Below are 72,089 nucleotides of genomic sequence, written 5' to 3'. Positions count from 1 at the left end.
AGCCGACTAAACATGCATTAAATGCACTTTAAAGTGCTCAAAAGCTTGGAATGGTACTTAAATCAAGAAGGCAATTTTGAGTCACAACAGTGGCTTTGTTTGGAGATGCATGTCCCTTGTGAGCATGGAAAGCATCTCAGAATCACTGGAAGAAGTAGACCAAACACTTGACAGAAAAAACTTCTCTTAAATAGCTTTATTGAAAGCAAAAATAACTACTCATGAACTGTACAAATGATGGCCCCGAGCCATCGAACTTCAACAAAATCTTTTATCTCTATCATAGATCTGATTTTCATCTGCACTTTCTTTGGGTAAGTAGGAAAAATCTCTTCTATCAATTTCACCCAATCAGATCAGTATTCTTAATCAAATCACTTGGCAAAACAAAATGTACTCCTTAATTCTCATAATGCATGTATAAATCAGCATTAACTTCTACATCATGCTCACTATGAAAATAAAAATCAGCATGCTCATGTAAACTAGAATCAATCTAAAATTCTCATCTACATATGACTATTGCATGCTATTAATCAAAAATGCGAAGGATTCATATTCTACTTTGTTCAAAAAGTTGCATGTGTCAAAATTTTGCAACTCACCTTATGTAACCAGATGTGAAGAGTATGTGAAATCTGATCGCTACCTACTTGCATTCATGTTACTCATCAAATCAAATTTATCTTTTGTTGAAACCTCTTCACACTCAAACAACTAATTAGTTACCAATTTTGAAAACTTATCATTGAGGTTCTCACACAAAACTTGTTGATTACTATCATTGTTTGTTTCCGAAAACTAATTGGAATGAACTTCAAATCTTTCAAACTCATCATCGCTAGACTCATAAACAAAAAATGGAAACTCAAAATCAAAATTACAACTTCTATCATTCTCCTTTTTGTCACATGAAACATCAAAACTTATTGCATTGTGATCAACATGAACAAAATTTGGATTAGCATTAAATCTTCCCTTAGCAATAATGTTTACATCAGACAAGTCATCATGTGTATTGACATCTAAACTATGGTCACATACACCTCCAAGATTGGACACATAATATTCTGAATTTGTATTACTTTCATCATCAAATTTTGGGGAAAGGACTTCATCTTGAGAAGAAATATAATAAGAGAAAACTGGAAGATTCATAGAAACATTTGCATACCTTTCACAATCACAAGCCAGTAGTTCTAAAATTTCATTAGCATTCAACAAGACTTCATCACAGGTATATTTTCCTAGGCTCTGACCATAAGCCAATTGATCCATAATACTTACAACAATAGCAATAACATCAGTGGAAGAATCTGAAAAATTAGAATCCCTATCACAACTTGTTTCCTCTTCATAGCAAGATACCTCATCACTAAGTACATCATTATAATAATTTTCATTGTAAGAAAAAACATCACTACTGCTACTAGAATGTTCTTCACATTCAAACATGTCATCACATGAGTCATTTTCAGTTACGTATCTGCTTTCCTCGTGCTAATTTCAATTGTCTAATTCACTAACATTTGAATCCATCTCTTCACACTCAGAATTCAAATTATCTATCTCTAGAGATTCAATATTTTCATTCTTATTTTCAGCACATTCACCATTAGCATTAGAAGACTCAACATGAATTCTATTATCATATAAATCACTTTCCATCTTCTTGACATATTCTTCAATTTTCAAAATCTTTTGTAATATCAAATGTGTTGGACAGTCAACTGAGTCAAGAATAAAGACGTCTAGGAAAACAATAGGCCAGGAAGATTTTTTAGGTCTCAAATCAAAATGCAACTCCATGAGTGCTGATTTAAACTTTACATAAATTTGATAATCTCCTAGACCATGAACACCCCCTACCATTTTTCTTATGAAACTAACAATCTGATTTTGGAGTTCTTTTATTATCTCTACAATATCTTCAAGCACATTTCATGACTTGGTAAACTAATTTCAAATCTGAAATTTGATTCCATCTCAAAAAAAAAATTCTACCTCTTTATCCTAGTGTTGAAAATCACTAAATAGAGGCAACCATTTTAACACTTGACCTCCATGAAAGAGAAACATAAAAATAAAAATACCTCAAGTGTTGATGCTAAACTTTGATCTACTAATTTGTCACAAGTGCAAGGCTAAAATTCCTTCACACCATTGATCCAAACCATGTAGAGCTGCCACCTTCTTGAAAGAGGATAAAGAAATCACTACTATGATTTACTTTTAACACTTCTATTTCTTATAATAGGAGATGCAACAACATTTTAAAACTTATCAAGAACTTAGACTTCCTTTTCAAGAGACTATCAAAAGCTTTAGATCTACCCATACAACTTGAAAGTCTTTGAAAATATTCCAATGAAATCAACCAAGAAACAAGTGGTGCAAAGATTTAGAGTCACCACTTACACTTGTGAGAAATAAAACATAATTTGTCACTTGAAAAATCTGAACCAAACCTTCAGATGTAGAAAAAATGCAAATCATCAAACCACTCTTGTAGATTTACAAACTTGAAAAATAGAACAAAACCTTTTGTTCATTCTTGACTCTAATTTTACAACAGCACTTTGAAAGAAAAATCCAGTTGAATTGATTGAAGGTGAACTCTCTTAACAATACAATTTACATTCAACCTCAAAGCTACTGCTTCAAATGGATAAAACATTACTAGGAGATATGAATCTTCAGCAAAGAAATGGAAAACACCTCACAACCTTACTGATGTAGAAAATTCTTCCTATTGTATTGAATTTTTTTCAAACATTCAAAGTTTGTCTATCGTACAGGTTCTAAAGATGTTATTTATACTAGAGATTCTAGTACTTTTAACAATGAATCCTTTCATAGACTCCCCAACAAAGTCACCATTTTGTTGGTTTTTTGAAACATCATAGTTTCAAATTACACCGATGAGAACAAGATACATCTAGGGGTAGCTACTTCCCATTTGCAACATATCCTTTCAGAAACTGGGCCAACTATAAGGCTAAACCCTTCTTTTACTTCAGGCTCTACAAAACCTAGGTGGGTGGACCTCAGATTCACTTATATGGTACTAGTGCTAAAGCATACACTTGAATCCAACAAAGTAGATAAAACTCTTAATCTTATAACACTTATGCAAAGATCTTGGACATGAAATAGCTAATAACATGACCTAAGAAATTGATAAGCTAAGTGAGGGCCTCCTTTCAACTCTTAAATGGAAATGGAAATGGATGATTAAAATGTTGACTTCAGCAAAACCCCAAATATGCAGCAGTAAGAACAAGTTGATCTTGTAGTTGATTAATGCCTTATATATTGGCCAATTCCACGAATCACAGACATACATGTATGGTACCATTGACATATTCCATACATCAAGATATCAAATCTATCATATCACTTTGTGAATCAGACATCAGTGTTCATAAAGACCTCATTCTCATGAAATATCCTTCTCAAATAACTAGCAACCCTGTCAAATACATCAAGCATTTACTTGGCCCTTTGTTCCAATAGAAAAACATATTAGACATACAACCTTATAGGAATGCAAATGGGTCTCATTTCTTTGTCCCTAAACCACATAACATTCCAAATTAGAAAGATAGGAGATGAGAATTAGAATGAAACTAAGAAAATTCTAGCTCATTTGTATTCATTTCTTTGAAACTATACATTCAAGATGCATGCAAACAACTCATGAAACCATTAAATAGATCAGAACTATCTATATTAGCTTAACTACTATTGTTCATACAAGAGAAATATGTTGAAGAATATGTTGGAATCACAACTCTGGATCGAACAATGTGGTCTCACAAACAATTGGAACCAACCCTCACAATGAATCAGAAAGAGAAAGATATAGGAAAAGAATGAAATCCTGGATCTAATCTAGAAGTGACATGAGTCCACTTGAATCTTCATTCCCTATTGTTGCAAAGCATCTCTCATCTTTCTACCCCTAAAATATGATATGATTCTCATCATTGTTATGTAACAAACTGAAAATATCTCTTCCTCAATGATGAAAACCCTAATGTTGTCAAAATATCTAAAATGTTGATAATACCTTGATTCTATTGACTTGGAAGTAACAAAATTTGTCCCTAACTACATTCAAATTAACTCTTATGTTCATTCAGTTCACATTTTACTAGAAATCAAATCTGAACTATCCCAACTGAATGAAACTAAAAAATAGACACCTGAGGCAAATCCTTGCATAACGTGAACCAATGGCTTCATATGTGAAAACAAACTTCAAAAAATGAAAATTGTGTTCTCTCCCAATTTGGGTGACATATAATAGTGCCATATTTTCTTATCGAAAATGCCCAGAATCTTAAAATGAAAAAAAAGGCTCATGTCATGGCTCTTAGACTGCATCTTAGCAAATATTTAACTTTACCTAAAGTCAAAACTATAGGTTAAACATCATTTTGATTTAAAGACCCTGTACATTATTTTCTAGAGGAAATAATAAAATATTAATTTTTATGAATTTAGTTTTTTCCCCCCAAAAATTTCCATCTAGGTCAACTAAGTTTGACTGAGTTGTGACACATGTCACACTCTGATTGGCCTGATTTCTCCATAGTCATCTGACACCATCCACCTAAGTGCCACATGTCACTATCCTATTTGTCTATATTTTTCCATGTGGTGGCCATGTCACTAGTCTCTATGTCACCATCCTACTCACCATGGTGCTATGTCATCATGACATAGCGATGTTGTGACACGTGGCACCTCTTGCCACATCATCGATCACTATGTTGCATGACACCTCATCATGGCGCCATGTCATCGCAACATGGTGACATCATGACACATGGTACTATCTACCATGTTAGCACCTCAGGAAGTAGGTCATGTCTGAAGATCCTTGCCACATGTCAGTTTATGATTCGTCCCTCTATTGCCATGTGTCATGATTTCATTTGTCAATTGGATCTGATCAGCATGATGTCATCACATCCATTCAAAATTTCACTTAATGTTGCCCAGTTGGACTAGCCCCACATGATCAGTCTCTTTGTCTATAAGGGACAGTCTTAAGGCATTTACTCTTGCAACATTTGGATATAAACACACTTGGAAAGCCCACTGCACAATGCATGTGGGATAAGGCAAAATAAAGAGAAGCTTTAAAAATGCTTGCCTCACAAGCTTGCTAATGTGTATTTTCTAGCATCTACCATGCATACAACTCCCACACCTCATCCTTTGACTAGGCTCTTTGACTGGTGGTGATCTATTTCATCACATGGTCAATCACTCTATAAAGCCCTTTGAAATTTCTCCCTATGGTTCAAATGATTTACCCATGCGATTAGATCAAGGTAACTACAAGGAGTTTAGGAATTTCAACAATGGAAGCTTTAACAAAGATGCCTGGAAAAGTCCATGACACTTGGAGGTGCTTGAGTTGCTCTATTTGATTCCATAGATGGATGAAACTGGAGTGTGAGGTGGTTCCTCCTAATCTCAACATAAAACATGTGCCCACTCAATATTATAGTGGAGACAAGAACATGTAGTAGACAATCCATAGCTAAAGCCTTCTAAAACTACTTTTGTGCACATTTTCTCAATGTCTTTCAAAACAAAACCAATCTTCCTTTAGCTAGCCACATTCCTTTCAGTCTATTCATATGCTACCACTATGTGCTACAAATTGCGGCAATGTCCATCTGGATATTGCTTGCTATAACAGAGTATCAAACCTTTGCAAGTGTTAGCTATCAATCTCGCCTTTGGATCAATCCACATGGGGAGGTCTCATTATTGATTCCATACTGGTAGCCAATGTGGTATCACTAGTTTTGACCCATCCAACTACAATGACTGAAATGAGCCAATCAACTGTAGCATGTAACCGCATTCAGGGTGTTATGTCGCAGGTCTATCTAGTTAGGATTATGACTATCACATTATTGTGATTAGCAAAGTGGATTAAAGGCATGTAAAATTTGATAAGTAAGGATAGGAATCCTTATGAGTATTTCATATGCCTTTTATGAATGCATAACAACAAATAGATTCAAAATCATGCCATGCCTATGGCTCAATAATTTAAACAAACAAGACCTTCCTCAGATCGTGCTTAGAGAACATGCCCAAATCATCATATAAAGAGGTTATAAATTTACATGTCATTTTGAGTTTTCCACAAGTAAATAGGCAATAGGCAGGTTTAGTTGATTGGTTTCTAAAAATAATTTCCATGTCGTTGATGAGTAACTCATAACACATATGCATCAAAAATACACTTGTGTTCCATATTAGAGGATGACTAGGTGCTTATTAATGACATATATCACTCCATATTGCTTCAATATAATCCATTATGCTTTGATTTAAAAATGCCCTTATCCTTGACCTTCGATCCTTAAGTTGCAATAATTCAAATGAGTATAATCATTATAATCTCTTCAAACAAGACTACTCTCCAACATTACCTCAACAACTTGGTGAATTTGGTCAGGCCCCAAAGTAGGTTTAGCTGAAAAAGAAATTGTTTTCAAACAGCTAATACCTCAAATCAATCTAAACAACACTTAGCACTTATCAGGGTTGAATTCAATCATTGAATAAAACTCTAAAACTCATTTGACCTCTTTTTGCAACTTATCAATTTCGTACCAAAGGGTCCTTTGACTAGCTTTAAAAACTGACAAAAACACCTAACCGGGCTCTAAGATCAGACATATTGCTTTTTTGTTCCACATTCTTGCACCTTGTTGAATCTCGTCTCATGACAAATTCTCAGTCAAAAGATATTGATTGTCAAACGTGTCTTCTCAAAACCTCCTACAAGAAAACATGTCGAAAAACCATAAAACACATTCGGATTTGGCTTTGAAAATAGGACAAACTAACACTTGAGGGCACAAAAATTGAGGCATTAGTTCATTGTCATGAGGATTTGGGCTCATGATGGATAACTGGGAGAATTTAATGAGCGGTCAAAGTGGGCTACTTGGATTTGCAAGGCTGGAAACACTAGCAGAAAAGTGGTTTTTGCAAACAAAATGGACCTAGGAAAGTGTGCAGATAGATTTGTCAAGACTTCAAAATTGGCACACTTAAAGAATTTTTAGAGTAGAACACAATGGTACAATCCATTCAATCTAACCTATCATGGATTCAAATTTATGACATCCCAAACACAGGTACCAATCAATCTACACTTCTTGACACCAGTAAAATTTTACAAATTGCATATGGAATCATGTTAGAAAAGTGATCAAACAAATTTTTCATAAGCTCAAATCAAAAGGGTAACAAGTCTCTAAATCCTAGAATTCAATGCAAAAGGAATTTTCTCATTTTTCTCAACTAGGTCAAAGTTATAACAAGTCAAACAGGGCCTCCTAGAATTCTAAATAATTTACATCAGCATGACAACAATAAAAAATTGACTTTGAGGGATTCAAAACGTAATCAAAACATATCGAAACAACTTGAAATATGAAGCATAGGTTTTTTGATATGGATATTACATATTCCCAAAGTTGTTAGTCATAAAACATTACTGGGTGTGAGATATTCAATTTCAAACTAGGCCTCTTGTCGTTGTTTAATACTTCGGCAAAAAGGAAAATTTGGACATTGTTGAAAATGGAACTTCACAGAATAACTCAGAATGGCAATTTATCTTCATGGGCTAAGTGGATATACTGAATGTAAGGTGTTAGAAACATTAAACACCTATTAGGCCTCAAACGAACAGTCAGGTAAACATGCATTAAATGTGCTTTAAAAGGCTCAAAAGTTTGGAATGGTACTCAAATTGAGAAGGCAATTTTGAGTCCCAAAAAAATGTTGATCTATAGTCTCACTTATATCAGTTTGATAGCATTGAGAGCTTTGAATCTATAGGTGTTTCTCTCATTACTCATCCAAACATATAGTGAGAAAACTTTGACATGAGCATTTTGGCCATGTCAACTATAGTTATCTACAACAGATGAGTACAAAAGAGCTAGTAATTGGGTTACCTCAGATCTCTTGTACTAATGGTGTGTGTCAAGGTTGTGCACTTGGAAGACATCATAGAGATCCAGTTCTAATAGGTAGATCTACACATGGTAAGGAACCATTGGAGTTGATACACAGTGATCTTATGTCATTTCTCACTCCATCTTTTTCAGGTGCTCAATATGTGCTCACCTTAATTGATGACTTCTCTAGATGCACATGAGTGTACTTTTTGAAGTACAATTATGATGTCTTTGATTCATTTCAAATCTTAAAGACATTTGTGGAGAAGTAGTATAGTATTTCTATCAAGCATATATGGACTGACAATGTGGGGAATATGTGAATCATTCTTTCAAAGATTTTTTCACTGAGCATGGTTTACAGCATTAGTTCATAGTTCCCCACAACCCTCAATAGAATGAGGTTGCAGAGAGAAAGAATAGGACACTAGAGGAGATGGCCAATTCTATGATTCATTCTCGAGCTATGAGTTCTTCATTTTGGGTTGAAGATATCAATTGTACCAACTAAATTTAGAATCAAATGCCTCATAAGGCATTGCAACACTTGACTCCTAAGGAGGCTTGGACTCATGTCAAGCCCGATGTTTCTACATTTCACTTTTTTGGTACTAAGGCTTAGGCATTTATTCCAGATGCTCGGCAAAAAGCCATGGAGAAGAAGATCCAACCACTCATCTTTGTTGGCTACTATAAGGATGTGAAGGAGTACAAGTTGTTTGATCCTAATTCTAGAGATGTCTTGTTTCAACGAGATGTTTATTTTGATGAGCATTATCCTCAAATGGATCCACTGCCACCAGCTTCTTCCTTACTACCCAGTACTTCCTCTACTCCTCCACAGGATTATGCATCCTCTAAGGAAGATCTTTATATTGATCCCCCTTCACCACCTCCACTAGTTGTTGAGTGAGTTCCCAAGTGGGTTCGTGATACTATTATATAGTTGGACCTCTAGCAGGTGATTCTATCGATGCTCATCACACACATGCTTAGACTATAGGTACTAGCCTCTTGAGTCATGTCATTTCAGATGATCCACAAATTTTTCACAGGTGATGGGACACTTAGAGTGGGATAGGGCTATGGATGAGGAGTACTCTTCTTTGATGAAGAACCACACATGGGATCTTTGTCCTCTTCTAAAAGGAAGAAAGTTGGTTCAGTGTTGGTGGGTGTACTATACCAAGTATACTCTAGATGGTTCTATTGATAAGCACAAGGCACATCTTGTTGCAAAGGGTTTTTCACAAGATGAGGGTATTAATTACTCTAAGACCTTTTCCCCTGTTGCCAAGATGAATTATATTCACCTTGTACTCTCTCTCGTAGCTTCACAAGGATGGACAGTTTATCAGATGGACGTGAAGAGTTCTTTTTTTCATAGAGACCTTCATGAGGAGATCTATATGGAGTATCCGCATGGTTTTGTATAGGAATATTCATTAGTATGAAAGCTTTGGAGGTCTTTATATGGTCTCAAATAGGCCCCTCAAGCTTAGTTTGAGAAAATGGATTCCTTCTTACTTATTGCATAGTTCACTCGGTGTCATTCTGATCCTATAGTTTACATTCAGCATCATGGGGTTGACTTATTGATACTTGTGCTTTACGTTGATGATTTCATCATTATAGGTAGCTCAATATCCATGATATAGGGTGTTGAGAAAGCCTTAAGAGAGTAGTTTAAGATGACAAACCTTAGACTTCTACATTATTTTTTGGGCCTACGGGTTGTTCAGTCTTCAGAAGGGATAGCCATACTCTAGCAGAAGTATGCTCTTGATATGCTTCAAAGATGCAACATGCTTGATTACAAGCCTTCTCCCACACCTTTTCAATCTAGTGTTGTTTTATCTACCACTTGCTCTACTCCTACAATAGATTCCACTTAATTATACAGATAGCTTGTGGGTAGTTTGTTGTACCTAACACACAGACATCCTAATATTTTCTTTGTAGTTGGACTTGTCTCTCAATTCTCCCATGATCCACATGAGATTCATTGGCAAGCTTCCAAACATATCTTGAGGCACATTTAGGGTATAACATGTTATGGCATTCATTATACATCAGGGGATCCTCACATTGTTAGTTACACAGACTTGGATTGGGCTGGGGATATTGATGATCACAAGTCTACTTCTGGATTTGCCTTGTATCTTGGTTCTAGTCCTATCAAATGGTCTTGCAAGAAGCAACATGCTCACGTGTTATCATCTACAGAGGTAGAGTATAGGATATTTGTATTAGCTAGTCAAGAGGTTTTGTACAGAGGTTGGATTTCCTCCTTATAGTCCCACCTTTTTGTGGTGTGATAACCAGTGTGCTATACACATTTCTCGAACCTAGTTGAGCATTAGTGGACCAAGCACATTGAGGTTCACATGCACTTCATTAGGCATCTAATTCAGGATGGTGTTTTGAGCTTGGAGTACATTCCTATTACTAAGCAGGTTGAAGACATCGTCACTAAACCTTTTGCATCCCTGCAATATCTTGAGAAACATTATATGCTTAGGGTGAAGGAAGTTGTCCTTGGGGGGTCTTGGTGATGAGTCCTTCCTTTCTTGCTATCTCTTTTTGGACTAGAGTTTTTCCCACTCGGTTTTCTATATTTCTCTATTTCATAGAGATCTAGTTGTGATTGGGAACCTCGTCAGGCCTTGTTGTTAGGACCCAAGTTTTCTTTCAGCATTGCATTGTAGTTTCCTTGCTCTTTCTACATTGTTTGTAGCTGCATTATTGCCCATCTTAAGGGGGGTGTTAAAGTGGTAATTTAATTTAATTTATTAAATTACCTTTACTCCCTTCTTAAGATTTCACTTTATGCACTTTGCATTTCTATTTAATAATTAATTAGTAATTATTTAAATTTCATTTACCTCTTAAGGTTTCCCTTTTAGGTTTTTGGTCTCCTTCTATAAGGATTGATCTTTTTTAATTATTCTTTATATTTTTCATTTTTAAGAATACAATTTGCATATTTTTAGAGCAAAACCCTTGCCTCTTCTTGTCTTTTTCTTCTCTGTGGCAAGTTCTTGCATGTAGGTATTCTTCGAGCTTTGTGGATTTGTCTTGCTCAAATCCTTCACAAAATTCTATCTTAAACCCTTCTTTATAGCCATCTAAAGAAACTTCTAGATCTTGATCAATGATTATGATTCATTCTTTTTACTACTTAGTCTTTCATATTTTTTTATTGGTTGATCATACAACATAGGGATTAATGATCCATAATTATAGGTTTAATTACCTCCTTGATTATCACCTCAAACTTAGAAACATGTTTCATGCTTGGAAAAATGGTTTACATGTGATTTTGTGTCATTCTAAAGTCATACAAAAACTATCTAACTCAGCATATATGGCTTTTAGCACCCAGCTATGCTTGTTCTTCATGTTGTCCCTTGGCATAAACTTGACTTAGTATACATTGCATATCTCTTCTTTTCTTAGCTTGTGTGTTGTCCTCTCAACTACTCAGCAAAAAATTGATTTCTTGGCGATGCTTATGTGCACTAGATAACTATATCTTCCTTGGAAAATATTGAATATATACACTTCTTCATATTATAGCTCAACCTATATGGTGGCTCATTCAAAGTGATGACTGACCAACTCTGTTGGAATTTACAAGTGGGAAGATTTACTTCTAAGAGGGGGGGGGGGGTGGGGGGTGTATTAGAAGTAACTAAATTTAACCTTTTCAAAACCCTTTAGCTGAAAATATTCACATGCATCTAATTCATCTAATAAACATGAAAGTAAAGACATGTATGAAAAATGGATGACACAAGATTTGGTAAACCAAAAACCCTCCAAAATGAGAAGCTAAAACTAGGGTGGGGATGACACCCACAAAGTATCACTATAGCAATATGTAACTTTTTAAGGTTACAAAGTTTGACCACTTCCAATGGTCTGCCCTGTGAAAGGCATGTCTTGTTAAAGACTTTACACCCTGTTAAAAGTGACCTGTTTAAAGGATTTACAAACATTCACTTGGAATGTTACCCAAGATCTACAATATGGCTATTAAGCCTATATAGCTAGTAAGCCAACCTATCATCATAAAATTTTCATTCTTACAATACAATGGTTAGAAAGTAAAGTAGAATGTCTTGACCTGATGACTTGTAATCTTCAATTGTTGATTCCAAATCCTCATTGTGCTCTTGTCTGCTCTGATCCTTCCTTGATCTTATGTGTCTCTTCTCGAAACTCTAATACTCTATTCTTGATCAACTAAATTCTGCAATGTTGCTCTGATCTTTCTAAGCCTTTACACCATTCTGCACTTTGCTATAATTCATCCATACACTTCTCACATGCTCTCTCTCTCTCTCTCTCTCTCTCTCTCTCTCTCTCTCTCTCTCACACACACACACACACACATTCTCTCGTGCATACTGGGATTTTTTCCTCCTTTTAAAGGCTTCGAAGACTTAGGGTTAGGTATGAATCTATGATCAATATTCATTCTTCATTTCCCAATCAATTCTTTCACTTTTCTTATTGGTTGCATGCCTTCTCCATTTTTCTGATTGATTGCATGTTGATTACATAGGAAATGCAAAAGATTCGGTCTTATCTTCAAGATCCTTTGAGATTCATCCTAAGTTGGCTTCAAAAATGATTTACATCTAAGTTTGTGAAGATACAAACTTATATGTTGATTCTGTGTTACTTGGCACTTACTACTTTCTGATGCTCGGCACATACAGGAATTTTGTCTCACTCAGCTCCTGTAGTAACTCTATTTAGCTCAGCATCTATACTTTGCTCGACACCTATAGTGACTCGGCATCACTTATCACTTGGCACTTGAATCTTGCTCGGCACATGAAGTTCACTTAGCACCTATTGAATCTCTGGCTCAACACATACTATAGCTCAGCATCTGTATTATACTCAGCATCGACTTAAGAATTGGTTAAGTGTGTTGACACTCAATTGTCAAAACCAATCTGAGACCAACACAACTCTACCTAGGAAATGACTAAGTGTTTTGCACTAATAGAAAATTTTCCTTCAAGGTCAACAACTCTTAATAATAGTTTATTTTATGATGCAAATTCTAATTTTACTTTACAAGGGTTTATCAATTCTGATTTAGTTGGAGATCCCAATGATGGGAAATATACTTGTGGTTATTATTTCTTTGTTGGTTTGGGTGTGATATCTTGGAAAAGTAAGAAAGACACCTTTGTTTCTCTATGTTCTACTAAAGATGAATATAAAAGTTGTACTAATGCATCTAAAGAAGCTCTATGGTTTAGAAGAATACTTGAAGATTTGGTACCTCGACAAGAACCTACACCTTTGTATTGGGACAATCAAAGTGCAATAGCCTTGGCAAAGAATCATAGCCACCATGGTCAAAGTATATTACTCTCCACCATCACTTCATTACTCTCCACCATCACCATCTATTGCAAGGGTGAAGACCAAGTTGATATTTTGACAAAGCCTCTTTCTAGAGAGAAAATTGAATATCATTATAGAAATTTGTTTTTGATACCCTTTGATGTAATCTCCCCAAATAAAGATTGAATGGAGATGTTATAAAATTAATCTCTCCTTAGATGTATTTACTTTGGGATATTCCAAGGACCCCTACATGTTGTTTTCCTTTTATAAGGAAATTATTTTATCCTCCTTAAGAGGATCTTGACACTTTTCACACACCTATTATGAATAGTGGCATTCATAGATATGACAGTTACACATGCAAGCACATGCAAGTCCTTTCTTGCCTCTATTAAAGAGATGTGTCTCTCTCATTCTTCACCACTACACATTGATGTTATTGTAAATGAGATAATTTGATCCCTCCTTGTCCTCAATCATAATATTACACAATGGATTTTCTTTAGCTTTGAGTTTATGGTAACTTCTTTCATTTCAAACCCTCTTGTATTATTTTATTATATTGTATATTGATCAATTTCTTTGAAAACCTCTATAACTTGGGTAGCCATCTCCATAGCCAAATATTACAATAACCTTTTGACTAATTATCATGTCTTAGGATGTATGAGACACATGTTGCATTGGCATATATTTTCTATCCAAAGTATGGTTAGATTTATTCTATACCATGCTTTTAGTTTGAAGAGACACGTGGTAGTTAGTTGCAAGCTTAGAAAATGTGAATATTGTGGAATCATTTTAAATGGGATTATTCATATAGTTCCCCACATTGTTTAAGAATAAGTTTTGAGAACTAATTAATCAAGGTAAAATAATTACTATTGGTTGAGTGCATATTAAGAGACCACAAGTGGGATCATCATGGAAGAGAGCACAACAATCCACATGTCAACATAGTTCTCTTTTTGAGAAAGGAAAAGTTTAACAATATTTTGATGCTATGCATTGTTGAACTCTTTTCCATAGCTCCTACTTAACATGTATCACAATTGAAGGGAGAGTAATTTAGAGATTTACTTGTGAATTAAGATGCAAGGTTCTCATTTCATGCAAACATTAAAAAAAAATTATAGTAATTCTTTTGTTTTGCCAAGCCCACTACCATAATGGTAGTTTTCTTATTAAATAAGTGCAATAGTAATCAATGTATAATAGCTAAGACATTAACACATTTAGAAAATAGTGAAATCTTTTGATTCTAATGAACCTTGCAAGGTGCTTCTTGTGGAATTATTGGAATATTGTGCTATGTACATAATGGTCTTTTGTATTTCCTCCTAACAATGAAGAGTCTATGACATTTTTTGCTAATATTTTCTAGGATGTTTTGTTCTTTGTTATTCTAAATTTAGCTTTATATAGTTCTTAAATTGAAATATTAATCAAAATTTTAGTCATGAAATAAGCTCTTTTAAAAAATTATGTGAGTTGTATTATTGTTGTGAATTATGTTATTGTCATGTAAATGAATAGTAAACTTTAAATCTAGACACATAGCCTTGGGATTAGTTACCATGTTTAATCTCATTTCTACATTTTGACTTCCTTTCAAAATTTTCTAAAAATCGAAAGATCTAGCTTCTATAAAATCTCAAAGTTTTATGAATTATTGTTTAACATGGTGAAACTCTTTGACTATTATTTCTTAAGTGAGAATATGAACAATCAACATGTTTCATTTTTGTGACTTCTTCTATTTAGTGGAATTGGTTCATCCAATAATGTGGTTAGTCTATAGATGTCTTTCTTTCTTAAAGACACTTATTTATCTTCCCAAAAGGGGTGCAAAAGTTTGGGGAATTTGATATTTCAATACCCTTGATTGTGTGAAATGGTAAAGTTCCAAAAAGTTATTTTGTATAAAAAATAGGTTCAAGTATTTTATGGATTTTGTTAAAAAAAAATTGTCCCTATTGATTTACTTATGATGATATGTAGCCCTATTCAATGTGACTTCCTCATAGATTAGTTGTGGTCTGATAAGGATCATCTTTGTTTTCTTCCTGTTAATTTTTATTTTTCTTAAATCTCCTTTCAAATATGACCTCAAATTCGAGTCTCCCATTACCATGGAGATGTAGATTTTTAGAAAGCATGTGGAAGAACTTGTGTTCTTAAACTTGGAGGTCTAAGGATGAGAAAACACTCAAATTTTGGCTAAATAGATCTTATAGTACAAGCTTTAAGTATGTGGTGTGGATTCAAATGTTTAAATATTCAACGAGATAATGAAATCTTAAACATACATTTTAGGTTTATTTAAGAGATAGAAAATTGGAATGTTGTCTGTAATTATTTTTTTGTGTTATTTTGTTTCCATCATGTGTTGAGATGGGAAGAAGTTGTTTTGAGTAATAATCTCATTAAAAATGCGGTATTGAGGTAGACCATTTTGCTCAATTTATGGAAAAGTAGAAGTTTGTCAATGGTTTATAATTGTATTGTGCATCAAGTGGTTGAAATTCTAAACTCTTACTACAACATCTTGTTGTACCTTGTTTCTCTTTGTTATTAGGTGAAAGAAGGTTATAAGGACTATGCAAAGTATGATAAATAGTAAGATGAAATTAAACTTCAAGTATTAATTGAGACAGTTCAAAAGTCTCTTTGAATTTATATCTATTTTGTTTGGTTGTCTTTTTATCTTGAGTTTTAGGACGATTTGTTGATTTTTAGGAAGATGGCAATTTAGATGATTGTTGTTACAAATAGAAAACTAAATTGTTCATTTTCAAATTTGAATAAAAGTAAATGATTATATAAAAATAAAAACAACTTTAAAAATTTCTATAAGATACTCATAATTATAGTATATTTATTTATTAAATTTTCTTCAGATTACTATTCTTCTAGTATAATTTTAGTTTGGTTCTATTGAATAAGAAAATAATTACTATTTGTAGCATTTAAATATTGATTATAACTTTTTAGAATAATGACAAACTTCGATATATATTCCAAACCAAATATTAAAAGGAAAAAGAAATCATCCATTCACATCAAGCAACTTGATAAATCAATCGTGACAACCGGCAACTTGATGTGGAAAAAATGACCAATAAAGTTGATATACTAATCATCTGAACAAAAGGAGTGAATAAAATAAACAAGGAAAAAACATGGAAAAACTCAAATGATTCGGAGGAATCCCTTTACAACACCGATCTTTACAAACAAATTGAAATGAACAAACAAATTTAACTGCGGGTAAATCAAGAAAGACATTTAAAGCGGGTACAGGCCTTTTTTCTTTCTGAGAACATGCCGTATGATTTGACAGAATAATTTCTCTCCTGTCTTCTCATGAGTACAGACTTATTAAAAGCAGATCAATTTGCAGACTTTTTATTGAAACAAGGGACAATCGCAACTTTGTCAAATCCGCTTTGTTGCGAGGTGGGACGTGGTGAAAAGAAGCATTAGGACGTTGATGGTTAAACAACTAGGACAGGACCATCAGCATCATATATCTTCAAGTGGTATATCTCATAATTGTTGTTTAGGATTTGGGTAGTAAATTAGTAACGATGAAATCTATTAATTTAGTTAATATAAAAGAAAATGGTCATTTTAAAGTGGCTAGTTGTATCTATTTAAATGTGTTTCAATTATGATAAAAATAAATAAATAAATTTCAATAAAATGCCATACATCATTTATGTAGAGGAGATGTTTGAGTAGTTGTCCAAGTTTCAATGATCATTACGTCTATCTTTACAATTCCCTCAATTACTACTCATAAAAAGCTTCAAAAAATGATAGCGCATGTACTAATAGTTGATCATTTTTTAGATTTCTTGATTGCTTTATGCTCCATTTGTGCCAAGAGTACTACTTTTTTTGTGAGTGGTTATTGGAGGGTGAAAATAACAAAGTTCTTGTTGAACATTTTAAAATGGCACTTTTAGACCACCTCACACTCTATGAGTCCTATAGAGAGCTTTGCAAACGTGGAAAGTTGACATGCTAGCTTTAAGCTCTTCACTCACCTACAGAGGTTCACTGAGAAAATCAACAAATTTAGACATACAGATTAGGAGTTCTAGGTGCCTAAAGTTAGCCTAAGCAACTACTGGGTCATCTCCCCAATATTTTTAGGACATAAATTAAGATTTATGATGTTCCAAAGATAGTATTATTGGTGAATATTCATGTAACTGATTTAATAGTGTCAAATCATATTTAACGATCATCTTTTTGTCTAATATATAGATATTAGGTGTGACTTTTTACAATTGATGTGTCATTGAAGTTTACTTCTCTATTAAAAATAGTTATGTACAAGTTTGTCTTTATCTTACGTGATTATATCCTTTCTACCATATTTCAATTTGTTGCTTTCAATCACCTTCAAAGTATGTGGTAGTTAATAAATACCTTATCCTCCTACCATAGCACTATTTGTTATTTTCACCTTTGAAATATATGTTCATGTGTTGATATATGGTTTCACACTACGACAGGACCATCAACATCATATATCTTCAAGTGGTATATCTCATAATTGTTGTTTAGGATTTGGGTAGTAAATTAGTAACGATGAAATCTATTAATTTAGTTAATATTAAAAAAATTGGTCATTTTAAAGTGGTTAGTCATATCTATTTAAATGTGTTTCAATTATGATAAAACGACATACATAATTTATGCAAGGGAGATGATTGAGTAGCTGCCCACATTTCAATGACCGTTTCGTCTATCCTTACAATTCCCTCAATTGCTGCTCATAAAAAGCCACAAAAAATGATAGCGCATGTACTAATAGTTGATCATTTTTTAGCTTTCTTGGTTGCTTTATGCTCCATTTGTGCCAAGTGTACTATTTTTTTTGTGAGCGGTTATTGGAGGGTGAACATAACAAGGTTCTTGTTGAACGTTTTAAAATGGCACTTGTAAACCAGCTCACACTCTTTGAGTTCTATAGAGAGCTTTGTAAACATGGAAAGTTGACATGTTAGCTTTAAGCTCTTCACTCACCTACAGAGGTTCACTAAGAAAATCAACAAATTTAGACACATAGATTAGGAGTTCTAGGTGCCTAAAGTTAGCCTAAGCAACTACTAGGTCATCTCCCCTATATCTTTAGGACATAAATTAAGATTTATGATGTTCCAAAGATAATATTATTGGTAAATATTCATGTAATTGATTTGATAGTGTCAAAGCATATTTAACGATCATCTTTTTGCCTAATATACAGATATTAGGTGTGACTTTTAACAATTGATGTGTCTTTCAAGTTTACTTCTCTATTAAAAATAGTTATGTACAAGTTTGTCTTTATCTTACGTGATTATATCCTTTCTACCATATTTCTATTTGTTGCTTTTAATCACCTTCAAAGTATATGGTAGTTAATAAATGCCTTATCCTCCTACCGTAGCACTATTTATTGTTTTCACCTTTGAAATATATGTTCATGTGTTGATATATGGTTTCACACTAGTGTTGTACTAATAAGTATCCTATCCTCTCTATGTTGATATGATTTTTCTTTTTCTCTCACCCTTGAAATACTAAACAAGCCCCTCGAGCTTGGTATGAGAAGACGGAATCCTTCTTGCTTGCTTCGCAGTTCACTTGGTGTCATTCCAATCCTACAGTGCACATTCAGTGTCATGGGGTTAACTTGTTGATACTTATGCTTTATGTCGATGATCTCATCATTATAGGTAGCTCAATATCCATGATATAAGGTGTTCAAAAAGCCTTGAGAGAGTAGTTTGAGATGATAGACTTTGGACTTCTACACCATTTTTTGGGCCTACAGGTTGTTTAGTCTTTGGAAGGGATAGCCATACTCCAGCAAAAGTATGCTCTCGATATGCTTCAAAGTTTCAACATGCTTGATTGCAAGCCTTCTCCCACACCTTTTCAGTATAGTGTTGTTTTGTCTACCCCTTGTTCTAATACTACAATGGATTCCACTTAATTATACAGATAGCTTGTGGGTAGTTTGTTGTACCTGACACACACACGTCCTAATATTTCCTTTGCAATTGGACTTGTTTCTCAATTCTGCCATGATCCACATGAGAGTCATTGGCAAGCTTCCAAATGTATCTTGAGGTACATTCATGGTACAACATGTTATGGAATTCATTATACATAAGGGGATCCTCACATTGTTAGTTACATAGACTCAAATTGTGCTAGTGATATTGATGATTGCAAGTATACTTCTAGATTTTTCTTCTATCTTGGTTATGGTCCTATCACATGGTCTTGAAAGAAGTATCATGCTCATGCATTATCATCTACAGAGGTAGAGTATAGGGCATCTGTATTAGGTAATCAGGAGGTTTTATGGCTTTGACAAATGATGACAGAGTTTGGATTTCCTCCTTATAGTCTCACCTTTCTGTGGTGTGACAATCAAAGTGCTATACACATTTCCCGCAACCCAATTGAGCATCAATGGACCAAGCACATTGAGCTTCACATGCACTTCATCAGACATCTAATTTAGGATGGTGCTTTGAGCTTGGAGTACATTCTTACTATTGAGTAGGTTGAAGACATCTTCACTAAACCTTTTGCATCCCCACAATATCTCGAGAAACATTCTATGCTTAGGGTGAAGGAACTAGTCCTTGGGGGGTCTCAATGGTGAGTCCTTCCTTCTTTTCTTGTTATCTCTTTTTGGAGTGTAGTTTTTCCCACTTGGTTTTCTCTATTTCTCTGTTTCATAAAGATTTGGTTATGGTTGGGTACCTCATCAGGCCTTGTTGTTGGGACCCAAGTTTTCTTTTAGCATTGCATTGTAGCTTCCTTGCTCTTTCTACATTGTTTGTGGTTGCATTGTTTCTCATCTTAAGGGGGGTGTTAGAGTAAAATGCTAATTTTATTTTATTTATTAAATTACCTTTTCTCCCTTCTTAAGATTTCACTTTATGCACTTTGCATTTCTATTTAATAATTAATTAGTAATTATTTAAATTTTGTTTACCTCTTAAGGTTTCCTTTTTAAGTTTTTGGTCTCCTTCTATGAGGATTGATCTTTTGTAATTATTCTTTATCTTTTTCATTCCTAAGAATACAATTTGCATATTTTTAGAGCAAAACCCTTGCTTCTTCTTGTCTTTCTCTTCTTTGTGACAAGTTCTTGCATGCACGTATTCTTCGGGCTTTATGGATTTGTCCCTCTCAAATCCCTTACAAAATTCTATCTTAAACCCTTCTTAATAGTCATCTAAAGAAACTTCTAGATCTTAATCAATGATTATGATTTTACTACTTAGTCTTTCCTATTTTATGATTGCTTGATCATACAACATAGGGATTAATGATCCATAATTACATGTTTATTTACCTCCTTGATTATCATCTCAAACTTAGAAACATGTTTCATGCTTGGAAAAATGGTTTACATGTGATTTTGTGTCATTCTAGAGTCAAATACAAAAACTGTCTAACTCGAAATATATGGCTTTTGGCACCTAGCTATGCTTGTTCTTCATGTTGTCCCTCACCATAAACTTCACTTAGTATACATTGTATATCCCTTCTTTTCTCGGCTTGTGTGTTGTCCTCTAAATTACTCGACAAAAAATTGATTTCTTGGTGATGCTTATGTGCACTCGATAACTATATCTTCCTTGGCACATACTGAATATATACACTTCTTCATTTTATAGCTCAGCCTATATGGTGGCTCAATTAAAGTGATGACTAACCAACTCTACCTAGTAAATGACTAAGTGTTTTGCACTAAAAGAAAATTTGCCTTCAAGGTCAACAACTCTTAATAATAGTTAATCTTATGATGTAATTTTTAATTTTACTTTACAAGGATTTACTAAGTCTGATTTAATTAGAGATATTATTTACTAAGTTTGATTTAGTTAGAGATCCCAATGATGGGAAATATACTTGTGGTTATTATTTCTTTGTTGGTCCGGGTGTGATATCTTGGAAAAGAAAGAAAGACACCTTTGTTTCTCTATGTTCTACTAAAGATGAATATAAAAGTTGTAGTAATTCATCTAAAGAATCTATATGGCTTAGAATAAAACTTGAAGATTTGGTACCTTGACAAGAACGTACACCTTTGTATTGGGACAATCAAAGTGAAATAGCCTTGGCAAAGAATCTTATCCACCATGCAAAGTCAAAGAATATTACTCTCCACCATCACTTCATTAGAGAGAAAATTGAAGAAAAGAAAGTGTCCCTCATCTATTGCAAGGGTGAAGACCAAGTTGATATTTTGACAAAGCCTCTTTCTAGAGAGAAATTTGAATATCATTATAGAAATTTTTTTTTGACCCTTTGATGCAATCTCCCCAAGTAAAGATTAAAGGGAGGCATTATAAAATTAATCTCTCCTTGGATGTATTTAATTTGGGATATTCCAAGGATTCCTACATGTTGTTTTCCTTTTATAAGGAAATTGTTTTATCCTCCTTAAGAGGATCTTGACATTTTGCATACACCTATTATGAATAGTGGCATTCATAGAAATGACAGTTACACATGCAACCACATGCAAGTCCTTTCTCGTCTCTATAAAAGAGATGTATCTCTCTCATTCTTCTCCACATTACATTGATGTTTTTGTAAATGAGATAATTTCATCTCTCTCTCTCTCTCTCTCTCTCTCTCTCTCTCTCTCTCACACACACACACACACACACACACACACACACACACACACACAGCTCTTGTCCTCATTTATAGTATTACACAATGGAATTTCTTTAGCTTTGAGTTTATGGTAACTTCTTTCATTTCAAACCCTCTTGTATTATTTCATTAAATTGTATATTGATCAATTTCTTTCAACACCTCTATAACTTGGGTAGCTATCTCCATAACCAAATATTACAATAACCTTTTGGCTAATTATCATTTCTTAGGATGTATGAGAAAAATGTTGCATTGGCAAATATTTTCTATCTAAATTATAGTTAGATTTATTCTATGCAGTGCTATTAGTTTGAAGAGACACATGGTAGTTAGTTGTGAGCTTAAAAAATCTGAATATTGTGGAATCATTTTAGATGGGATTATTCATATAGTTCCTCACATTATTTAAGAACAAGTTTTGAGAACTAATTAATCAAGGTAAAAAAATTACTATTGGTTGAGTGCATATTAAGAATCCACAAGTGGGATCATCATGGAAGAGAGCACAAAAATCCACACATCGACATAGTTCTCTTTTCAAGAAAGGAAAAGTTTAACAATATTTTGATGTTATGCATTGTTGAACTCTTTTCCATAGCTCCTACTTAACACATACCACAATTGAAGGCCAAGTAATTTAGAGATTTACTTGTGAATTAAGATGCAAGGTTCTCATTTCATGCAAACATTTTTAAAAAAAATTATAGTAATTCTTTTGTTTTGCCAAGCCCACTACCATTAGTGAACCCACAATAGTGGGTTACACTTTTTTTCCTAAACTGACATTGAACTTTGAATTTTCAAGAAAACGTTCACTTTCAAATGCAAATTCTCGTTTAACAGTTAAGAATTTGAAGATGAAGTAAACTAGAGTCTTTTAAGATTTTGTGTCTAGATTCTAAATTTATTTTTTAAATTGAATTTATTGAATTTTTTTTTCTCCTACAAAAATTGGTATGATATCAAAAACCTAATTTTTAAAGAGTGACACTATTTTTGACACACATGACTTTTTTTCTACAATAGATATCAATGTGATTGTTTTGAATTTAGTTTTTTAACATCCATACCTAAACCGTAGAGTTGGTCTTATATCTTTATCATTAGTATTTCATATTTTATTGTAGTTTAAAGTTGGCATAACACTAATTTAGACATACGTGGCTTTTGATACATGTAACTTATTATATATTTACCCAATTTTTGAAAAGAAAACTTTGATTGAAAGGTGACTCAAATACGGAGACCGTACTTATTTTTCAAAATATTTATTTTTATATTTACTATTTTTCCATGAGCATCGAATATCTCAGTTTATTTTTTATAATAAACCTATATTTAATTCATGTTAAAAATATATATACCTAAAATTTTTGAAAAGCACCAAATTCATAGTCATTAGAAAGCTAGTTCAGAGTACTTCAATCATGTAAAATTTTAAGTCTTCAGTGCTCCATTTGAACCTGGTAATTCAGCTTTGAAGAAAGGAAATCATTGAAAAAACTTCAAACTATTCATGTGGGCTTCTATTTAGCTAGTTTCGATAGAAACTTAGTTTCTATCAAAAAAAATTTGCAAACTTTCAGTAGAAACTAAATCTCATAGTTTCTATCAAAACTATTCATGGTTTACACGAGCAGTTAGCAAACTGCTTTCATAGTTTCGATCAAAACTTCTTGATAGTTTTGATCAAAACTATCAAGGTAGTTTTGATCAAAACTATGAAAGTAGGATAATGCCTACTCCGATAATGGTAGTTTTCTTTTCAAATAAGTGCAATAGTAATCAACGTAATAGTGGCTAAGACATAAACACATTTAGAAAATAGTGAAATATTTTGATTCTAATGAACCTTACAAGGTGCTTCTTGTGGAATTATTGGAATATTGTGCTATGTACCATAATGGTCTTTTTTATTTCCTCCTAACAATGAAGAGTCTATAACATTTTCTACTAATATATTCTAGGATGTTTTGTTCTTTGTTATCCTAAATTTAGCTTTATACAGCTCTTAAATTGAAATATTAATCAAAGTTTTAGTCATGAAATAAGTTCTTTTGAAAAAAAAATGTGAATTATATTATTGTTTTGAAGTATGTTATTTTCATGTAAATGAATAGTAAAATTTAAATCTACACACATAGCCTTGGTATTACTTACCATGTGTTGATGCGAGTTTTGTATCACTTAAATAACATATTAGTAATTGGATATTCGATACGGAGTATCAAACATACAATTCCTCTCTTGAAAAGTTATTGTTCATGGGATATGAGAATAACTCCAATGTTCTTTACACTTGTGGATACTCACTCAGTTTTATTGATGTCATTCACTAGTAATCACGTAGGTAGCCTTACAAAAATTGTTGAGGATGACTTGGACTTTGGTGGGATGATGGAGATGGTGGTGGGTTTGTGAAATATGCAAGTGGAAAATAATGTTGATGGTAGTGATGATGTAGGATGTGTCTACCAATGATGATGTTGGCGGGAAAGTGGTGGTGTTGGAAGGTGAATGGATGTGTTCTGATACTTGACTTACTTCTTTAACTTCCTTCTCTAAACTTCAACTACTCAAATACTCACTATTCTACTCCTACTCCTATGAATGGAAGGTTAGAAAATGGATGGGGATCGAACCTAATGGAAGCTGACCAGTGGCCTCACTTCCATAGGTGTAATAATTCAAAGGAATAATAAACAAGTTTACCGTACAAGGCTTCCCAACCAACTGCTAGGATGCTAGTGGTCTAGTATTGATCCCTATCAAACGTCTACTAATGCTACCATACAACTATCCATCTACTTTACTCTCACTTAAACAACTTAAAAATGCAACCAACTTTAACAACTTAAAAAGAAATCTAACTATGTGGAAGTAGAAAATATGCAATAACACCCAATGTTCTTAATCACCATGCAAGTCACAACAATGAAAAAGAGAGCAATTTTGGTATTATCTTAGCAACAATTTCCCCAACACTTTACAAATGAGAGAAAATGGCCTTATATAGGTGCCAAAAATACAACGAACAGTGGAGATCAAAACAAGATCAACGATCCAAATTAGATCCTAAAAACCCTAATTAGGGTTACCAACCCATCAGCCAATGAGAAGATGTCACCTCATCAATGGACCAATGAAAAAAGTGCAAAAAGTGGCAACCAATGAGAAGTCACCAAAATGGTGGCCAACCAAAAATAGATACTTGTCCTATTCTAGAAGAAAGAGAAATTGCCACTTGGGCTTACATCAAATGATCTTCTAATATAAATCTCCCTTTTTCTTTCATTCTTTTAGCTAAGGCAATGAACCTAGCTAGTCTTTTGTTGATTTCCTCCATAGAAGGAGAAGGTGTGTGCTTCATCCTGAGTTCTGCTAATTTCACCATGCTGCTTGCTACTTGTAGTATCTTTTCATGATCCTTCTCATAGTCCTTTGCGAATCCAATGAAAGCATTTAGGGAGGAAAGGGTGTTCAAATGTTTCTTCTTGATGGCAACCTTTCCTAACTCATCCAATCTTGTTCCAAGTCCTGTCTCACTGATATCCCCTTCTCTAATGTCTTCAAAATCAAGTGTTATCTCAATGTCGCTCATTATGGTTGAAATAGAAGTGTCCACACTTGGGCTATGCCGTGCAACTACCTTTTGTATCTTCTTTTCCAAGGGGAATTATCCTTCCCTTAGTTTTTCCTTCACCCATATCATGTCTACTATACCAATATTGGTGTCAGTTATTTGCTTTATTTTTGAGAAGAAAGGTGTTTTAGGTATCATATCCTCTTTGTCTTTCTTAGTGTTTGTCTGCTTGGGATTCTTACTTGCACTAACATCCTCCAACTCATCACCCTATTATGGGATGGTAGAGTGGTGGACCAAAAGGCTAGCAAAACCAAGGGAAGCAATCCTTAGACTAGAATGAAAGAAGGATGTTAGCTTAAGGACCCCTTTCAACTCTAAATGATTAAAATTCACCTTAACCAATAGTCGAACAATGACTTTTTAGAATTTAGGATTAGACCTCAAGAACTTCAAATCCACTTGCAAATTAGAAATTTATCATGTTATTCACCTTCAAATAAAATTGCCCAACCTAGGGCAAAAATTGCAACTCCTTGCAAAAAAATTAGAATTTGCAAAAAAATTGCCAACACCATAAAAAATTTGCCTTTCAACTAAAAATTGCCCAAGACAAGGGCCAAATCTACCCTCAAGAAAAATTGCCAAAAATGGAGAAAAATTTGCACTTGAAGAAATTTGCCCAACAATGGAGAGTTGCTCCAAGAAGAAATTCGCCTAAACATGGAGAAATCTGCCCCAAATAAAAATTGCCCAAAAGCAAGGAGGAGAAGATGAGAAGTGAGGAAAGAAGAGGAAGGAGTTTCCTCTTATAGCCAACTCCACAAACCCTCCCTAGCTGGCTGACTTGGACCTTGGGGGAAATAAAAACAAATAATTACTACAAAATTATGGCCCACAATTAAATACTTAACCAAAATTAATTTTGCCATGATGAAAATTAACTTTTTAAATTGCCATTTGGACCAAAATTGCAAAAAGAAAAGAAATAATGCCTTAGAGGTGTTAAATATTTCCATTTAATGAAAATTTAGTAATTAATACGTCATTAAAATTGGATTTTGGCTAGCCAAAAGCCATTTTTCAATATTAAATTACTAATTTCATTAAAGGCTAAAAAGTTTTCAAGGCAATTTAATCCATTTAAAGCCAATTTTTGCAATTTTAATTCAAATCGATTTTGCTAAGCAATTATTTATCTAAAGTCTAAAATCAATTTTGCAATTTGATTTTATCTTCACAAATGAAATTTTCATTCACCAAAAATTGAAGCTTTTCCAAAAGACTAGATTTAACAAAATTTTCATTTTTTAAAAATTATCCAAATTTACACAATTATATCCAAATTTTCAAAAGAAATCATCTAAGTACAAATTTACAATTTTATCCTGCCAAGTGCTACTCTTTGAAATTTATTCAGCCTAAGGATGAAATTGACCACTCTGGAAAATCAAGCTAAAACCCAAGTGAAAATAAATCTAACCTTCTCTGCTCTGGCCCTAAAGGTGTCCTATCACTCAAAATTTTCAAAAATTGAATCAAATTTTTTGGACAACTCAAAAATTTGCCAAGGCAATTAAAAAAAGGGGGTCCCCAAAATTTGGGGTGATGGTGTGAAAACCTCACAACATCTAGCATCAACCCAAAGAAATGTTCCTGAACATTTCAAGAAATAAGTAACTTAGAAAAAAAATCTTAGGATGGCCTATCCGAAAATCTACTTAAGGGTGAGCACTCAACAAGGGAAAGGACTCTCAAGTTGAACCTAAGCATCCTAACCATAAGTTACCCACATGTGTGCAAATGATTTATTCCCCACTCAACAAGGACTTAATAATCTCTCTAATCCATTAAACTTAGCTATTATAATATCCTTACTTCAAAAGCAACCTAGATAGAGCCCTGCTGCCAGTCAAGCGTCTATAGCCCCGATGAAGTTATTGTTGTGGCACCACAATTAGGGTTCTACCTTTAGTGATTATTTTTATAGCATTGGTAGAGATGATTGCACACCCTTGAACCAAATTTTATCTTTATTTTCACTTAGATACTGCTTTTTCTCTTTTCTCATGATATTTTCTCTTTTTTCTTTTCTTTTCAATCTTTTGTTTAGTTTGCAGGCAATGAAGCTTACAGAGGGTTTGGAAGACCACAGTGGCATTGAAGCAAGCGTATGAGTTACCAAGTCCAATCTCACTTTGAAACATCAAGAACTTAGAGCAATTAAGTGTGAATAGAATGTTGTAACCATGCCAAAGATAACTCAAGAACCTCTATTGAGTTAAACCCAAATTTAGTACAAGTCCTACCATAGACCAATGACTAAACACATCCTTTAACCTCTGAACCTTGTTAAATGTATTCGAGAAATGGACAAGACAAATTCTGTTTTGTCACTAAAATGTAAAATCTACACACCTTGCCCACGAGTGATAACATGGACCCCCCTTTGCGCTTGTAAAGAACCAAAACCAAAATGCTCTCTAACTAAGGAAGCTAAAAGATCTCAAGTCAAATGACCTGATACAAATAAAATTTGGGCTCCCTCACAACACCTAAACTAAGCAGTTGAAAGAAAACTACCCTAACCAAAACTAAACAACTAAAAGAAAACTACTCTAACCAACTGAAAGGGAAACTTTAATCTACCCAACTGAAAGGAAACTAAACTACTCTTCTGAACCAAATAGTCCAAGAAAAACCTACCCTAACTATGTACAAGGCTCTAAAGGGACGACGCTAATCGATCTAATATATACACTAGATCTAACATGGTTTCTCAAGATGTTCAAAAGTAACAAGGTTTGGGTGATAGTTCTCAATCTCAAAAACTCATCCTTGTACTCTAAAAAAAATTTGGTCACCTCAAACTCAAGCTCTAGAAAATTAACATGCAAGACCAAAAATTGAGGCAACTCATAAGGCCAATGATTAATGAAAATACAAGTTGTTTCTCCAAAAAAATTATAATCAAAATAAAAAATTTCAAACTTTTCATCTTTAAGAACAGGGAAAGAAACAACCTAGCATGACTCAAATTTGAATGGAACCTAAAAATTCTCCATGGCCTTAGGATGTCAAACTTGGTGGTGCACCATCCCTCTAACATCTACCTCAGACTCATTGGTAGCCCAGGAAAGATCAATCTTGGAATCAAGCTCATGAACTATCGTCTTTGGGCGCTTGTCCCTGTGAACAGTGAACTGTGAATCCTTGTGAATCTCCTCAAGTGTATCCTCAAAAATTGAGGATTTTTTGATATTTTCCTCATCAAACACCTCTCCAAGTTGCTCAGACACAATATCTGACTGTAGCATCAACCCAAATTGTTTTTTGTTTTCCTTTTCCATGGGAGCAACTTGATCATCACTCAACAATCCTTGCATATCCTTGTTAATAGAAGCTACATCATCTAGCATGTAATTTCCCTTTGGACTCTCTTTAGGAACATCTTGCCATTCTTTATGTGGGTTCTCACCAAACATAGCACCTTCAAGATTGATAAGAGAACCATCATACATCTTTGTGAAATGTCCATCAACTTCCATTTCAAGTGGCAAAATTTTTGGAGGTCGAAGTTGATGGTGAATCATACCACTTGCAACAACTTGATCACCTTGAAAGGCTTTAGGCAATGTCTCCTTTTGTATTTCTTCCATAGGATCTTCAAGTATCCTCCCAAAGAATGTGGTGGAGATAGCATCTTGTATTGGTTTATCAATATTTCCCTCATACTTGAACTCTCTTGTGATATTTTGTAATTCCTTGTTCAACTCTCCCACTTGATTATCTTCCTCTTTAAGGATATTTGAAACTTCTTGCAACCCATCCTCAAGAGTCACCCCTTGAATTATGCATGAAGGCTCACCAAAGATTTCCTCTTCATCCACCTTTCGATGTTCCATTTGTAGTTCTTCTTGTGTCTTCATCTATTGATCTTTGCCTACCATCCTTTATCTCTTTGGGATAAATTCAATTGTTTCCCTAATTTTCTCATCAACCAGTCCATCCTATGATATAATGTGTGAAGGTTCATCCACTTGGTTATCTTGAAAATTAGAATCAACCATATCATCTTGAAACACCTTATCTTCTTCATTCTTTGGTGCCCAACTTAAAAGCTGAAAGAAATTCTTACCACCCACCACTGATATTTCCTCATACCAACCCAATTGAAACTTGACCAAGTCAATGGTGTCTTGGCAAGATGGGCAAGTAGACTCTAAATGTGAGTAACCATGTATAATCCACCAATATCTTCTTCCATATATGTTTTTTGGTTCCCTATTGATATCTTCTTTAAAAATAAGAAAATCTTCTTCTGAATTGACAAAGACTGCAAGCTCATGTATTTGTGAAAAAGAAAATTTTCCTCTTAATGCCATGTCACTCTTGACAGAAACACCAAACAATCCAATTCCTCATGATTTGTAGTGCCATGTATCCTACACTTCCCTAATGCTACAAGTTAAGATAAATTCAATGCAGGTAACCTTTTGTTCAAATCAAACCAAATGGGAAGAATGTCCACTCACCTATCCATTGAGAAAACTTCCTTTCTTCTTTTCTTTTTCTTTTTCCTTTTTTTGAATTTTTAATTTTTTTTTATTTTCACTTTGAAAGAGGTCTCTTATCTCAAATCTAACTTTGAAAGCTCATTCCTCCTCAATCTCTACTCTGAATTTCCAAGTTGATCCAAGAATGAAAAATCATTCAGCCCTCCTTCTAGTGTCTGATAATGTTGATGCGAGTTTTGTATCACTTACATAACATATTAGTAATTGGATATTCGATATAGAGTATCAAACATACAATTCCTCTCTTGAAAAGTTATTACTCATGGGATATGAGAATAACTCCAATGTTCCTTACACTTGTGGATACTCACTTAGTTTTATTGATGTGATTCGTTGGTAATCATGTAGGCAACTTTATGCAAATTGTAGAGGATGACTTGGACTTTGGTGGGATGATGGAGATGGTGGTGGGTTTATGAAATATGCGAGTGGCAGATAATGTTGATGGTAGTGATGATGTAGGATGTGTTTTGATACTTGACTTACTTCTCTAACTTCCTTCTCTAAACTTTGACTACTCAACTACTTACTATTCTACTCCTACTACTATGAATGGAAGGTAAGCAAATGGATCGGGATCAAACCTAATGGAAGCTAACCAATGGTCTCACTTCCATAGCTGCAATGATTCAAAGGAATAATAAACCAATTTACCATGCAAGGCTTCCCAACCGGCCACTAGGATGCTAGTGGTCTAGTATTGATCCCTATCAAACATCTACTAATGCTGCCATATAGCTATCCATTTACTTTACTCTCACTTAAACAACTTGAAAATGCAACCAACTTTAACAACTTGAAAAAAAATCTAACTCTGTGGAAGTAGAAAACATGTAATAACACCCAATGTTCTTAATCACCATGCAAGTCACAACAATGAAAAAGAGAGCAATTTTGGTATTATCTTAGCAACAATTTCTCCAACACTTTACAAATGAGAGAAAATGGCCTTATATAGGTGCCAAAAATACAACGGACGGTGGAGATCAAAACAAGATCAATGATCCATATTGGATCCTAAAAACCCTAATTAAGGTTGCCACCCCATCATCCAATGAGAAGACACTACCTCATCAATGGACCAATGAAAAAAGTGCAAAAAGTGGCAACTAATGAGAAGTCACCAAAATGGTTGCCAACTAGAAATAGACACTTGTCATATTCTATAAGAAAGAGAAATTGCCACTTAGGCTCAGGGATTTTTTTAGTGGCTATTATTTGCCAATTGGCTAATATGTCCCAATTGGGCTATAGAAATTGGCTAAAAAAAAATCGTATACTAGTTGACCAGTTCACCCATATTTTATAAAATACTCATATAGTGGTCAGAACGTTCGCCACTATTATTACGTAATTTCAGTTTGGTAGTCGGGTTCTTTGCCCATATTTCTCTTTAATGTTTACTCTTATTCGCCATAGAATTAATTGAGTGTCTCTTTCGATGATCATCATTCGCCAAATTCTCATTTTCCTATGTGAATTTTTTTTTTTAATGAGTGACATTGTACTCCACAGACAACTTACCTTGATACGTGTCAACATTCTGATTACTACCTCAACAATTCTTCTTCCTTCAAGAAATGTTGGCCGAAATTAAACCTCAGCCATTGATCTTGGATCATCAGATGGTCTGAGTTCTCAAATAATACATTTAACATAATTACATTTCAAAACATAATTCGCCATCAATATTAATAATTTTATTAAAAACAAAAATTATAATCGCCATTATTTTATAAAAATTGTCTAAACTATTAAAAAATTTGCCACCAAATATCCATCGATTGATGCATAATTCGCCAACACTATTGATTTTTTTCACCCAAATGATATGTGATTCGCCACAATTTTATAAATTTTGGGAGGGTGGGGGGGGTGGGGCTTCTTAAAGTTATCCTTGCTTAGGCTTACATCAAATGATCTTCTAATATAAATCTCCCTTTTTCTTTCTTTCTTTTAGCTAAGGAAATCAACCTAGCTAGCCTTTTGTTGACTTCCTCCATAGAAGGACAAGGTGTGTGCTTCATCTTGAGTTTTGCTAATTTCACCACACTACTTGCTGCTTGTAGTATCTTTTCATGATCCTTCTCATACTCCTTGGCAAATCCAATGAAAGCATTTAAGGAGGAAAGGGTGTTCAAATGTTTCTTCTTGATGGCAACCTTTCCTAACTCATCCAATCTTGTTCCAAGTCCTGTCTCGTTGATATCCCCTTCTCTGGTGTCTTCAAAATCAAGTGTCATCCCAATGTTGCTCATTATGGTTTAAATAGAAGTGTCCACACTTAGGCTATGCCGTACAACTACCTTTTGTATCTACTTTGCCAAGGGGAATTGTCCTTCCTTTAGTCTATCCTTCACCTGTATCATTTCTACTATATTGATATTGTTGTAGATTATTTGCTTCATTTTCAAGAAGAAAGGTGTTTTGGGCATCATATCCTCTTTGTCTTTCTTAGTGTTTGCTCACTTGGGATTTTTACTTGCATTAACATCCTCCAACTCGTTGCCCTATTACAGGATGGTAGAGTGGTGGACAAGAAGGCTAGTAGAACCAAGGGAAGCAATCCTTAGACTAGAATGAAAGAAGGATGTTAACTTAAGGACCCCTTTCAACTCTAAATAATTAAAATTCACCTTAACCAATAGCCAGACAGTGACTTTTTAGAATTTAGGATCAGACCTCAAGAACTTCAAATTCACTTGCAAATCAAAAATTTATCATGTGATTCACCTTCAAATAAAATTGCCAAATCTAGGGCAAAAATCATAGCTCCTTGCAAAAAAAATAGAATTTGCAAAAAAATTGCCAACACCATAAAAAATATGCCTGTCAACTAAAAATCACCCAAGACAAGGGCCAAATCTGCCCTCAAGAAAAATTGCTAAAAATGGAGAAAAATCTGCACTTGCAAAGAAATTCACCCAACAATGGAGAGCTGCTCCAAGAAGAAATTCGCCCAAAAATGGAGAAATCTACCCTCAAATAAAATCGCCCAAAAGCAAGGAGGAGAAGATGAGAAGTGAGGAAAGAAGAGGAAGGAGTTTCCTGTTATAGCCAACTCCACAAACCCTCCCTAGCTTGCTGACTTAGACCCTAGGAGAAAGAAAAACAAATAATTAATGCAAAATTATGGCCCACAATTAAATACTTAACCAAAATTAATGTTGCCATGACGAAAATTAACTTTTTAAATTGCCATTTGGACCAAAATTGCAAAAAGAAAAGAAATAATGCCTTAGAGGTGTTAAATATTTCCATTTGATGAAGATTTAGTAATTAATACGTCATTAAAATTGGATTTTGGCTAGCCAAAAGCCATTTTTCAATATTAAATTACTAATTTCATTAAAGGCTAAAAAGTTTTCAAGGCAATTTAATCCATTTAAAGCCAATTTTTGCAATTTTAATTCAAATTGATTTTGCTAAGCAATTATTTCTCTAAAGTCTAAAATCAATTTTGCAATTTGATTACATCTTCACAAAAGAAATTTTCATTCACCGAAAATTGAAGATTTTCCAAAAAACTAGATTTAACAAAAATTTTATTTTTTGAAAATTATCCAAATTTACACAATTATATCCAAATTTTCAAAATAAATTGTCTAAGTACAAATTTACAATTTTATCCTACCAAGTGTTACTCTTTAAAATTTATTCGGCCTAAGGATGAAATTGACCACTCTGGAAAATCAAGCTAAAAACCAGGTGAAAATAAATCTAACCTTCTCCTCTCTAGCCTTGAAGGTGTCCTATCACTTAAAATTTTCAAAAATCGAACCAAAATTTTTGGACAACTCAAAAATTTGCCAAGACGATTAAAAAAAGGGGGGTCCCCAAAATTTGGGGCGATGGTGTGAAAACCTCACAACACCATGTTTAATCTCATTTCTACATTTCTCCTTCCTTCCAAAAATTCATAAAAATAGAAAGATCTGGCTTCTATAAAATCTCAAAGTTTCATGAATTATTGTCTCACATGGTGAAACTCTTTGACTATTATTTCTTAAGTGAGAATATGAGCAATCGACATGTTTCATTTTTGTGACTTCTTTTATTTAGTGGAATTATTTCATTCAATAATGTGGTTAATCTATACCTATGTTTCTTTCTTAAAGAAACTTATTTATATTCCCAAAAGGGGTGCAAAAGTTTGGTGAATTTGATATTTCAATACCCTTGATTGTGTCAAATGGTAAACTTCCCAAAAGTTATTTGGTATAAAAAATAGGTTCAAGTATTTTATGGATTCTATTAAAAATTGTGTCCCTATTGATTTACTTATGATGATATGTAACCCTATTCAATGTGACTTCCTCATAGATTGGTTGTGGTCTGATAAGGATCGTCTTTGTTTTCTTGCTATCATTTTTTCTTACTTAAATCTCTTTTCAAATATGACCTCAAATTCAAGACTCCCATTACCATGGAGATGCAAATTTTTAGAAAGCACGTGGAAGAACTTGTGTTCTTGAACTTGGAGGTCTAAGGATGAGAAAACACTCAAAATTTGGCTAAATAGATCTTATAGTACAAGCTTTAAGTATGAGGTGTGGATTCAAATGTTTAAATATTCAATGGGATAATGGAATCTTAAACATACATTTTAGGTTTATTTAAGGGATAGAAAAATGGAATGTTGTCTCTAATTATTTTTTTGTGCTATTTTGTTTCCATCATGTGTTGAGATGGGAAGAAGTTGTTTTGAGTAATAATCTTCATTAAAAATGTGGTATTGAGATAGACAGGTTTGCTTAATTTTTGGAAAAGAAGAAGTTTTTCAATGGTTTATAATTGTATTGTGCATGAAGTAGTTGAAATGATGGACTTACTACAACATCTTGTTGTACCTTGTTAGTCCCTACTTTTTTAAAGGAAGAGACTATTGTTTTCAACCAAAATATAAACTATTAATCATGTGTGGAGATTTGCTAGGACATAGGAGAAATAAACATATTGTATGGTGTAAGCATATTTTGATTGCATTTTCCTTATTTTAGTTCAAATTTTCTTGCTTTCCTATTGGTCGAATGTGTTTTTCTAATGGTTTAATCTCAAATGGAAAAATAAATCGGCATTTTCTGGGGGCAGTTGGCAAGTTATGAGTGCTTTAAAAGTTGGCAGGTTACGAGGCAGGGGATTTATTTTGCTCATTTATGTTGTTTGTGTGAATATTAATGGTATTCTTAATGTCATTTGCAATGAAACTGAAACCTACAAGGAGAGATTTGATGGGCAAAAATAAAATGGTGGGAATGTGTTTGAAGTGGGGCATTGTTTTTTGTAGAATTGTTTCATAGCTAGGTTTCTAGTGTTACAGATTACGTTGTTTTCACTTCACTCGAAATTGTGTCCAAATTTAGGAGAGTAGCAGGTTTCATTTAGGGTTTGTGAAAGTTTGCATAGACAAGTTTCCTTTCAATTTTTAATTTTAGTGAAAATCTTAAACCATTTTCGTTTAGATCTTGAGGTGGTTTAGAGGGTTTTTTTGTCTCTGAAAATTTCATTTTATATTTTTGCAAAAATCCTAAACCATCTTTGTTTAGATCTTGAGGTGGTTTAGAGGGTTTTTTGTTTTTGCCTGCAAATTTTGTCATCATATGGATAACTGGGTTCTATTCTATTTTGTTGAAACTATCCACTTGCAAATTTCGGTGGTAGCGCAGAGGGAGTGTTGGAAAATAGGTAGATTCGTGTCAAGTTTTCCAAACAGGGCATCAGATATTGATTTGAAGGTATTTCCTTGTCTCCAAACTTGTGTCTTATGTGTGTTGTTTATTCTTAGGCTATATTCTAAATTTTATTTTTCTAGTGGAAGTTTTTACAAAAGTAAGCATAGTAAATGATTAGTTTTACAATTCATAGGATTGCTTACCAAAGACGCAAACATATTCACATTAACACTTTTCACTTGAGAGGCTACTCCATTGTGTTAAAACTTTCTAGGGCATCCATCCTACAATGTTTCATGCATAACTGTTTAGAGTGATGCATCTAAAAGCTAACTAAAGAATGCAAAATAAAATCAAATGTTTTCACTTCTGTCTACTTAAATTTCAGGCTTTTATTTAAAAAGTCAAGATAATGCATACTTTTAATAGGAAGAAAATCAACTTTTATCTTGGGGTTGCATATTTTTTATGCAATTCTTTCAATAAGTATTGAGCTATTATTTTTTGTCAAATTTTGTTGATGTATTAAGAGTTTCTTGCAATGCAGCTAACTCGTAATGGAAAGCATAGATCCATGAAGAAGCATGCCTTTTGTCTTTCATATTGAATTTGACTTCAAAGGTTAGGTCAAAGTTTTAGGATTCTTATGAATTTCTCCTAAAAACTATAGCTGATGCTAGAAATCATTTTCAGTTGAGTCCGTCATAACAAACCACATCCCTAAAGTTGTATATACTAACCTCATTGTCAAAAGAGCCTTGATTGGATATAAATTTAAGATTTCTTCTTGGCCAAGCCATCATATTGGAAGTAAAAAGGCCCTAAAGAGGCCTAAATTAACGTCCATGAAAAAGAAGGTTTTAATTTAATAGTTGAATTAAGATGAGCAACCCTAGCATATTAAACAAGTTCCTAAAGCTGTCTATACTAACCACATAAGGTTGTAACTTGTCATTGGTACTCTTAGAAAATGAGACATCACAGAGGAAGAAAATAGTAGTATTAATTCAAAAATTATGAAGCATCTTGGCATCTTAAAGCTGTATTTTGACTAATGATGTCAGAAATAGTCTCTCACATAACTCTCTATAGTACAGGGTAATAGGAGTTGGAACACACATACATTTTCTGGGCTCTTTCTACCTATGAATGAGTTGGGAGTCTCTGTCCTGCTCAACATACATTCTACATAGTAGCTATGTACACATTTTTCTTTTTAATAAGAAAAGTCATTTTTCCTATTAACGTTTTTGACTTCTATTAATCCCAAGTGCAATGTGTGTTTAAACGTTAAACCCATTATTTTTATTTTTCTTTGGATTTCGCAGACCATCAAGGAATATCGTTGATTGCCTATTATACCTAGTTGGTTATCTTAAAGGGTTGTTATGTATTCCTCCTTTAAAATAATCATTCTCTGGGTTCAGAAGAACCTTATCTGGTAGACATCATCTCAAATTTCACCACTAGCTCAAGTTGCTGACTTCCTAATAGTTTAGTCAAGTATTGATCTGAACCATCATTTTTTCTTCCAACTCCTTTTCGGCAAGCAGAGTTGATCCGACCAATAGTTTTGATTCTCAAAACCATGTTTAGTCACCAAGGCAGAGCTGAAAAAATAATCTCTATTGCTACATCAACAAATCCAAACTCCTTGCCTTGTGCCAGATTTTAATGAGTTACGTTGTCATCTCCAGCCAAACACTTGATAACATTCTCAAAAAACTTTCCATTATCTTGCACGTACTTTCACATCTCACAATTTCTCTCAATCCAGGGAGAGCTACTAAAATTTCTATTGAATGCAAATAGCCATTAGCTGAATATTTATCATCTATCCCCTCAGCTACAACATTACTTTTTTTTAGGTTGACTTCTTACCAATTATTTGTTGTACCCATTATGCTACAAACATGCATCCATATCACCTCTTGGATTATCTAGGATTTTGTTTTTCTCTTTAGGCTCAAGTTAGCATTCTGCTACATTAGACAAAGCTAATATTATAAATTATTGTTCCTCTTTCCATGATTTTATGAGATGTTTCCTTCTCTCATGTTGAATCTCATAAGTATTCTTACTACCATAGAAGAAAATATCATTCTCTGTAATTTCTCAACTTCCCAAATGATAAAGATATTCACAGTTTCTTGGGATATTACTGGAAAAGAAAACTGGAAAATATTGAAAATAGAAAAAATGCAAGAAAAAGAATAAGAAAGAATTAGCTGATGTCTTTATATTTAAAATAATCCTTATTGCATAGAGAGTGAGAGGGTGAAATCAAGTTAGGGTGTACACCCTAAATTATGATTTTCCTCATTAATTTGGAGATTGCTAATTATAGACAATTGTAATATAAATATCTCTATCAATGTTTGTATTCCAACATCTATCTTCTGTAATAGAATCAAATTGGTTTGTGTTTTAATGATCAAATGAACTACTTTTCTCTTCCCAATGCTAGCTATATAATTTTCTAGGTTCTAGCTAAAGAAATCTTCAAATAAGGGAAGTTATTTACTTTATTAGGGGTATCTGATTAAAACCTTCTTAACATCTCTCCATTTTTAGTAGTTAAGTGTAGAGTTACTATCTACATTCCCTAATGAGGACCACAACTACATCCAACCAATGGTAGTTAACTCCACTATTGGTGATGGCTAACTGAAACTAACTGTATATTTGGCTGAAACTGACTCCCCCTTAAGTATGGGTGATAATTGAACACAACTTCCTTAATTAGTTGAGATAACTGACAATGTTGTTTGGGAACTAACTGAACACAAAATTAACAAGATTTCATAACCTTATTCATTTACTCATATAGCTCAAGTTAAATACTATACCTAATCACATCTCAGTGCCAGCACCCCAAGTCTCCAGTTATTATTCAATAAACTGATATTGACAACTGTAGTGAGAGATAAAAAATTGCTCAAGTATTTGAAAGATTGGAATCACTAGGTGGTCATGTTCCATTTCATACACATTGAAACTAAAACAATATGAAGCTATGAGAAAACAAATCAATAACTGATAGTTGGCAAATATTGAGGATTGTTTTAGAGAATGAAACAATGATTATAATCAGGTCATAGACCAGGACTTCACCTCTTTATGAATTAGAGATTGACTACATTATAGGTTATAAACAAGGGCACACACCTCAAAAATACAAACCACCTTCTTTAAGCTATGAGCTCCATCAACTACTAAGAACTCACTAAATGAGAAACTTCCCCTTTCAAGGATTGGCAATCATAATCGTTGGCATCAAAAGAAAATGTGCGCATTGTAGCACTACTATACATAATTATAGATACATCAGGAGTTGAATGGTCATCTAGAAGATGAACTGAAAAGTCATCTTATACACACACACACACACACACACTTGAAATAAGTGGAATTCAAAATTCATCAAACTTTATTTTCTAATTTGTTGATCATTGTATTTTGTCAGATTTTTGTTTTGTGTTTCATTCTGTTTCATTCCTAGACCCACACTAGTTGCTAAGCAAGCTGGGAGGAAAGTTACAGAAATACAAATTTCTATTCTGAAATTTTATCACATAAGTGCTTATTTTTTATTCTTTTATAAAGATGTTAGTGTGAAATTTCTGGTTTTATTGTTGAGAAAAGCGTAATCATCCCTTTACAGAGGTCCCAATAGTCTTCATTGTGTCATTCAACCCTCCCACAACATCACTGAACCATTTTGTATTGTCCATCCAGAGAGCAGGTACTATGTTCACTTTTGAACAATTTGCTCCATCTATTCCTTCCTTGAATCCTCGATGGTATTAATTGCCCTTTATGTTAAAGTTTGTTCTTATTTTCGGGGTATTAAATATTCTACATATTAAGTTTTCCTAATTTTATCTTCCTCATTAACAAAGTAGTAGACTTCATATTAATTTTAAAGGGAGTTAGTGAGTCCATCCTTGGGGGTCACTCGTGCTTTATTTTATTTTAAATAATGTGCTACCACCCCACCTTTCTTTCATCTATTTTCATTGTACAACTTGTTGTTTTCTATCTGTGTCTTATGATATCTTTTTTCTTGTAGCTTTAGTTCTGTAGATTATTTTAGGCTTATGAGTGTCATTAAAATAGAATAGAGAACCAAACTGAATTGCACGTAATTCTTCTCATTTTCTCTTAGTTGCTATACTCTAGATAACTTTTGCAAACTGCAAATGGTGCTAAGTTTAAACTTCCATAGACTAAGTTGTAGCATTTCTTCATTGAAGTGGAAGAACTAGATAAGATGACAATGAAGGAAACTAATTGACATTAAAAAAAGAAAATGAAGATCAAATATTCCTTTAATCACTAGGTAATAGATGATAGACAGTAGGCTTGATGAAGGCAAACCACACATTGTGAACCATTAATGGACTATAGCGCAGGCAAGTCAGTTTAAAAATCATACAAAAGAGTTCCATTTAAAGTGAGAATTCAAACATGTATAAGGCGCTAGATTTGGATTTGCCCCAAGATGCTATTATCTGATACAATGGATTAAACAAGAGACAACAACTATATTTGACTGCAAATATAAGGTAATCAGAAATCAAATGATGAAATAGGGAGAAAAAAGTATGTTATCTTGAAATTATTTATTTATTAAATACTTGGTCACAAAAATTCCTTCCTGTTGCTGATAAAATGGATGCCAATTCCACTATAAACAAATCTCTTTTAGAAGCTACCATTTATATTTGCCTCCATATTTGTAAGCAATTTCAAATATGAAAGTACTCTTTTGAAATGTAAACGTTAGTTATCCCTTTCAGTAATTTTACAGAATAGACAGGCATAACCCAGAACCTACCGGGGGACAACAAGGCATGACAGAAAAAACCATAATCAGATATATATTGGAAAGAGGAAATGTTGGTGCCAAAGAGGAATGTTGTTAAAGTTATTTGCAGTTTTTTTTTATTTTAAAGGAACTGTTAGCAAACACACAAAATCTAGAAAAGTTATGGCACATCGAAATCCAATTTAAGTAATCTGTGAAATTAAAAGTAGTATTCCTTTATATAAATTTAGAGCATCAATATTTCCAACTCACAAAAGAACTTGGATTGTTCAAGAATTCTAAGCATAACAAAAGTCTTTTAAGGACCATTTTAATTTAAAAATATGTAAATACTCACATACTGGTCTTAAAATTGAAGCATATCCCGCCAAGTCTAATTAGACCTCCAAAACACCTATACAGAAAAAATAATAATAATAATATTAGTCATGATTTAAGAGTGATTTGTTCCATTAAACCAAATGACATTACTGTCTTGGGATCAACTAATCAGTTTATTGGGGACACATCTAAGAGACCTATTTGCATCAATTATTTCCATTATTATAGGCTTGGTAGAGAAACCAAAGAGCTTGAATATTTCCATCATGTTAGGATTAGTAGAGAGACCCAACCAAATCTACTCAAATGGAAAAAAAAACATGATCTCTGCTCTAAATCAATTAGTTTGAACATTTTCCTGATAATAAATCCATGCAAAAATAGACAATTTTATCTTAATAAAGCTACTATGATTTAGATCTCTCTACCACACCCATTTGTTTTGATCCTCTCTCGATTGATAGGTTCATCCAAAATAGTACCCAATCCAGGGAATTAATGAAATGAATCAGAAGCTAGAGAAACCTAATCACAATTAGATTTATTAAGAACCTATGTAGCTATTTCCAAAAGAAGCTAATCGAACGACACATTCGACAACTGATATACTAATATGACTGCAGCAAACCAGAGAAGATGAAAAGCCAAAAATATGCATTGCTTTTTTGGAGGTAGCTATAAAAGCTCTCTAGGAAGAGGATGTGAAGCAATCTGAATCCACCATTGCTAAGTTCCATAGGGTTGAGTAGAAGTGCATCACTTCTAGAATATCCCTTGCGCACTTCATCTTTCTATACCATGTTCCTACAACTTACAACGTCTCCTTCTTATCTTTCAACTCAAAATTATTTTCGTCATCTGCCAGTCGTGGTTTCCACACATTGTTTTGATAGGATTGCCCAAACCTACTTTGATTAGGATTCTTAGCTCAAAAGAATGACAATAAGATTGAATATCTTTGGAATATTTTGCACAATTTAAGGTGTGGAAAAGATGGATCCTTGAGCCACATTTGTTCAAACTTGAATGAAGACATGGGCTTTTAATGAGCCACCCCATCTGATAAGTTGACTTATAATGGAAAATGGTCTGATCTTGACATAGACATTTTCTATGCAACCTTGAAGAGAAATCAATGTTGGGTTGATGAGGAATGTACCTAATCTCTCTAGAATCTAAAGCAAGCTTATCCTTTTGTTTATCAACATGAATTTTCCAATTGATGGGTTTCTTTCAAATCATACTTGGATACAAAATCTCTAAAATCTTGCAATGTCTTTAGTGATAGAACTATGTCACCCACTTAATCTTGGATAGATTTGATAGCATCAAAATAGTTACCCAAAATGATTAGTTTATCTGGGATGTTTGCACAACCCACCGATAGGGCCCATAGGCTTTCTTTTCTATTGCAAAATTAGGATCATATACATTAAATAATTGGAAGCATGTATTTAACTTGGGTAGAATCCAATTTGCCTTTGTTGCTACTTTGTGAACTTGAATACATTTTCGTTCCAAAGAATAGCTAAACCTCTTGATGCTTCAATAGATGGTAAGGAAATGACTTTCTATTCTTCCCAATTCACAAAGGGATGCTTACATTCCTCTTCCATGATTTTTAATTTCTTGAAGCAAAATGATATTGTCACTAGCCTCAATTTGTGATTTGACGAGGTGTTCTTGTTAGGGGTATTAAGGTCCCTAACATTCCACATTATGAATATTCTAGGTTTCATCTGATTATTGTTAATTTCTATGTTGAAAAAATGAGGTATGCTAAACCATTTTAAGAGATTGAATCACCTCCCATATACTTGATTCAGATTCATTAATATTTTCCTTTGGCTTGTTATTGGATTTCACTCTAATTTGTTTTCCTTTATATTCATCATTGAAGTCTGCTCATCCAAATTTAGGCACAATATATCAACTAGTGTGTTACATGCAATTATACTGATAAAGAAATGTTATGTTGTAATATCAAATACAAATCTTAATTAATTACCCAAATAAAAACATGAACTTAATAGAATTTAGCAATGCTTTTGTACTCTCAATCTTGTATGTTTTTTAAATCTTAAAACTTGACCTTTTGTCATACATAACCAAGTTTGTGTCTATTAACTCTTTGCTTTCTTATTGGAGTTTACAAATATTTAGTTTAGAGTATTTAATCATATTATTACTTCTCAAAATATGTCTTCATATTTTATGTATTCTAATTTTTTAAAATTATCAAGTACTTACAACAATTTCTAAAAATAAAATAAAAATTCTAACACTCTTACATTCTTTACTTTATCTTAGATCTCTAACCCTCAATTTTTAACTAAACTACTTCAATATTTTCTAATATACTTCATCTTCGACCCTTGTACTGCTTTGTCTCAATTTATGAAACTTAAGTCCAAAGCAAGTGAAAACCATTGAGCAATAGGTTGTTGTTGCAATGACAAACAAGCCCCGGAAGGTCCCTAGACTCAGTTCCTCATTTCCATAATTTTCCTCTTTATCAACACATGGAGATGATGACGGTGAAGGAAAATGGGAAGCAAACCACTTTCTACAAATCTCCTCTAATTCTATTTTGTTCTGAGTTAATTTAAGCACTACAGATGTCATTTATGAAACCACTGGAGACCCTTTGGAAAATAACTACATCATATCATAGAGAGAATTGGATCATCTCTGAATTTTAAACAAATAAAAATGTAGTTTCTCTTTTATTGGATACATACTATTCCAAATCCTCCCCTGTACAAAGGTTGAACCATAATAGTGAATTCTCGGTAGTGTTTTAACATGACCATATTGATATATGGAATTTGATCGAGTATGGCTCCAATGTTCCCATTTCTAAGTAGTTCAACATAATCCTCTGGCTTGACAAGAGGCCTTACTCTTGGTCGGCCAATTTTGAGCTGATTAGTTAGATACGTCTCAATGTACAACCCAAATAAATGTCCTATAGGCACGTTGCTAGTTCTTAGTGTTCCTGTACCCTGTAATGCATGTATTCATATTTAGTCTATTTCTACAATTTTTGATTTGCCCCTTTTGTGGAAAAGCATTCTGGCTGATCTTGTCGATGTTTATATAGGTCGATTGTGCCATTACATATATGTTTTCTATGACTGGTGAGGAGGAATAAATATTTCCTCTGATTCAACCAAGTTAAAATTGGAAATCCCAAGAGACTTAATAGATTATTCATAGTTGTTACTTGACTCAAATGTGAAAATATGTGTAATGTTGTGTGACTACTGAAGATAATTTCCTAATGATTCAGACGAGTTCAAATTCAAGAATATAGGCAATTTTATAATTTATGTAGGGTGACTTATGGAGGTGAGTTGAGTATGAACAAAGATATTATGCTTTTATAATTTTACTAGACAAGCAGGAAAAGTAGGGCATGCAAAAGAAAAATCTTCCAAGAGAAAACCCAAAACACAGTTTGAGAATAAGAAGGAAGACATTATGTTGTTTCCTCTAGTGTCATTAAAACTCTATCCTTGAATTGATGTATGTGTAGTGAAAAACAACAACATAACCGATTTTCTTGCCTTGCCAAGCGGAGCAAAATGCCCACGGAATATAATTATTTTATTTTATAGAATGCTTTAGCAACTTAATTTTATTATTATTTTTTAGATTTCTTTTAATTGACTTTGAAAATTTCATTCATTACGAAATGTATTTGAAATTGAAATACAATAAATTTAATAAATGTAAATTATTCTAAATAAAATATATTTAGTAAGTACAAAACCAAATAAAATATATTTAGTAAATACAAAACCAATAAAATATTTTTATTTTCTTCTTATTATAATATAGACTACAAGCATAAGTAATATATTTTAGTGTTATAAGGGGCTATTTCAATGGGGATTCTAAGCAACTTGAGAAGCCTATCTTTTTGGTTTGCTTCCATTCAAACATTGTCAATCAAAATATTTCTAATTTGGCCCATTGTGATCAACATGCAGAGCTACAAATGCTACAATAATACGATGCCATCTTAGAAGTTGTGACATGTTTCTTATGAATCTTGACATGGATCTAATACCTAACATTTGCAAAAGGCAGGACTAATAAAACTATTTCAAAATCTCCATTGATTATCTCATTAAAGATGCTTAATCTTCAAACAACATTCATCCTTCGACTCATGAAATACATTTCTTAAAGAATTTATATTTAAAGATATATATCATTTATGATTATTTATATGTAAATAATATATTAAGTTGTGATCATTACATGAATTAAAAATAATGATAAAATATCGTCTTACAAGCATGTCAAACTATATATTTGATTTATAGGAAATTTATATTATCATTTTGCTTATTATTATTAGATTTTTTTTAAATAAGCTAATTTAAATGTATTTTTAAATCAAAAGCTTATAATATTATATATTTAAAATTTTATTTGCAAATTTATATTTTACTTATTATTAGATTTTTTTAAAGAAAAAATCTTATGCAAACTAAATTTCATGTGTTACTGATGATTTTCCAAATGTTTTCATTAGCTTCAATTTCTTTTTTTTTTCATTTCATCATAGTATAAGAAGTTACTACAAATTGTGGCTCATTCCATCCTTCCATATAAGAATAATCGATGTATAAGATAATTATGATACAACTTATAGAATTTAGTCAACTTAGCTTTCCTGTATGCATGGATTTCAACTAATTCCCTCTTCTCGAGTTTGTCTTTTCATGGGTCAATAAGGATCAGTGTGCCTTGGCTTGAATGGATCAATATCTTTGTCATAGCATGAATTTGTATGAATATTTCTAATGCATAGCTAAGCATGTTGTCTTTCCTATTGTGTTGCAGGAAGCTGGCTTTGCGGGATAACTATTTCTAGTACTTGTCTTGAACCCACAATAGCTTCATCTATTGCTCATTACTCAAATGACGAACACAATTCCAGTTGTAGCAACTACATTAGACCAAGCATTAGCAAATTCAAAAATACCAAACAAATACAAATCAAGTAACATAATTCAATATATATCAATTGACGATGCTCTTGACGCTATGTATTTCTTTCGAATAAGTTCATTTAACTTCAAGATTGGTGATTGTTTATTTGATACAATAAAAGTTTTTCTTCATTGTCAATATACATCTGTTGAACTTCGTAATGGACTTATCGATTATTTCTTGCACTCACTACACCATGGTTCTGATATAGCGTCAACCTCCTTTTTGCATGAACTCCACCCTTCGTTGCTCTATGATTTGCATAAAGTACCTAACTAGGCCACATACTTGCGAAGAATGCACCTCTCAACCACTGAAACCAACTTGCAAGGTGAATCAGGCCTTTGGGGTGACACATTTGTATCCATTGGTTGTCTCTTTGGCTAGACATACCCATATGCATTTGGTCATTGACATAGAAAAAACCCTACCTCTATTTCAACAAAGATGCACCTCATCCTACAATATCAATTCTTTTCCATGACCTCAATCCATTGGCCAGGCACTATGAACCTATCTTCTCAAGAATAAGTATATACAACAGAATACAAACTATGGATCAACAAATGTCACTTCTGTCATTCTCCAAACCAAATGTTCCAAACATAATTGAAGAAGAGTTAGCTCGCATTGGTTTGAAACAGTCCATCACATTTACTTCTCCATATGGTGAAAGTATGTTTGCAGTTGTAGCCTTTTTGGTTGACAACCAGTTCGATGCAATTGCCTTGCCCTTGTTCATGGCCTAGTCGTTGCCCAATGCATTGAAATTCAAAGAAAAATTTGCATTACATTGCTTTCATATGGACAACCAGTTTCCCATGTTAGATGGCGAATTCCTCTTTCAAGCACGTACCCTAGTTGGGAAGGTTAGCCTAGAATTTTCCAGGAGCAAGTTGGAAGGTTGTGTAATGTGTTTCCAATGGTTGTCATACATCTTTAATATTGTCATAAACATATGGCATCCAAATTCATTATCTAAAGTGCACGTCTATTACAATTGTATTCAATCAGGAACATCCATTGACTTGATATGTTTCAAGAATACAATAGGTCATTGCCACTATGAATCACTTCAACCAAAGGAACACGTGTTGAATCAAACCAAAACAATTGAACATACTCTCTCACAAGATAAAGAAATATCAAAAAAAACAAGTAAAAGAAAATTGTGTCCTTCAAACATCTTAAGTGCTCCAACTACTATAAGTGTACCTAGAAACAGTCTTAAGATTCATTGTTCACTTTGACACTTGAAAAGAACAATCCGCAATAGACATCAACCATCAACAAACATAGACAACAATGAACCAATTGACACTAACAATATGACGAAAGAAGAAGCAACAGCTAAAAATGGCAAGGCAAAATATGTGTTCCACAAGCCACGCACAAGACATCAAGCTACAAGCTATCCATATCAAACTGAACCAAACAAAACATAGGAGAAATCAATATGACAATACCTGCATGAAATCAATGATACTCCAACTCAAGCATGCACAATTTTTGAGATGTTGTGCTTCAAAAAAGACATCCACAAAGTCACTAAGGCATTTGTCAATGCTTTTTCTATGCTCTCTCTTCAACCAATGACAAAGATCATTACAACAAACAATCTCGTCTGTAGACATTGTGTAGATGCTAGTGTAAATGGAAATATCCTTGATCATGTTGCTCCATGGAACATAAGCCAAAATAAATGAAACGTTGTAGTACAAACCTTGACTAGTATAGAAGAAAGGCTTGTCTCATTATGCATTGCTTTTGCACAGATAAGACAATTGGGATACAAAAGAGCACAATACGGCTTGAATGGTACAATAATCAATGTTCCTATAGATTTTGATAAAGTGCAACATGCATTGCCTAGAGACATTGATGAGACAAACACTATTGCAGTTAGACTAAAATGCAAGTTACAATATGAAAATGCATATGCACAAGGAAATGTGAGACCTGCACATGTCATGAATGCTTTAACAAGCTTGTCCAAGACACTGTTGTATAGAAAGGAAAAAATCTCTATCAACAAAGATTAGCAATTGCTATTCGCAAATAAGAAGATGCAACAACAAAAAAATTACAACATAGATAGCAAAATAGATTGTGATGAGATTGTACCTAAAGATGAAGTCAATCCCAAACTTGAATCACTTATACATTGGTTTAACGAATCGCATTCAATCAATGATCTTCATACAAGTATTATTGAAATTGCACCAACAAAAGGCTTCAAACCTCTTGGCATTTTCCAAGATACCTACTCAAAAGAAATGAACTTCCCAACACTGCTTTTTGGATTTCCATGAGCTGAAGAAATCACAAAAAAATTCACCTATAAAAAATATGCTAAGTGGGAGCTTATGCATAAAGACAATGAATTTTCAACACATATAACAAACTTTTTTTCAAGGCTATAAAAATAATAATTCAATAGATATCGTCTGTAGCATGGGTTTGTATAAGGAAGGCTAAATTAAAAGGTAACAAACTATATGCAAGGGATGTGTGGAACCCTACAAACTTAGAAACCATTTTGAGATCTCCAATAGGTTTTAGATCACTCAAAAGTATTTGTACATCCACTAACTATTTACACAATACGAGGAAAAATATTTTTTCCATGATCTGACAACTTGACCCTTCAACCTTTTTTGTTACATTAACAAGCGTTGAACACTTCTAGCAACCACTATGCAATGCATTGCAACATATTTCAAACACCCAACACTGAAGCCAAAATGAATCTCTAGAGGATAAAGACTTGGATTTTGAAATAAGGAAAAACCTAGTTATTTGTAGTGGCTATTTCAATCACAGGGTCAATGCATTTAGAAAAATGATGCTAAAAAATGATACCTTGTTCAGAAAAGTGTTTGATTTTTTCTTCGTCACCGAATTCCAGAACTGAGGCAATGAACATGTGCACTTCATGTTATGGATCAAAGATGCACCTGTCTTTGGGCATTGCAAAAACAATACCATAGGGGACTTCATTGACAAGTACATTTCATGTGACTCTATGCTATTAGATCCAAATCTTGTCAAAATGAAAACTCACCACCACACAAAAACATGCAAAAAGTATAGAGCATCTAGCTGTAGGTTTAGCTTTCCCTTTCCTCCAATGAGACAAACAACAATATTAGAGCTGTTGTTAAATACTGATCCTACAATTAAAGATAGAGAAAAAGTTTTCTTCAAAGAATTAGAAATCAAACATTATACAAAGGAAGTAACATTTGACATTTTCCTTAATGAATTCCATTTTGAAGAAGTTGATTACATTTCCATCTTATGAGCATTGTTGTCCCAAAACACTATCTTTTTAAAAAGGAAACCAATCGATATGTGGATAAATTCATTTGCTTGAAAAGTCCTTGCACTATGGTATGCAAATAAAAACACACAATTTATCTTGGATGCATATGTTGTTGCATCATACTGTAGCTCGTACATGACAAAGCAAGATAAAACATTGTTGTGAGCATTCAACCAAATACGAAAACAATGCACCTATACTTACAATGAGAAGGCACACTTCATTTGCAAACTAGGGAATGCATTGCTAAATTACCAACAAATGTCCAGTCATCAAGTAGTTCATATTGCCTTGTCTTTACCATTACAAAGAAGCTCGAGTAGTACCGTCTTCATCAACACGTCTCCACCAAAAACCAAGATTGTTATGCTCAAAAGTCCCAAGCTTTTAGTAAAGGAGAAAGATGACTCTGAGAATATCATGTATGCATCTGCATTAGACAAGTACATACAATAGCCACAACTCTTTGACCAAATGTCGCTCGTAGAATATACAACTTTTTATCCAAATAACCTATCAAATCCCAACAAAAGAACAAGACCACACATCATACATTATGTAAGATATAATCCACATACTGATCATCAAAATTTCTATCGAGAAAAACTTATGCTTTATGCCCCTTTTAGAAATAATGAAAACTCGTTATTGGCTGGGCATCAATCATGGAGTTCTGCATTTGAAAGACACAAAGTACAAATTGCTAGAAATGAAAAAATGTTCACCTCGCCAATAGATAGAAAATGGGGTGACATCAATGAAGCTGCAACACAAGCTACTAACAACAATGACCTAACATAAGACCTTGGCGTTCATCATGCACAACAAAAAGACGCAAATGAAATTGAGAAGTACGACATCATATCTGACATGAAACATATAAAAGCTTCACAAAATATGGATGCCAGTAGATGTTCACTATTTTCAAAAATTCCCCACCCATTTATTCTTCCAAATGAAGAATACTTCAGCTTGCGAAAAAGAGACTGGCATTTGATAAACCACAGTACTTGTTCTTGGCAGGAGGTGTTGGTACTAGGTAAACATTTACATCAAAAGTCCTCCTCCAAGCAATGACCTGGATCTATGATAAGCAACTAGACAGTGACCCGTACAAGCCCAAAGGCATTATTGTTGCTTCCACAGGAAAAGTTGCATTTAATGCAGGCGGCATAACTGTACATTCTATTTTCCAACTGCCATGTAACTCTTCAAAGATGTTGCCATTGGACTCAAACACTCTTGACAACTTAAGAAAAATATTAGATCAACTACAGGTCTTACTCATTGATGAGGTGTCATTAATCGGTTCACAAATGCTATATTTATTCATAGAAGACTCCAAAAAATCAAACATACACCAACAAGACCATTTGGCAATGTTAGTATCATATTTTGTGGTGACTTATATCAAGCGCAACCAGTATGTGATAATTGGATACTTACACATTCAACAATAAACAATGAAAAAATCCCATACACATTTTGGCTTGAACATGTCTCATGCTTTGAACTAAACACTGTCGTAAGACAAAGAAACAAACACTTCATATTTGTCCTCAATCGAGCAAGAATTGGTCAACAGAATGATGAAGACCTCAAGTACTTGAATATAAAATATTATAGAACAACTCCTAACAATCCTAAATTCCCGCACTTGTTCCACATAAACTCAACTATTTCCGAACACAATCGATGAATGTTGGACTTCTTGCCTAGTACACTTTATGTGTTCGAAGCTCTTGATCAAATAGAGACACATGCTGACACTTTCCACTCCCAAGTTCAAAAAACATCATTGCCTACTATAATATATCTAAAGCCAAGCATTCTAGTTGAGCTAATAGGTACTAACCTTGACACACAAGATGGACTAGTCAATGGTGTTGGTGGAGTCTTCCAACTACATACAACATATCTTGAAGACATGCTATGGATTCAAATCAATGACACTACAATTGGCATATCACAACGTAGGAAAATGCAAAGCTTATACACCAGTTCTATTTCACCTTCTTGGACCCCAATAATGAAAATAGCCAGAAAAATGAAAATTGCTACTAAATTTATCACACAAAAACAATTCCCTCTTCAACTAGCATCTGCAAGAACTATTCATAGGGCTCAAGGCTTGACAATGGATGGACTTGCTTTTGATCCTCAAAAAGTATACCAACATGGGTAACCTACATAGCCCTTTCTCGCTTTAAAAAAATTGAGACATTATATTTGATGCACAAACTAAAACACCAAACTTTCAAAGTCTCACAAAAAGTCGACAAGGAAATGGAGCGACTTTGAACTCAAGCAAAATGGAAACTTCAACATAGCCTCTCTCTCTCTTGTACCAACATTGCATCTTATCATATGCTCGCTAAATACTCGAAGCCTTCCATTACATGTTGAGGAAATCATTCATGACCACGACTTGATCAAAGAACATGTATTTATGCCTACAAGAAACAAGATACAAGATCGACACACACCTCCCTTTGTTGTATGAACTATACAATTGCTATTCTTCATTTTCTATTCATGGTTTAGTGACTTGTTCTACAAAATCAAGTACAGTACTCAATACAAGTTCTTTTGCAACATGCTCTCTAGAATCAATTACCATTGATATATTCCATAGCGGTCATACCATACAAATCACTAATGTCTATATTAGACCAGGTGCACGTATCACTGACACATCAAACCTAATGCAACATATCTCTACCTCATTGCTAGCAATTTCAAAAGACATCATTACAGGAGACTTCAACATTGACATGCTCCATCCTAGTAAAAAACAAAAAAAGCTCATCGAACTCATGCAACAATACAAATTCTCTTTAATAGTTGACAAAGCAACAACATTTGTAGATACTTTACTAGACCACTTTTGGGTACGTAATATTAATCAAGAATCTACAAAATTCATTCTCCTAGATACATATTGATAAGATCATTATGCAGTATCTCTACAACTCCATTTCTAAATTAGAAAGTCTTTGTCTTGGAAAATTATTTGTATACATCAGCTTAAATTCTTTACATATGCATTAGAAGATCAGTATTCAACACAACTTTCTGATTTCCTTTACAAGCCTCCCTCATACCATAACTTTATACAAAGACATATAAGTTTTACACATCTTTTAATGCATAAGAATATTGACCTATCTCATTTGCATGACCTTTTTCAGACTCACCTTTGTATTGCTCTTACATCTAAACAATGTCATAGTTTAATTCATGAGCAGCTATTTGATGGATCCACCCAAAATCTACACACATGAAGCTAATAGCAGCGTTGCTACAAATGAGCTGCAAAAGCAGAGTTCAACTCTCATGAAAAGGTATTGCAATAATATATGCAACATTACATACCTTTCCATGCATCCATTTGGTTTATATACATATTTAGTTATTGTTAAATTAATGGATTACTGTCTTGTCACCAGTTTGTTAATGAATTTGTTTGGTGTTAAATAGATTCTTTGAACAAGTGTTATGAATTCTCTAGCTTCTAAAATATGTGTCTTGGAATCTTGCATATTATTCATTGGTACAAGTTATAGAAATAAAATGTTCTCGACATAATTTTGTTCACTTGTGGAAATTTTAAAAATTTCAATGTTTGGAGATTCTTCGGTTAAGATTTATGGACTGTAAATATTTATATTTTTGCAAATTTTTGAAGGAAAATTGTATTGAGACATTTTTTGATAATGGGATTTTTGTCATTTAAACAAATTTAAGCAACACAATATTAAAATACATATTTCTTTGTGGGAAGTAAACTCTTTTTAGTTTTAATCTGCCATGAACAGGGAAATTGCGCATAATTGAATTTGGACTTCGAAATCATTTTCATTTAGAAATATTTTTTCACCTTTTGAGTTGGGAAATTAATTAAATTATCATTGATGATTTTTGTCTTAGACTAACCTTTCATGCTACAATTTTCTATCAATGCCCATGCAGTCCCATTGTAATTGCAACTATCTATAGTCTGGATACCCAACAACTCAATTTTAATCTTTCTCAACCTTTCCTGCATCAACATGCATGTGAGCGAGATCTGCCCATTACAATTGCTTTCCATTGGTATTTGCTAAAATTTAAATCTTATCAGGGAACACTAGGAATTTTGAGAAAAAAAAAACTAAGTGTCCCCCTTGGTAAGATTTACGTTTTAGTTTATGTTTCAGATGTTGTCTTTTTGAGTCAAACTTCTTATCAAGGGACACTAGGAGTTTTGAAAGAAAATAACTAAGTGTCCCCCTTGGTAAGATTCACATTTTAGTTTATGTTTCAGACATTGTCTTTTTTAGTCAAACTCATTGACCCATATTTCATGAGTAGTGGTTTATCCAAAACCCATCTCTCATGACAATGAATGGAACACTTAACATGCATTGGATCTAGGTGATGCTTACAAAGGTGCAACACCGGGACTTCCCAGTAGGTCACCCATTCTAGTACTACTTTAGATCAAGCACACTTAACTGCAGAGTTTCCTCCATGGCTAAGCCCACTCTGTTTGCAACCTCATTTGCAAAACCTTCACCACATGTTGTGCTCAATTATTTCTACTGTTCAACATCCCAAAAGTTTCTAAGATCTAAGTACTTGGAGAAATGTCGCCCAACAACAACATCACCTCTGCCAAGGATGCCACCGAGTCACTCAATATATGGTATATGTTATTATATAGGGGAGAGGAGTCAATAGATGAACGGGGTCCTAAACATGCTATAGCTGATGAGTTAGTCAGTGAACAAAATAGACCAATAGTGATGAACTAAAAATGTCCTATCAATGTATATTATCGAAATGAGGGGAATTTTTTTTCAAAAAAAACCACTCATTAGGTACTACATCAGTGTATACCATTAAATGTGACCAAGTGCAAACCTATGGGTCTTACCTTTTTTTGTTTACCATATTTGACATTTTTCCCTCAATTAGCTTGTTGATGTGGCAAACAGATGACTCAGGAGAAGGAATTTTGATTTGGGGTTGCCAACTAGACGAACAAAATAAAAAATTAAGGTGTGGCGATTCACATAGACCCCCAAAGTTAAGGTGATCATATACTAACTCCTCTGCACAACTAATTGCAACATTTAACTTTGTGGACACTAGTTCATTAATCATAACATCATCTTACAGATGTTATATTACATATTTTTCTTTGAGGATTTCAATTCACCTCAATTTGTATACCAGCTCTGCCCTACAATACCACCATCCCTCATTGTCCCTAAATTCAAGCCCTTACCCATGTTCTTAAAACACATTTTGTTGGCCCTAAATTCTTGTTGGGCTCGCGATTCCCAAACATATTTTTGTGTAGGAATCCCATAATAGATTTGGGATTGATATGAATAAGGTGTTATTTATCCTCCTGCGATGTGAATCACCCTCTCCAGATTATGTCAATATTGTTTGATTCCTCTAGTTAAGCAATTTTTTCAGCAAGTTTCATTCCTGAATACTATTCCAATATGAAATCGTTGATTGTACACTATATATGCTAGTGTGGAGGTGGCTATTAAAACCACTAGATTTCATCTATTGTCATTTTTCTTTGTTCCTTATTGTCTGAGTCTAAGTCAATCCTTGGTCTCCTTCGTTATTATAGGTGAACATCTCATATGTTGTTTTGGGGGCTTAAAATCGGCACTGACTCTATTATATCTCTCCTAATCTATTTTCATTCTACTCAAGTATTATCTACTTCTGTCCCTATTCTTTTTTCCTTCTGCTGAAGCATTATTTGCTTCTGTCCTAATTTCCAGAGCTAATAGAATCAACATTGCAATCAGAAACTATTGTTTTAGATTGATAAACTACTTTTCCAGATTTAGAAACAACATCTGTGTGCAATGATACCAGGTGTGAGGGTTTAAATGTCCATTTCATTTGAATTTTTTTTCCTAAATATTAATCATTGTGTTTCCACTTGTTTTTTTTTTGTTAAAATTCCCAAGTTGGGTAAGTCCTATTTCAAGTGTTGTTGATGGCTGGAGAATAGTTTGTAAAGTTTTTTGTTAAAATTCCCAAGTTGGGCAAGTGCTATTACGAGTGCTTTTGATGGCTGAAGAATAGTTGCTTCTGATGGCTGGAGAATAGTTTATGAAGGCATTGTCAAGTCCTCTGTAGCTTCATTGCTGCTTGTACAATTGTTATCATTACAAATAGGAATGCACAATTGTAATCATTAGAAACTTGAACAATAGGCCCCAAATCCTTGGATTTCAAATTCGGGCTAGGAAACTTCTCATTGTCCTCTTAGGTTAATAACTGGTGTAACTGGTGCTTGTCAAATGAAATACTATGTTGTCTCAAAAATGATTTCATAGGCTTCTTATCATTTCTAGTTCTCTAACCTGTAGGTTGGTGACCATTGTTTTTATGCACACTATAGTTTGTGTACAAAAGACCATCCAGATTCTTGTCTTTTAAATGCACATGCCCTTAAAGAAAGAAGTATTCTTTTCTTTGTTGAATTTCCACATGTGGTCTTATTTGATTTCTCATTTTTTGTTAATTTCCAGCTATATTCATTTAGCAGCCATAAGTATTTGACTCTAGGTGCCTCCATTATTAATCCAACCTGCATAGACATATGATAGAACATGAGTTTTTTTGTAGATTTCATTATTTCTATTTTTTATTCTTGTAAAACTTCATTTGAAAAGATGAGAGTAATGACCTAGTTCTTCCCGAAAAAGCAATTTTTTAGTAAATCTATTTGGATCTAAGGCATTGTTGAAGTGAGCCTAGTGGGTTCTCGTTGTTTCTGGATTGTCAATTTATTTAGGAAAATGATGTCATCTCTCCCTCCCTCTCCCTCTATCTCTATCTATTATAAGCGTTGATCTTAGTTCTTTTGAAACGATAATACAAAAACTTATTGTATTGACATTCCTTTAATATCCTCATGAATATTTGGATCTAAGGCATTGTTGAAGTGAGACTAGTGGGTTCTCATTGTTTCTAGGTTGGGATGATATCTCTGGCAATCTGATGTAAACCCTGGGTGTTATGGATTCATTACCTGGCTTTGAGTGCTTAGTGCGTGCCATTGGTTGGAAATCTTTCATATATGGGCTATTAATTTTGATATCCTAATAAGTTAGTAAAGGGTTTCAAGATCTGTATTATCTTTGTCAAACTCACCTTTGTATTGCTCTTACATCTGAACAATGTCATAGTTTAATTATTGAAAAGATATTTGATGGATCCACCCAAAATTAACACACATGAAGTTGACAGCAGCGTTGCTACAAACGAGTTGCAAAAGCAGAGTTCAAGTCTCACGAAAAGGTATGGCAATAATATACGCAACATTACATACCTTTCCATGCATCCATTTAATTTATATACATATTTAGTTATTGTCCTAGAACATTTCTTTTTACATTTTATAGAACTTGGTTCATATCCTCGCATGGACAACAAAAGCTTGTAGCACATGATAGCAGATCTCATGATAAAGACCTAGGAAAAAGGTATAAATAATTGTCTTCTTTCCAAACTATATGCTTCATTACCATATCATTGAAGACCATAGAATAATAATTTATTTTCTTCACAGACTCAGCCCAGAAAAAAACAATGTATCCACCATTGCAGATATCTATGCAATGCAATCAGGTACTATTTTTGAAGGTGATGTCCTCGTCACTTATCGGCCTGCATATGCAAAAAATCCAACAAGCCCGACAAAGGCTCCTATAGTGTACGTTGATCTTGTTGACAGTGATGGTCATATGACCATAGTAGTGAACATAACCAACCAATTAATTGATAGATTTATGGCAAAGCTCTTGCTTGGTGCAAGTGTCCACATAAAAGGTTTCTCTCTCAAGAAAAAGACATAATATGAAAGAGGTGATGCAGACTATTGCATTCAGCTCACTACACAAACATCTGTCGAAATAATTGACCAAGTCTGCATCCACCAAAAATTGATGCCTGACACATGAATATGTCAACTTATTTAGTCACCTAACAACTATTCAATTGGTACGTTAGGTGTTATAGTTGTAGCTCACAAACAAACACTAAAGGAGTACGAGCTTCATGTCAAGGATGGAGAATCTATATTGGACACATCCATTATAATCTTCTTATTCCATTTCTACATCCACACTTTTTTCCCCCCCCTCAATATACAGTTGCTTGCTTTATTGACTGACACATTCATTTTTATTGCAGGTTACCGTTCTTGAATTCCATGCCCAAGCTTTCACAATAGTGCAAGAAATCCTGCATTCTACTACACCACTGCTCCTCCTCCTCAAGAATTTTGTTTGTGGTGGCCCTAGAGGAACAAATAGTATTAAAACAACACCATCAACATGTGTCAACAGCCTCAACAATGAAAGTACAATAAAGGCTTTAAAGAACATACTCTCTTGTAGTATCTAGGTAACCGACAAAACCACACCATCTCTCCAATACTACTGCAATCATATTATAGCTGAAACACATATCCAGTTGATATCAAAATATTTTTTATTTTCCTAGGTCACCGAAACTCTCCAAGCAAAAAATTCTTATCTGTAGCCATACCAACTACTGTGCACCAAATGTAACCAGCCAACTTCTTTGACACCATCGTCGGCCACTACAACTGTCCAATGTCTTGCATGTGGCCAAATGAAAATTTTTGCCTATGCACCTTTCTTGCACTACACCATAGAAATTGAGAATAACATTGTTGAATGTACCATAATTGGGAAAATGCTTCAAGAATTCTTGTCACAGCTTGCAAATGTACCCTTTGACAGCTACAAAAAGAATATCTCCACAATCATGTACATGCTGCGAATGTTTGAAATACAAGGGACTTTTTCTATTGCAATGAATGACAACACCATCTCCATCATAGGAGAAACCACCAGTGTAAGCTACAACTAATTCATCTTTCTCTTTTGCTTTGTCAAATATTTATTTCCCTTCCATACCTTCCCACTTAATAGGCCATATTATGATGTCTTGCAGGTCAAATAAACCTCATCAACTGCAGCCCACCTTTTTTGTCACTGGAAAGCTTCAATATACTCAATCATAGTGAATCTAGTTATTATCACCTTCAAGATATACTGCAAGCAATATTTTATATAAAAACCACTTATATTATAGTTTTTTTCGGCCTTTATAGTAAGGCTTTCATGAACAATATCGAATACATATATTTCACAAATACTGTAGTAAAAGTCATTTTGCTTGACTGGAAATTTGTATGCTACATTCAGACATAGACAACTGACATTCAGTCAAAAACATGGAGCCTAAAATTTTGTTATCTATAGAAAAATAGTGTCTTCAGTACAATTTTATCTTTTAAGTGCACGTCTCTACTGTGTTCATCTTCCACTTTCCAGTTTATGATTTGTTCATTATATTCCTTGTTTTCCAGCATATAGGTTCCTGTCTATATTTAAAATTTCTACAGTCATACAAGGCTTGAAAAGTAGAATTTCATTCTCTTTAAATAGAGTTCCTATATACTTGAGTTCCTTTATATATTTCTTTTCCTTCAAGTTTAGTCCATGCATTGTTCACATTTGATGCTTGCTCATTTCAAAAACTAGTTGGATTATCATATTTTCTAGATACCAGTTACCGTAAACTTCATCTGGCATCAAAATTTGAATCTAATGTGGAGCTGGACTAAATTAATTACTCATTGGAAATCTTGCGTAATAGTATCACTTACTTTCTCTATTTGTGTGGGTATTCTAATTTTCTATTGATAGGGTTAGGAGTGATGCCATACCATCTATTTTTATAAACAAAACTGCCAATCAAATTATTAAAGTTCTCTCCCCAGCTTCTGAAGTCAGAAATTTGTTGTCTTCTCCTTCTACTCCTAAATTCTGATTTAGTGCTTATATATGCCCAATTTTCATTGGCAACAGTATATCATATTGTAGTGTACTTTATTGCATAAGTTGATGTTATTTTATATTATTTAGAATTGAGAGTATTGGGAGTTTACACTTGGTATAGCTGGGGCATTTTTGCATTATTATTGGATTGCCTGGAGACTTCTGAATTTCACCAAAGCCATGCATTGAATTGGAGCTCATAATCAGCCTAGATTAGCTTTTGGGCTCTGAGCTTCTACCAGAAGGCAAAGACAATTTTTTATTTAATTGGTCAATCCTTAGTCATAATATCCTAGAGTGAATCAGGATCATCTTTTTGGCTATTGATGAGCTAATTTTTCTTTCATCATGGATGGTACCTCATTATTAATTAGTATTTGGTAAGAATTGCCACACATTTTGTTGCACTTCTACTAACAAATGATATAGAACTTCTTGGTTTTTGGGGCATTTGTTGTAACTAAATTCAAACCATCAATGTTTATCACTTCAGTTTTGCACTCCAACTAATTTTTTTGGTATATTTTAGCGTACATTTTTTTGAAGCCAAATATCATGTCAATTGTTGTATCAATTAATAATATACTATTAAATTCATGATAGTTCATATATTATAGGAAGTTACTCTAGCATATTATCTGCCAGTGGAAAATACTATTGTGCATCTATAGTCTCTGCAAGTGTGATGCTGTGCAAAGACATTTTATTGGAATAGATGATGTTTAATACATTTTTTTAATGATTTTTATTTTCATGGTTTAAAGTTCAACTTATACAGATCGATCATTTATGGTGTACCAGTTTTATCTAGAATAAGTGCACTTATAGTTTTATTTGATGTCTACATGTTTCTCTTTTGACTCTAACATCTGACTCCAACAGATGCTATAGATCCTCCATTAATATGGTACTGGTTGTCATCTTCCATTATACCTTCTTTGGTAGAGCACAAAGCTGTAACTTAATGGACAAGTGCATCTATTTTTATTTTCCTTCGTGTCATGAGGTTTCTGTATATGCTTGGCCTTGTTCAAGTTGATGCGACTGATTGAAGGAAACTGAATTTTGCTTTTGGCTTAATTAAGAGACAAGAATATTCTTAATTAATGTAGATACGCTCTGATACCACTAATGTAAGTACGCTCTGATACCACTGACAAAGGGTCACACCACCCTTACCAACTCACAACCAATAATGCAACAATATAAAGACAATTTTATTATACCTGAAAATTCAATACCAATTACAATAACATTTTCCCAAGATCTCTCAAGATCCAATCCAAACCCAAGCTAGTCCAGATCCACACTCTAGTAGAGACCTCTGAGATCTCAACTTGTGCTCGCAAGCCACCAAGCAATCTCCTTGTTTCTAAACCGCAGCCACTAGCTCTTCTCACAAACTTAATCCAAGATCCAAGTGTAAACTACCTTACATTCGGCACTCGGTCTACACACTCACAACTCCACCATAATCCTGCTATAAACTACCTCACATTCGGCGCTCTGTCCACAGACTCAGGAAAACTCACTCTTCACTTCCTCCTTCTCTCTCACACCTTGAAGCCTTCACACTTTCTAGCTTCTACTTCTCAAACTTCCCCTTGAGCTTTCACCTTCTTCTCAAGCTTCTCCTTCTCGAGCTTCTACTCCTCGAGCTTCCACTTGAGCTTCTCCTTGAGCTTGATTTAGAAATGCTCATATGCCTTGCTTAAATAGGCATTTACCACCCCATACATGACTTTTCCACAACCTTCTAGAATTCCTCCACAACCTTCTACAACTTCCACAACCTTCTACAACTTCCAAAACTTTCTACAATATTCATAACTTTCTAGAATTCTTCCCACACACCTCGATAAATGGAATGACAACCATTTATTTTTTATTTTTTCTATTATGCCACCTATGCACCTCAAAAATAAAAATCCTCTTTTCCTTTCTTTTCTCCTTTTTCCCCTTTTTTATTTTTTAAAAATTATTTCTCCTCTAATTTTCGTCACTTTCTCTCTCCTCCACAATTTTTTTTTTTTTTTTTTTTCAATTTTTTTTTTTCCAATAATTTTCCCATGCAAGATGCCCTGCATCACTAATATATCAAATCTTGTATTCACAATATGCAAAAGTGGGATTCCATTGATTATATGAATGTCACAGCTTTTGAATTGTCTACTCTACTGGGAATATTAGTGGGATTCATCCCATTCCACCTGCCATGGTTATAAAGATAAGATGGTTTTTTTTCAAATTTGAATACTAATCTGGCAATCTGAAAGCAGGTGTACCAAAACAACTGTCAACTCAAAAGGAGAAAATGATATGAAACAACAAATGAGAAACTACAATCCACTTATCATTTATAGTCTGTATTACTTTTCCAGTCTTGAAAATGAAGTTGTCGAGGTTGTTAGAAGCCACTTTTGTAAAAGTGAGACCTAGTGTGAGCTATGCAGGTTCATAAACTATCTCCTGTTTAAATGTGAATCAACATTCTTGGTCTTTCTTATATATGTTTAAATATGAGTTTGTAAATAACAATTATGTTATGTCAGATTAATTGTTTATTATATATATTTTTTTTTTATTAATGTAAGAATTTTCATGGATCATAAAAGTATTGGAGGATAATAAGTATTAAAATCATAATTTTTGGAATACAAAAAATACGCAGGAAAAAAGGATGTAATAAATGTTTAAAAAGATATCCATTCTTATCTGCCCGTTGCCAATCCTAGACACATGATAAATTCAACATATATTATTGGAATAGATGTTATTTAATACATTGTTTTAATGATTGTATTTTGACCATTTTAAATCTGCATTTGGTTGTGTTTACATTATTTAAATGCTTTGTATTTTGCAACTAGTAATGTTTCAATACTTAATGTTGTTTTTTGATTTAACTTGTCACGATCAGCAACCCATTCACTTACCTTTTTTTGCAGGCACTTAAATGTCAACCATCGCCTTTCACAAGTAATTGTTATAGGCACATGAATTGTTACCTGCCAACATCATTCCCCTGAAGACAGAGTAATGTCTCACGACACAGACAATTAAATCCATGCCATATGTAACAGGCATAGCCAATAATTTGTTTATGATTTATGAAGCTGTTGTGAGGAACATTGAATTATATATGGACTACAAAAATTCATGACTCTTGTTCAAATTTTACACCTTAACTAATAATAGCTCATAACCTGAAAATACGTCTCCTTCCTTACAATAGGCAGGGACTCATGCTCAACAGAGCTCTTGTTTCTCTTTATTATTAGGTGAAAGAAGGTTATAAGGAGTATGCAAAGTATGATAAATAGTTAGATGAAATCAAACTTCAAGTATTAATTGAGACACATCAAAAGTCTCTTTGAATTTATATCTAGTTTGTTTAGTTGTCTTTTTATCTTGAGTTTTAGGATGATTTGTTGATTTTTAGGAAGATAGCAATTTAGATGATTGTTGTTACAATTAGAAAACAAAATTGTTCATTCTCAAATTTGAATAAAAATAAATGATTATATAAAAGTAAAAACAAATTAAAAAATCCTATAAGATACTCATAATTATAGTATATGTATTTATTAATTTTTCTCCAAATTATTATTCTTCTAGTGTAATCTTAGTTTGGTTCTATTGAATGAGAAAATAATTACTATTTGTAGCATTTAAATATTGATTATAACTTTTTAGAATAATGACAAACTTCGATATATATTCCAAACCAAATATTAAAAGGAAAAAGGAAACATCCATCCACATCCACCTCAACTTGACATGTTACAAGGATAAATCAAACCGGACAACCGGCAACTTGATGTAGAAAAAATGAGCAATAAAGTTGATATCCTAATCATCCGAACAAAAGGAGTGAATAAAATAAACATGGTAAAAACATGTAAAAACTCAAATGATTCGGAGGAACCAAAGGTACATTGACGGCAAGTGACAAGTCCTCACCATAAAGAAAAATCTTAGTTTTTGGCTTTCTTTGCATTTTGTTTAATAAATCATATCAATTTATTGTGTTGTTGCCAAATGGCACAAATTTAAATCAGTCCAAAATGTAAAACATTATTGTAAGGATAGAAAATTGTTTAAATAATTAGGGGAATTGAAGCTCGTACACGTCCGCGTGTGCGCCTCTGTGTTTAATCAAATGTCTATTAATTAGGGTTTTGAACTTTTAAAGTATACGTACTAGTCAGGTTTGATTAGGATTCTAAATTTTTAAAAAATCCCTGTCAAGTTCAATTAGTTAAAACGTGGGTTTCATGTGGTGTTTTTTGTTTTTTTTTTAACTTAGGTTTTATACAATTGTCATGGGAAAAAATATTGAAAAAATACAATTAGAAATAATTTGTGAGAAAAATAATATTCAAAGTCAAATAATATAGAATTATGTTTATACAAATATAATATTTTAGTGAATATATATTTCTATATTTTCATTTTTTATTTTTTTCTCAAAATAGAATAACAAGATGATGTTGGCTCATGCTACAATAGTATATATTAAAAACACATTAATAATACATTTATGACATTTAGACCATTGAAAAAATCAACTTAAAAAATAATAGTAGGTTTCCAAGATTTGAGTGGATTGTATAAGCAATACCTTTTAGCTCAAATTTGGTGATTCTTTATGGGAAGAGGAAAAAATAATAATGAATGGCAAAATAAGACCTTTTAAAATAAATTTATTCAAATTTACAAGTGTTTAGCTCATTTTTATTATAGAAAGCTTCTTAACTTAATCAATATCTTTCATAGTTTTTCTTTTAATGCTTGTTATTCTATTTGAAGGTTTCAATTTGTTTAAACGAAAAGGGAAAACAATTGATTTAGTGAACTCTTAATTTTTAATTAATGACAATAAGATTTGAATATTAATTATATTAATATTAGTTAATTTTTAAAAACATTTTGATTACATAAATAATTGACAAAAGTGTAATTTTCTAATCAATAATTTAGAATTATCTTTCTTTTTTTTAACCATTGAAATATTTTTTTATTAATTATAACAAATTATGACATATTAATTAGTATTTTTCCAACATTTCATCTTTTTAAGAATTCTTAAACTTGAGATTTTTCAATCTATATATTACATATTCATCCTAATTTTATTAGGACAAGTACATGCCACTAGTGGCACTTGTTTTTCTTTATGAACTTTTAAATTCAAACTATAAAATATTATTAAATCTTTCCAAACAATTTCGAACAATTAAAAGGTAGGAAACCACAAAATCTCCCTGAAAATCAGTTTCATTAGTTAGTGGAATATTCTATTGTTACACCATGTTTGCATGCAAATGCTTATTAAGGAGTTGCATGTTCTAATGGGATATTAAAATTGAAAAAAAAAAGGATAATAGAAAATCTTCTCCTTTTGGAGTAGCTATTTTTTTAAGCAAATGAAATAAGATGGGGGAAAATTGCAGAGCTGAAAATAGATTTCTTAGAAAAATTGTTGTCTCTATAAAATTATTTCCCTCCTTTTTAACCATTAAAATAATTAGCTTTAAATTTAATATTTTATAATCAATTAAAATATCATAAAATAAGCAACATTTATATAAAAGAACATCTCAGAACATGAGAACATGAGAAAATAAGCTAAGCAATGAGCATGAGAACATATTTTACTCCCTACACTCATCTTAGGAGCTCTACAATTATTTATTCTATCTTTATCTTATTATTATTGACATATTTGTTGAAGGTTTTAACTATTCTAATCTTTTCAAATCTTTTAATTTTTTTTATTGAAATAATATTTGAGAATACAAATAGAGAGGCAGCCAAATGCTGTTGTATTCTAACCATAGTTGCCAGAAACGTGATGGGGAGAGCTTGTTTCGCATTTTAAGGGACGAAATGGGTTTTCACAAAACCAACACTTCGGTCAATGTTTTTAAAAAAATAAAAAAATGATCTTCATACAATTTTTTTAATTCAAAATATCATACAATCAGTTTCAATTTCAATTAGGCTGATGTTTATTATTATGATTTTTTAACGTTTTTTCAAAATATCACAGGATCAGTTTCAGTTAGACTGAAGTATATTATTATATGTTATCGATATGCCTCTTTTGAAGTTGAGTTAACAATTAGTTTTAAAATTAATAATTAATAGTGATGATAATTTTTTATTATGACGTTAAAGTTAAAATTGTAATTTAACAATTAATTAAATATAAATATTATAGATATTAAATTTGAATTTTAAAAATTCATATTAGAAATAAATTAACTGAAACTATATATATACACGTTTCTTGTATGCAACCTTTAAAAGTTCCTAAAAGTTGCCATTGCAGTTGCGTTAACTATGATTCTAACATAGAAGAACATCATCTATACATCATCTATATGTATGTTTGCACATGGAGTATGATAAATACAAAGCTAAGTTATGGCTTCCAGAGGATTTAAATTTTTTAATTTAAAATACCGTTTCCAAGAAACAAAATTAAATTGTCCATTAAATTGAAGGATTTTAAGCTAAATGAAAATTTAGTATATCTTTAAACCTTATGCAGAGGAAATGATCAGCTTCAACTAATTGGTGAAATTTTAACCCAAAATTGGATTGTGTTTCTGCTGGTATTGCAAATTCCCTCATTTGAACTAACTGTTGCTTTCCCTTTACAACACCAATCTTTACAAACAAATTGAAATGAATAATATCTTCAGGGGAACTCTATTTTGGAGATTTAACTGCGGGTAAATGAAGAAGGACATTTAAAGCGGGTTCAGGCCTGTTTGAAACGAATTGTTTCTTTCTGAGACCATGCAGGATCGTAAGTCTTCTCATGATTTCAACCGTTTCCATCACGGGGAAGTCCCGTCATATTAAAAGCAGATCAATTTGCAGACTTTTTATTGAAACAAGGGACAATCGTAACTTTGTCAAATCCTCTTTGTTGCGAGGTGGGAACACTGCCGTGGACTAGGTGAAAAGAAGCATTAGGAGGTTGATTTGTTAAACAGCTAGGACAGACCATCAATATCACATATCTTCAAGTGGTATATCTCATAATTGTTGTTTAGGATTTGGGTAGTAAATTAGTAACGATGAAATCTATTAATTTAGTTAATATAAAACAAAATGGTCATTTTAAAGTGGCTAGTTGTATCTATTTAAATGTGTTTCAATTATGATAAAAATAAATAAATAAACTTCAATAAAACGCTATACATCATTTATGCAGGGGAGATGATTGAGTAGTTGTCTACGTTTCAATGATCATTACGTCTATCTTTACAATCCCCTCAATTACTGCTCATAAAAAGCTTCAAAAAATGATAGCGCATGTACTAATAGTTGATCATTTTTTAGCTTTCTTATTGCTTTATGCTCCATTTGTGCCAAGAGTACTACTATTTTTGTGAGCGGTTATTGGAGGGTGAACATAACAAGGTTCTTGTTGAATGTTTTAAAATGACACTTTTAGACCACCTCACACTCTATGAGTTCTATAGAGAGCTTTGCAAACGTGGAAAGTTGACATGCTAGCTTTAAGCTCTTCACTCACCTACAGAGGTTCACTGAGAAAATCAACAAATTTAGACATACAGATTAGGAGTTCTAGGTGCCTAAAGTTAGCCTAAGCAACTACGGAGTCATCTCCCCTATATCTTTAGCACATAAATTAAGATTTATGATGTTCGAAAGATAATATTATTGGTGAATATTCATGTAATTGATTTGATAGTGTCAAAGCATATTTAACGATCATCTTTTTGCCTAATATACAAATATTAGGTGTGACTTTTAACAATTGATGTGTCTTTGAAGTTTACTTCTCTATTAAAAATAGTTATGTACAAGTTTGTCTTTATCTTACGTGATTATATCCTTTCTACCATATTTCTATTTGTTTCTTTCAATCACCTTCAAAGTATGTGGTAGTTAATAAATTCCTTATCCTCCTACCGTGGCACTATTTGTTGTTTTCACCTTTGAATTATATGTTCATGTGTTGATATATGGTTTCACACTAGTGTTATACTAATAAGTACACTATCCTCTCTATGTTGATATGATTTTTCTTTTTCTCTCACCTTCGAAATATGTGGTCAAGTGTTGATTACCTGTTTAGGCCTATCTTGTTAGGCATGTTTATGTTAGAATTATTAATTCTTAAATATTCTCAAACATTGGTTAGACCACCTTCTAAATAATGGAAAGTGTCCACAACCTAAAAATGACATATTACTTTCTTTCTAATTAATTAAATCATTTTAATTATTTAAATGTCAAGGTAACTTTATATTCTTCCTATTCAAATTCAATTTCCTCGCTTATTATAAAATTAAGGTAATTAATCTTTTTTTTTTAAAAATTTCTTTCTATATTTTTATTTTTTAAGTAAAAGGCCTAGGGCCTAACATACATGATAGTGTATACATACAAATAATAAAGCCAAATGGAGGATTTGAAGAAGAGATGCTCTCTTTTTGTGTCTATCATACCCCTTTGTGAGGGTGGTGATTGTCAAACTTATTTAGGGCTTACAACCTTAGTAACTATGGTAATTTAATCCTCATCACTTTAATGGTGATCAACCTTTGTGTTGACACATGGAAATTTATGCTAATGAGTAGGATATCAAAGTTCAAAAAGCTTCCATCGATTTTAAATCGACCAAGGACTATGATGACAAGACATGAACCCTATTGGAATTACAAAAATAATAACTGTACCTTCAACATTCCCAAGGATAAAATTAATAGAAAAGATGGGATTCATACCAAAATCAATTCAAATCTTCATTTCAAAAATTCTCACATGTACGATCATGTGAGTTACATTATGAGATTACTATCCCAGTGCTTATAATTATGATAATAGTTACAATTGTAAAAACCATTAAGAGGAGTCTCTAGTTCATATTAAGAAAGAACCTAGCTTTTTCATCTATAATTTCATTCAAGTGTATTATCTACCTTTTCCTACCATGGGCAGAGCCAAGTTGTGAATAGAGCCAAACAAAACTAATGAGGTGTTCGAAAAAAATTGAAGGTGATGTTCATGTGCGAGGAAGGGGGAAATTTTTCCTATGTGAAGAGAAAGGCTAGTCCAACCAATTTTCTTCCTCTTGGAATGAGCGAAGGGAACGATTGTGCAAAGCATCATCTTTCAAATAAATGAGGAAGTTATAGTAAAGACAATTGAATTTTCCATTGAAGGATGAAAATAGGAAAAAATAAGCAAAAAATCTGATATGAAGTGCTTAATCGATTCTTCAGCTCCCTAAAGGAAGAATGTGTTGAGAAACAAGAAGGATATAGCAGGGAAGACCTTCTAGACATTTGGTTGCATATTTACCATATCATTATAAAATAATTCACTTTGGAAGGAAAGTTCATTGTCTTTTACTTTTAACACTTTCCCTTTCTCAATCATCCAAGAAATCAAGATCTCATCTCCATTCCATTCTTTTTGTTACACTCCATGGAAAGTAATATTGAGGACATTCGTAAGGGTAAGGAAAATGTTATTTTGCACAAAGGCCTAATGTTTAGATTGTTAATTTTCCATCGTGCCCTACATCCCTTTGTCAATGGTTATGTGCATGTTCTAAAAGAAGCTAGCCCTTTTGAATCAACCCATGATGTTGGTACCTCATAGGCTAGAACCAATAGGAAAAGGAGTGCCACAAACCCCACAAAATCGAATCTCCCTTCCCATAGTTTCAATGAAAAGATGAGTGCTAAGCACTCTTAATCACCTAAAAAAAGTAAGAAAGAAGTACAAATAGTTAATTCTAGAGAACACATTAAGACCCATGGTGCACATATCTCAAATAAAATTGGAAAGGAAAAATGCAAGTAGGCCCTATAGAAACCCTAAAGAAAAGTGAGTCCATGGAGTCAGATAACTTTGTTGTCAAAGCCACTTATGAATCCTCCACCCATTCCTTTATCGAGGCAAGAAAGACTATCACTTAACCTGAGACAAAGGCCACACCTCCCCCCTGCTTTGGCACCTTGCTAACCCTAGACTCGTGTCCAATTCCCAACCCCACCCCATTGTAGGTTACTTTTCAGGAGGTTCTTAAGACTAACACCACCTTCCCCTAAGTGGGTGGGATGCTAGGAAATATCAAAACCACCTGACGATGCTCGAGGGTGTTGTGTATGAGCTTAAGAAAGATGTGAAAGAGTTCAACAAGCACATTTAGGATTCCAACAAGTTCGCCATAAAGGGCTTGCATGCTTGCTATGTCACCCTTTGCATGATGCACAAACATATTACAGGAATTAAGCCCAAGAATGATGAAGACTACAAGGAGTTGTTTGAATTCCTCAAGGAGGAATCAACCACTACACTCTTGTTAAAATGGCTGGGTGGAGATGCTAAACACTAAGTTTTATAATTTTGTTAATTTTTTCTTTGTGATCCATAACAACCCGAGTGGCTATGCAAACTTTTTATCTAGTTTATGTGATGTAGCATTTATGTTATTTTTCAGTTTAAAGACTTATATAATATTAGCTTGAATACTTTGAAAGAATAAATTACTCTTCTTTACTATAATTGTACTAGCTGCAATTAATGTGTTGTTAATGCACTAATTTATCAAGTCCCTAAATTACTTCAATATATTGCAAATAAAATTTTGAAATAAAAAATGAACATCCATTTCCACCCACTTATATTTAAGATGTTACAAGTATAAATCAAACATGACAACCGGCAACTTGAATATTTAAAAAACAATAAATAAAGTGACTTTCACAAAATAATGATTAGGATTGCTATTGATGCTAAAAAAAAATGATTAAATAATAATAAAAGACGAAAAAATGCGGAAACCATCAAATGATTCCTTGAAGTTTTGAACCAAAGTCAGTTTCATCGTTTTCATTACTATTGGCAGCATATGACAAGTCCGCACGACAAGGAAATATCTTCACAAATTTAGATAAGTCCAAAATGCAATACATTATTAATTAGGCCTCTAATATATTAAATTACAAATATGAGTTTTAAAATAAGATATTAGTCAAGTTCAATTAGTTAAAACGCGAGGTCAATGTTGTGTCTTGTAATATTTTTATTGTTTAAAATAAAAGGTGATGGTTAATGAAACTGCTAATGTCTTAATTTATTTAACAAATTTGCCATGTCTTCTAAAGCTTGGAACTACGGAGGATAGGGCTGTTACTCGCAAGGACCTCCAAGAGCTAAAGGATAGGTGCAATGCAGTGGAGGAAGGTTTTACCCTTTTCTCAAAGTTCACTCTAAAGGTGACTCATATGGCTGCTACCAGTCCCCAGCTTCTGGATAACGCGTTGGAGGAGGAGGGCCTTGAGAATGAGGACTCAAAGCCACTGTATAGCTTCCTTGTTGAAGACTGGGCCAAAGTTATCGTAGCTGGGAAAGGGGAAAAAAAAAAGATGTCAATTAGTGGCCTCCTAGTGCCTGCGGTTCGGTGATGGTTTTGTTTTTTTATGTTGAACTTGATTCTGAGCTATAGGTGGTATGATGTGATGACCACCTACATGCCTCTTTTGTTAGCTTGCTAAACTTTGTTGGTATTAAGAGTAGGAACTCTAGTACTTTTAATTACTATTACATCAAGTTACTTATCTTTTTGATGTAAATCATTAGGAGTTTGTATGGTTGTGTTGATTTTTTGCTGGTTGTTCCACAACAAACAAATTAATTATGAATGCTTTCTTGGACAAGTTATTGTTTAGAATCAAAATTGTTTTATTTTATGAAATGAATACGAAAAAATGTTTCTTAAATCGTTCATTAATTGATAATTGTATCAATAGCTCTTATTGTTAATAACTAAAAAGTGGTTATTTCATTTTGTATTCTATCATCTAATTAAAAATGACCAATAGTTAAGTGCAAATTGGCAAGTAAACATTGAGATCATGTCCTTGTGAGATGATGAGGAGCATGGCATAGAGTTCTTCAAAGTCATTCATTTTATAAATTAATATTTTTAGCGTATGTGTATTTACTTAGAGCATGAGACTATAAACACTAGTGTAGTTACAAATAGAGATGTATAAGCATAGTAATAGTTTTATTATAATTTTTTTTTTTTGTTAGTAGTGACATAATAATTTTTTATTTTAATTTTAAAATTAGAATTTATTTTGAAGTATAATATTTGGTCATGTAATTTAAAATAGTTTTGTTAAGCTATTAGATAGTTAATGTACTTGAATTTAGATTTATAAATACATACTTTTTAAATTATTCTAATTATCATCAATATATTTATTTTTGACAACAAAAATGAAATTAAAAAATAAGGCATGTAAAAAACCGCAAATACAATAATGACAATTTTTTAAAAACCTTTTTCTTTTATTCTGATAAATGAATTGTGTTATAATGTTTTTTAAAAATTTGTGTTTATAAAAAAATAATGTAAAGGAAAACACTTTATTAATTTAATTTATATTTTAAGTTTATTATAAATTATTAATATCTCTTATTGATAAACAATTAGTATACAAGTCTTAAACAATGTTTTAGCTCACTTTTGGATCACATTAAGTGATTCTTGAATAGAAGGGAAAATGACAATGAATAGTAGAATAAGACTTTTTAAAAGAAATATAAAAGACAATTGTCAAATTTATAATAATAAAAATAAGATTGCTTTTACCAATTGATAAAATTACAGTTTTTCCCTTTCTATCATTATAAAATACCTTTCTATAATTGATTTTTTTTCTTTCTAAACTTTAGAATCCAAAAATTAAGTGCTCCAAAACATCATTTAACCTTTCTAAAAACTTTTAATTTATA

This window comes from Cupressus sempervirens, chromosome 1 (assembly GCF_028749045.1).
Source record: "Cupressus sempervirens isolate cs-2001-9-10 chromosome 1, ASM2874904v1, whole genome shotgun sequence".
Classification (NCBI taxonomy): Eukaryota; Viridiplantae; Streptophyta; class Pinopsida; order Cupressales; family Cupressaceae; genus Cupressus; species Cupressus sempervirens.
The sequence above is the reverse complement of the archived record's forward strand: the minus strand, read 5'-3'. Positions refer to the sequence as shown.